This window comes from Lathyrus oleraceus, chromosome 3 (assembly GCF_024323335.1).
Source record: "Lathyrus oleraceus cultivar Zhongwan6 chromosome 3, CAAS_Psat_ZW6_1.0, whole genome shotgun sequence".
Lineage (NCBI taxonomy): Eukaryota > Viridiplantae > Streptophyta > Magnoliopsida > Fabales > Fabaceae > Lathyrus > Lathyrus oleraceus.
Genome location: NC_066581.1, coordinates 170,410,390 through 170,482,478, shown reverse-complemented (window position 1 = coordinate 170,482,478; position 72,089 = coordinate 170,410,390). Strand labels below are relative to the sequence as shown.

Here is a 72,089-nt window from a genome sequence, read left to right as displayed (position 1 = left end):
CACTGACATCATGAGTGACACAGACTTCCTCACCACCCACATTATCTAAGGGTTTGTCAATATTTGACCCCTCATGAGCATCAGTGTGCTCAGCATCATCAAATACATTCTTTCCTAAGGAGACTGTATTTTCTTGACAAGCAACATTATCAGGTACAATAGTGTTTAAGAGAATGGAAACCCCAAGAACCTTATGATTACAAGATAGTATTCCAGTCACCATAGTTGCAATGGCATTATGAACATACCTGGAGCCTTCTCTGGTTTGTTCATCAAGCGCGATTGCTGACGAGAAGCCTGAGACAGTTTCTTTAGGTCTTCTTGCATGTGAGGTATTCGCAGAGTCAGCAACAGGATCTTCCCTGTTAGGGTTGCATGATTCAGAGCTAGAGGAATCAGACATGGTCTTGAAGGAAGATGAGTCGGATTGGTGCGACATGATGAATATCTTAGAGGTGAAATGAAAAGTTTCTTTGAGAGAAAGCTTGCGAGACTGAAAGTTGAAACGATGGAAGAGGTAACGCTTGTTGCACGAGTAGTATCTATTAATTGTTGACCAATCAGAGCCACCTCTCAAATGTTTAATAATTTGAATTATTAAACAGAAAATAACTAACATCATTAGTTGCTATAATTCCTCAGAGGGACAAATTCCCACTTTGTCCCTTAAATTTTCAAATTGAGTAGCATCCAATGTCATGACATTCTGAGTGACATTGTGCTCAGTCTGCATCTGGTTCATCCATACCAGTGGGGAACAATTGCTACCAGATGCTAGGTACTTAGCTTCTGTAGTGGATAATGTTACACAATTCTGTTTCTCCCTTGCAACTACACCATTTTGATGCGGACTAATAGGTGAGGACAACTCATGACTTTCAATCTACATAGGTACCATTAAGTCCATGGGCAAAAGTTCCAGAATTTTGGATGTTTTTGGATGTCCAATCTTGGGATGTGACATCTTGGTTAGCTTGCCCACCTGACATTTTCCACAGCCTTTTCTTTCATCCATAAGCAGATATGGGATTCCTTTAACTGCTTCCTTGGATATGATCTTCTTCATTCCTCTTAAATGAAGTTGTCCAAGTCTTCCATGCCACATCTTCACTTCCTGTTCTTCCTTGGCTAAGGGGCACTTTGAGGAGTAGTTTGAGACTTTAGATTCCCACAGATAACAGTTATCTTTGGATCTGGATCCTCTCATAACTTCCTGATTGCCTCCATTCATCACCACACATACTTCCTTAGTGAACTGTACATTGAAGCCTTGATCACATAGTTGGCTTATATTGATGAGATTAGCAATTAGTCCTTTTACTAACAGCACATTACTCAGTTCTGGAACTCCAGGACAGTCCAGCTTACCAACACCTTTGATTTCTCCTTTAGCTCCATCACCAAATGTCACATACCTGGTAGTATGAGGTTGTATATCCACCAATAAGTTACTCATCCCAGTCATATGTCTTGAGCAGCCACTATCAAAATACCAGTCTTTTCTGATAGATGCCCTTAGACATGTGTGAGCTAGTCTAGTAACCCATTGTTGTTTCTTGATGGGGGCATTATGCTTAGATGCCTTCTGCTTAGGTCTGACTTGAGGGGTCTGGTTAGGATAACCATGCAACCTGTAGCAGAAGGGTTTTATATGACCAAATCTACCACAATAGTGACATCTCCATCTCTGAAATTTCTTCTTCTGATGGTTACTCCTCCTGGTTCCCTGATGTTGTGACATTGGTTGTGACTTCTGCTTGAGTTTCTGAACTTCAGCCTTTGAGCTTTTGAGTTCAGTTGAGGATTTCTTAACAAAGCCTAAACCAGACATGGTTCCTAACTTTTGTCCCACCTTTAGAATCTCTTCCAAGGTGTCAGTTCCTTTATTCAGCATTCTGATGGATTTTGTCATTTGTTCTAGCTTAGAGGTCAGCAAGGTTATCTCACCATTTAGACCATCTATGACTGTCGGATGCTTCTTTTTCTCAGCTTCCAGCTCCTTGATGAGTTTCTTATGCTTTTCTCCTTGTATACACACTTCTGCACTTTTGACACATAGCTCTTTATATGAAGCAGTAAGTTCATGAAAGGTAAGTTCATATCCACTGGAGTCATCATCAGACGCACAAACACTAGTTAATGCAGTGACATGTTTAGCAGATTCTCCTTCAGATTCACTCTCAGAGTCTCCTTCAGACAAGGTGACAGATAGCCCCTTCTTTTGCATCTTGAGGAAGGTAGGGCATTCAGCTCTAATGTGACCAAAGCCTTCACATCCATGGCATTGGATTCCCTTGCCTTGGTTGACCTTTTCTTCAGATTTTGATCTTCTACTGATGTCAGATGAAGAGATCTTGACATTTGGTCTGCCCTTTTGATCAACCTTCTTTATGAACTTGTTGAACTGTCTTCCAAGCATGGATATAGCTTCTGAAATGCTTTCATCACCTCCAATATTTCCTTCTTCTGAATCCTCTTCAGTATTTGATACAAAAGCTATGCTTTTGTTTTTCTTTTCAACATCCTCACACAAGCCCATTTCAAAGGTTTGGAGAGAACCAATAAGCTCATCAACCTTCATATTGCAGATATCTTGAGCCTCTTCTATAGCAGTGACCTTCATGGCAAATCTCTTTGGCAATGATCTGAGAATCTTTCCTACAAGTTTTTCTTCAAACATTTTCTCTCCTAAACCACTAGAAGTGTTGGCAATTTCAAGAATATTCATGTGGAAGTCATGAATAGTCTCATCCTCTTTCATCCTCAGATTTTCAAACTTGGTGGTCAGCATCTAAAGTTTAGACATCCTCACCTTGGAGGTACCTTCATGAGTTGTTTTGAGAGTATCCTAAACTTCTTTAGCCAACTCACAGTGATGCACCAGTCTGAAGATGTTCTTATTTATCCCATTGAACAGTGCATTCGAGGCCTTAGAGTTTCCAAGGGCTAATGCCTATTGCTCCTTGTCCCACTCTTCTTCAGGAATTTGCATAATGATTCCATCTTTAGTTGTCTTCGTTGGATGTTCCCATCCTTTGTTGACAGCTCTCCAGACCTTGCTATCCAGAGACCTCAAGAAGGCTATCATACGAGGTTTCCAGTCATCATAGTTAGAACCATCCAGCATGGGTGGTCTATTTGAGAATCCTACATCCTTGTCCATGGTACTAGAAAGTAACGTCCCTAGATCTCACCCAGAATTTAACAGGCAGGGTGCCTGCTCTGATGCCAATTGAAATTCTAGTTAACAGACTTTCGATGTCACACTGGATGTTATGACATCCAATTCTGTGTAGACAAGAATGATGCAGAAAGTAAATGAAAAGGACAGTAAATAACACAGACAATTGTTTACCCAGTTCGGTGACAAACACACCTACGTTTGGGGGCTACCAAGCCAGGGAGGAAATCCACTATTAGTAGTATTAATTTAGGACTTAAACCAACTGTTTAATCCTATCACTTAAGACCTACCCAATGCAATTTCAATCTTAAACTAAGACCAGAGTTCCTACTCACTCCCCCTCAATCACCACAGTGATTACAACCTTTAATAAGTTTAAAGTTAATGGCGAAGTTATACTTCAAACAACTCTTGGTTGTGCTTAACAACTTTAATCAAGAAACACAGCACTCACGCTTAAAAGCTTAAAGTGACACAACAGTTACAACTCAATGAACACCCTAGTCCAATGCAATCATCTAGGTGATAATTGCTTGGCTCACAAGTAAACCTAATACAAGACACAATAAAAACTACAGCTATGAAATACAATGATGTATTTAATGCTTCACACTTCGAAATCCCTGAATTGCTGAAAGTAGGATTGTCATCCTTTTATAATGCAGCACTTAGGCCTTGTACTTGAATTTCCTAAAATTAAGGTTAAGCAAGTTAACCTAATTTCCACATATTAGGGTGCTAACAAATAGGCTATTTGTTAGGGCTCTTGAATTTAGCTCTTCTGTTAGTTTCCTGGATTTTAGCACAGCTGTTAGATTCCTGAAAAACAGCCTGAGATAAATACTGAAACAGAAAAACTAACTAGCCTACACTTTAGCATATGTTGTCAGGAATGAATGTCATAACATTCAGTTTGACGTCCAGAACATAGGCCATATGCTAGACAGCTTTAATTCTAGCTCAAATGTTGGTTTCCTGAAACAGCAGCCTGTAATAAATACTGAACTATACCAGAAAAACCAACCTGCCTATAATTCAGTATCTACTGACAGGAATGAATGTCATAACATTCAGTTTGACATTCAGACAATAGGCTATGTGTTAGGTCTGTTGTTCTCCTGAAAACCACACTGAACTAAATATTGAACTGTAGCAGAAAAATGAACCTGCCTATGATTCAGTATCTGCTGTCAAGGATGAATGTCATAACATTCAGTTTGACATTCAGACAATAGGCTATGTGTCGGGTCTGTTATTCTCCTGAAAAACAGACTGAACTAAATATTGAGCTATAACAGAAAAAGCAACTATTCTATAGTTCAGTATCTGCTGTCAGGGATGAATGTCATAACATCCAGTTTTACATTCAGTAAATCATGTATTAGCTAATCCTGCAGCATACTACTCAAGCATGTCATGACATCAGTCAAGACATCAGAGTACAGTTAGTGTTTTAACACAAAATGCAGCCAATCAAAAACATTTACACTATTAATGAGTGACTGAATTAACAATAATTTTAACGACGATTTTAGTATTAGGGACTAAAAATGTGGATGAAATATTTTAGCAGAATCTTTCTTTGAAGGAAATATTTTAAGACACTAAAAACAAATTTTAAAATATTTAGAAGGACCATAAACATGTTTAACCATTAAAAAATATTATATCATTTGAAACTTTTAACAATATTAACAAAATATTCAAAAAAAATTATCGTTGAATTCTCTAATAAATGAACATTTATATTAAAATATATAATAATTTAGTAGTGATGTATTTTTTTTAAGTAATAAACATATATTTTTATATGATAATATAAATTAAAATATATATAAATATTATTGTGTAAATATGAGGTGAGGTGAGTACTACAGCACTTGTAGTCAGATTTATATCCATTTATTTTAGTGTATTAATACTTATGTTCGTGTGTCTATCTATTTTTGCATATTTTTATCCTAAAACATGCTTCGTATAATCCAACTTAAACACTACAATAAACATGTATTCCACCATCTAAAAATGTTAACTATTGAATTCAACAACTCCTAATTTTTTTTGCTTACGAGCCAAAAATCTATCTATTTTAAACTCCTTAATAAAAATATCGGTCAACTAAGATTCACTTGAGCAGTATAATCTTTCATTGTTTCACTTGCTTCCTAAAGAAGTGAAATTTGACTTCTATGTGCTTGCTTTTGCCGTGAAGAATATGATTCTTTGCCAAATTGATAGATGACTTATTATCCAATTGTAGAATAATTGACTTTCTAATAAGTTCATTTTGATGCACACCATTTTACTGTTGTGCTACGAAAATTCTATTTGTTATTTCTATTGTTTTTATTGTTTTTAGTATGTTTTCCAATTTTAAATTAATTTTTCTCTTATTTTATTTTCATCATTTATTTTCTGAATAAGTAGTAATTTGACACTTTCTCGCTGTGTAGATCATAACTTGAGCTACGAGGTATCACTAGACATGCTATAATATGCGCTGGAAAGATAAGAGGATAAACTACAAGTTTTGTGCTGAAGACAAAAGCAAATTCGAAGTCCAGAGGAGTCAAATAATGTGTTTTTATCCAAACCTAAGAAAATATTAATTTTATGGGCCAAAATTATGTTTTTCGGTTCGGTTGCTCTTAGGGCCCGATTTTTCTTGTACTATTTAACCTAAAATACAGTGTTACTGCTAGATATTTTGTTTACATGAAATAACAAACTAGACTGCTGCTAAGAATTCCACGGAGAGTTAAATTTCATACGGCTGATCTATTAAATTGTGTTTCCATCAAGACTTTGAGGTTTCTTACCTTTATCAATTTAATTTATTTTCCTTTTCAATTATATTATGTGAATTTCGGTTGCTTAATTCGATATCTCATAGAGTAGTTTTGATTAAATTCGATTGATTCGTATTCCTTAACCATAATCGCGTTTAAACGTAGATTTTGTGTTAATTTGCGTAACCTTTAGTTGTTTGCTTAATTTGGAAAATAGGAACATAAACCATACAATATCAGTTGTGCTTGTTTAACCCATATTGTAATCTAATATGGATCGAATCCTCTTAGGAAATTGGTAAGGTGGTAACTTGTGATAAGTCGCAAACTGAAACAGTAGATTAACTAGTTAATATTATTCGTAATCAAATTCTCTTAATCATAACCATAATCGAAAACCTAAACCCCAATTTGTTTCAATCGGTTAGTTAAAATAATTCAAAAGTCCTTGCAATACAACTTGAGTGTCTTTTCCTTTTACTACCCTTTAGTGACTCATTTTTGACCAGTGTGCGACAACATATCACTTTCTCACTGTAACTTTGAACTCTTTTAGCATTGATTCAATCCAAATGGCTTGGCATGCTGCATATGATCCTGCTATGTATTCAGCTTCACATGAAGATAATGCAACACCTATTTATTTCCTTAAACACAATGAGATTGATGCACCAAATACCTTAAAGAAGTAATATGTTGTACTCTTTCTATTAGACTTGTCTCGACACCAATATGAGTCTGAATAACATCTTATCACTATATCATCATTACATGTGCTTCTAGGAAAAAAATACCATGATTTACAATTCCATTTAGGTACCTTAGGATTCTTCTTGCTACTTTCAACTGAGATATTCTAGGATCATCCATGTATCTATTGATCAAGCCAACTGAAAACCTATGTCAGTTCTATTGTTGCATAGGTATCTCAAAGAGCCTACTATCTACTTGAACAAAGTTTCATTCACCTTATCTTCATTTCCGTTATTCTAAAGTTTAAAGTTTTGCTTCAATGGAAGAAGTTGCAAGGCTAGATTTAAGCATGTTGAATCTTTTGAGAACTTCTCTAACATATTTCCTTTGATGTAGTATCATACCTTTTTCAGTTTTTAGAAATTTCATGCTTAAGAAGTATGATAGAACTTCTAAATATAATATCTCAAATTCTTTCGTCATCAACCGCTTGATCATCTTCAGCTTGTTGATGTTGATTCATGTGACCAACAAATCGTCAACATATAGACATATGAGTGTTATGTCATTTTCCTTTGACTGCACATACACACCATATTATGAACTTGATGTAGCCCATTTCCACCATGTAGGAATCAATTTTCTTATTCAATGCCCTTGGTGTCTATTTAAGGCCATGGATGTCTTTATGCACTTTGTACACCATTTTTTCCTTCCCCGCCTTCACAAAAACTGGAGGTTATGTGACATAGAACTCTTCATCCAATGGACCATTTAAAATGCATATTTCACCTCTAGATGGAACATTAACTAGTTTTTTTTCAAGCTAAGGCAACTACTAACCTAACTATTTCAAATCTTCCAACTAGAGCATAAACCTTTGAGTAGTTAAGACCTTCTCTTAGCAGATATCCTCTTGCAACTAGCCTAGCATTATGCTTGCAAATTAAGCCATCAAAGTTGTGCTTCAGCTTATAGACCCACTTTAACTCAATTACTTTGGTGTTAGATGACAATTTGACAAGTTATCATGTAAGATTCCTTTCTATGGCTGCCAATTCTTTCATCATTGTATGTTTTACTCTTCAAGGCTTCATCATGGTTGATAGGTTCAAAATCTGCTAACAATGCAAAGTGAACAAGATTTCCATCTTCTATGACTTCATTATCAACAATCAGTTCACAATCTTGTAATCTTCCAGGAGGCATCTGTGTTCTTTGGGCCTTTGATTCACTTCAGGAACAACATCAACCATGTCACCTAGTAAGACATCATTTGAGTTCACTTCTTCTTCTTCTAAACTTAAGCGCAACAACGGCTTTAATTCAATATTCTCTATCATTATATTAATTTAATTTAATTATTATTCTAATTCAGTTATTTCCTCAACTCTTACCACACCTTCAACTCTTACTCAATTCATCCAATACTCCCTAAATAAAATTCTATTTTCTCCCAACTATAAAATATCTCTAATTTTCTTAATATTTCTAATATCTAATTAAATTAAATAATTAAACTATAATTCTCCAAAAGTCTATTAAAAATAAAATATTAAAATTCGGATGTTACAACTAACTATATAACACCCTAAACCCCAACATACGATTTTAAAACATAATACAGAAATAATTCTGAAAAAGGGTGTCACATTCTCTCAGCATAACATCTTTCTCAAAAAATGATGATCGCAACAAAAATAAACAATTAAAACCATATCCCATATTTTCATAAAATGAAACCCAACTTTATTAAAATCTTAATTCAATTAAACTCAACAACTCAAAGAAAACAGAATTAAATATGGTAACCCAATCCCGATGTTGCACTATCAGAGCGACTAACGGAAACTAAACAATGCAAAAACAATAAATGAAGAAGGTCAACTACGCCATCCTCCAATATAAGCAATATATAACGCTCTTATGGCTCTACTTGAGTATCTACACCATAGGCGTAAAGAACAACACATGAAACAAATAGGATTGAGAATACAGTCACATATATTAATGATGCATAAATCACCAATCTTAAAAAAATTAGGGCAACTAATTAATTACACAATACATTCACTACAACAATCATCCACAAATGAAATTTATGTATGCAATGCACTCATCTCCTCTACCCTAATGCATGTGGTACCAAAAACTTGGATATTCAGAGGTATGTTACTAAAACATCCAACATCGCAAGGTTAAGTCCATCACGTAGGACTATCATCCCAAAGGCCAAGTCCATCATCGTAAGACTATCATCACAAGGTCAGGTCAATCACCATAAGACCATCATCGCAAGGCCAGGTCCATCACCATAGGAATATCATCACAACCTAAACTCTAATATACATGATGCATGAATGCTACACAAACAAATGTAATAATCGTCTCAATCTTCACCTCTAATACTCATCACTGGTTCCTCTCGAACCTAAAAGACAACATTAACAATCATCCATATTGTAAGGTTACACCAATGGTTCAACCGAACTGCACATCCCAACACCAATAATTTCCTTCTCATGAGGTATTCTTTATAAACTTAACATAATAACAAAAAATATATTTTACTCATAAAACATTGGAATTGTGTCCTAATGCTTCAACTATTTAATTCACATAGCATCTTATCAAAACAACCCCAAATCATGTTTCCTACTAAACATACCCCTGATTCAAAAAATTATTTAAAATATCAAACAGAGTCAGCATCAAGCAAATGAATATGTTCTGGAAAGCTTATAATGTCTATTTTAAGAATCTAATTTTAATTTTACAAGTTAATACCCTAATCGGTTCAGTTTGATCAAATGATGGGAACTGGTACTGGCACCAGGCAAGAATGTTTTGTTTGGCATCAAAATATCATAAAACATTACAGACTTATGATAAATATCTAAGGAATATTTTATCCCCTAGCAGATATATGACCATCTATCAATGTTACCAAAATTTCCTTTCTTTACCAACTAGTAAAGGTCAATCAAATTGAGTATTAATTAGTCTCATCTAAGTTCACTAATTATTCTATTTGTCCCAACCGATAAGGAATAATTTTTTTTAAGAGGATATGAAATATTATGTTCCTTCTAGCATTAGGCACATGCTTGTAACAAATTGAGAAAAATACTTTAAGGTAATTCAATGATGGTTTCTTTCCACTTTATAATTCTTATGGAACCTTGTTTTTCAACCTCGTTATTGGACATTTGTTCAACACATATGCAGTAGTTGTAATTGCTTCTCCCCATATTAAGATAGGCGTGCTCTTTTGCTTTAGCATACTCCTAACCATATCAATGATGCTTGTATTCCTCGTCTCAACTATACCGTTGTGTTTAGGGGTATAAGGAGATATTACTTCATGATCTATCCCATGTTGTGCACAAAATTCTTCAAATATCTTTGAAGTGTACTCTCCACCATCCTCTATTCTGTGTAATTTGATTTTCTTCTACCTATGATTTGAAGGAGAATTGCCATCCAAGGCGCAGCGGAATTTAAAAATTTCTCCATTTAGTGATCCTTACGAATGGGCATGATCAGTGATAGAATCGTTACCTCTTGTGGCGATTCAAACCTTTGGTGCAGATCTCTGATAATGATCAAAACCTTTGATACAGATCCACGGGGCGATCACGAACGTTGAACGATGACAACGTCTCTACTCATTCCACACGAACGGATTCCTTCAATCGCAGTGTTAGCTGTTTGTGAATGAAGGCTTTGAGTGAGAGAAAGAGAGATACGAAATTCCAACTCTTCAGTTGTGTTGTCTGGAGCAACAATGCTTCTACCCAAGGGGTTCTATTTATAGAACCACTTGTGTGGGCTTCAAGCCAAAAAGCCCACTTAAGTGCATTTTGGCCCATATCTCAGAGTATGCCAAAATCACTTAAGTATTTGGTACTTTACCATATTTCGTATTCTTCTTAAGTACACCGTACCTTACGATGTTCCTTAATTATTCTATCTCTCATCAATCCGTCCTTTGTGTGTGACCCTATAGGTTTTCGCGATGTTGGCAATTATATTAAATCACACATTTAACATAATAAACAGTGAGCGGTATCTAGCAACACATCACTGCTACCCAAGTCACGAAAATGTCATGTGATCTGACAAAACCTCCTGTGATAATAATTATGTGTATAATTACCCCTTTGCCCTTATGTCTATATTGAACACAAGGTATAGACCATGTCACCCTTGTCTAGTTCAATATTGGGCCCATAGACATTTATCCTGTTAAGAAGGATTGGCAAATTCCATCTAGGACACTCATGTCCCTCAGCATGCTTCGTGGAGTACCCATCAACTGTCTTTATGGTTATCCAGTTACGGACAACGTTGGATCAGCAATAAAGCACTCGACTCTACATCTAGGATCCATAGTGGTTTCAGGTCGAAGAGTGGTATACACTATTATCACCATGAGAATAACTTATGACACTTTGCATAACTTTCTATATAGTATTCTCATAGCGGGTCAATCCAGTATGAATATTACTCTTAATATTCATACCTATGTTTAAGACTTGATAACTCTTTATCCATGATCCATGAGACGTGATCATCAGTCTACAAACATAATAGTCTCCATGCTTTAATGTTATCCCATTTCATAATAAAGCTTGACTACGGACACTTTAAGAATAGTGTCCTTATGTTTAATGTGATCTCATGATTAAGTCATACTTGATACATTAAATGGACTATCTATTCCAGGGACTTTATTAAACAAACATAATAAAGAAAAATGCCTTTTATTATTAATAAATAATTCGATACAAGTACCAAAAGTATTGGCCTCTAGGGCTTACACCAACATGATTTCCTACAAGCAAGTTAAATCTTTTAAAAGCTTCAAATACTTTATCTTTGTGCTGGATCAGATACACCGAGAGCTTTCTACTATGTTCATCCACAAAGGAAAGGAAATATATGTTTCCACCAATGGTGTGATCCTCAAAAGGACCATAAACATCTGAATGAACTACTTTAAGGATGCTGGTTAATCTCATAGGAAAGTAGGGATTGAGAGCATTTTTGGATTGCTTTACCACCAAGCAACCTTCACATAGTTCCTCGGGTAGTCATAGTTTTGGAATACCAAACATCATTTCTTGTGCCACAAGTTGATTGAGGGATCTAAATTTAAATGGCCAAATCTCATATTCCACAACCAGCTTTGTTTGTTTTCAACCACAATCTGCAAACATTGAACTTTTGTAGAGCTTATCAGAGTCTTGAAGGTCACACTCTTTGACAAATGAGACCTCAAGAATAGATTGTTGGTTCGATCAAAAATTTCAAAGGTCTCATTCTTCATTATTACTGAGAATCCTTTCTCAATAAGTTGTCCAACACTCGACATATTACACTTCATGCCTTGAAAATATAACACACCTTCAATTATTGTTGACTTTCCATCGTTTCTTGTAATCATCATGTGGCTTTCTCCTTCCGCCTATAATGATATGCTATCAGCAAGTCTGATCTCACTTCTTTTTGACTCATCAAACTTGATCGACCATGAACTATGACCACTTATGTGATTTAAGTAGCCCATGTCCAATAATAAAGTTCTTGAGTTTGCACCTCCATCTGACACAACATCCATGAACACCATGGTTTTAGAACCATTTGAATCATCATGTGCTATATTTACTTCATTACCATCTTTATTATTAAAGGCTCATTTCCCTTTGTTATATCAAAAATCCTTTGTCATGTGACCATGATTCTCACAATTGAAACGTTGCATTGTCTTCTTGTCATCCTTTTCTTTTACGATGAGAAGTTTTTCCTTCTTTAGAAGATCAATGTTTGTCATTACTTTTCTGATTCTAAGAATGATGCCACGAACATTTCTTGGAATCGTTCTTGTCAAATTTCCCTTTGAATTTTCCACTTCCAACATGTTTCTTCCAGGCCTGAGCCTGCAAAGCCTGAATGGTTTCTTGAAATCCTCTTCTTTCAGTAATACACATCACACGTGCTTCCAATGAACCTACTAAATCTTCCAACTTCATTTTTTAGGAAGAATTATATTCTATAATGGCCATGTTAACATGATCAAAATGAGAGGTCAAGTTTCTTATCACCTTCTCAATGATCATCTTATCCATCATAGTCTCTCAACATCTTTTCATCAAGTAAACAAGGGTTTTTTACCTTGGACACATATGCCACAACCTTCTCAGCTTATCTGATCTAAAATAATTCATACTACCTACGCAAAGATTGTATCTTCATGCTTTTGACCTTCGCACCTACTCTGTAGTACTTGACAAGAACATCCCATGCCTCTTTTGCAGGCTCATCATGGGTTATTCGATCGAAATTTTCATCACCAATTGCAAATTGGGTGCAATACGACGACTTACAATCTTTCTTTTGGGAGTGTTTGTGAAGATTGCGCCGAGCTTCAGTTGCATTCACATCAAGCTCCAATAGAGACTCTGTCCACTTATTCCAACTGTCCCAGTTCTTGCCATAAAAAATGGGAAGAGAAAGTGGAATGTCATTGCTTGCATTCATCATTGAAACCACTGCAACTCATCGCCCTAGAACTGCAATATCTTCGCAAGAAACCAAAGAGCTCTAGTTATCAATTTGTTAGGGCAAATACAGTTGAACTTTGATTGAGAGAAAAAGATGATTGAGAGAGTAGAAGATGTGTGAGTTTATTATAGAAAATGAGGCAATACAATGTATCAACCAACCTACACTTTTATACTATGAGGAGATTACTTGTTTAGGAAGTTACCAACTAACAACCTACTAACTAAATCTAACTCCTATATTACATTATGCTGGATTATCTCACAACAATGAGCACAATTTTCATCCATAATTTGGAATAATGAATCTTCTGTTATTCCATTGTATTCAAAGTTACGTTACAATTGGTACCAAGTATGCTAATATACAAATCAATTAGCAGTAGCTTAACATAAATTTAAAGGTTAACAAAATTTTAAATATCCTCAACAAAGTTATAACTAATATCAATAGAAGTTTGACAAACTTTAATAAGTTTGGGTACTCAATAACTAACTTTCTTAGTTCGTGCATTGAGCCAATTTTTGCATGGCCTTTTTCTATAACTCTAATACTCTCTCACAAATCAATGGGGTTTGCATTGAGCTTGAACTTGAGGTTTGAAAAACTGCAATGCCAAGTGGTTTTGTCAATATATCAATAAATTTAGCAGAGCTAAAACATTTTGAATGAAAAGTTTCTTTGAAACAATTCTTTCTCTCACAAAGATATCAAGTTCCATGTGCTTGATGCACACATGTAAAATAACATTATGAGATAGCATAACACCACTCAGATTGTGGCACAATAATTTAAATGGATATAAGGGAACGCGTAGTTCAGATAAGAGAGACTCTGACCATAGTTACTAAGAGGCGGTATGAGTCAATGCATGATACTCAATTGGGTGTGTGTTTGATCTAGCCATTAGATTTTGATTTTTAGAGCTTCATGCCACAAGATTTGGTCCAAACCACAAGATTTGGTCCAAAGAAAATACAAGGACCCGAAGTTGGTCTACGATCATTTGGGCCACTAGTCCAGTTAGAGTCACTTTAGCCTCTTAGAAAAAACATATGAGCTAAAGTTGAAGGAGATAAGATTAAGCCAAAGGAGATAGTTCTAGTTAGGTAACTTGGTATTCTTCTAACTGCATACCAATGAGTATAAAGAGGAAGTTACATAAATTGAAAAGTTTTATTCACACTAAAAGCAATATATCGTCATATCGGAGGACATCAACTATGAACCTATACACTTGCGAACCAAAAAATGTTTGAAAGTCATGTATGTTGAGCTTGCAGGTGCTCAACATGGGTGTTGGAATTCTATTGAAGTTAACTTATTAAATAGTATATTTATCATTACTATGTATATAAAGTGGAATATTGTTGTGTCAAAAAAAAAAGTTGAATATTGTTAGATATAACTGAATATTATCTCCATTTTTAATAAAAAAATTCTTGAGTTTTTTTGTCCCATTTTATAAGAATATTTTTAAATTTTAAATTGAATTAATGATTTCTTTATCCACATATACATTTAATTATATACATTAAATACAGTTGAACAAATATTAAATAGTTTTCTCTTATAAAATTATATAAATAATAATAAAAAAATAATATTCTAATAACTTTAACGATAAAAGTATTATTAATTAAGATTATATAGTTTGCTATTACATCAATTTCATAATAGATGTTCTTTTTATTACTTATTACTGTATCAAATTATTTGTCTTTTTAAATATCAATATAACATTATTTTTTTCATTAACTTACGTACCCTTAAAAAGAACACTTAATTTGAAAGAGATGAAATAATTAATAATGATTTGATGAAAGTTAATTATATTAATTATACATTATGATTTTTACATTAAATATATCATATATTTGTTGTATCAATTTTTTCACACTATCAATTACAAAATCAATATTTGTATATTTTAATTTTTTGTTTGTTGATATCTACCACACTTCTCAACAAAATAATTAACCTAAAAACAATAATATATAATATTAATTAAACACATGTGAAATATTTTTATTATTACCTTAAAAAACCTAAAGTTGATCCTCATGAATGTGAACACAGTGAGTTAAACAAAAAGAAAATTGATGAAAAATATTTTTTACGTAATGAATATTAACTTTGAATGAAAAAGTAAGAGTATACTATACTATACTATACCGTATAACTCGACAACATACGCATGTTATAACAGAAAAAGCGAGGTCACTATAATTCCAAAAAGGTTCGAGGAAGGAACGGCAGTTGTAAAGAGCAGAAGAATGAAAAGTTTGACTGAGTATATGCTTTGGAATATTTGATACGTTATTTCTATTTTCCTTTCTGTTATTGCCTATATATTCTCAAGACTAAACCTATTTTCCTCACTCACAACTTCACGACTCTTTCTTTTGTAACGGTCTTTTACATCATTCTCTTTGCTCAATCTTCTTGCACTCTCAGGTTCTTGATCTCTATCACACATTTAAGATTCTTTGATATTTTTTTTCTGTTTATGTTGATTCTGAGTTTTGGTTTCACTTTTGTAGGAATTAATCTTGCTGTTTTGGATTTGAAAAGTGATGGCCAAGGATCAAATTCAGGTGCTGAATGCACTTGATGTGGCCAAAACGCAATGGTACCATTTCACTGCGATCATCATAGCTGGTATGGGTTTCTTTACTGATGCGTATGATTTGTTCTGTGTATCGCTTGTCACGAAGTTGCTGGGACGGATATATTACCATGTGGAGGGTGCAGAGAAGCCGGGGACGTTGCCTCCGAATGTATCGGCGGCGGTTAATGGTGTTGCTTTCCTTGGAACACTTTCGGGACAGCTTTTCTTTGGTTGGCTTGGTGATAAGTTGGGTAGGAAAAAAGTCTATGGTGCGACTCTTTTGATAATGGTGGTCTGCTCTATTGGTTCGGGCCTTTCTTTTGGACATACTCCAAAATCTGTTATTTCAACTCTTTGCTTTTTTCGATTCTGGCTTGGGTTTGGTATTGGTGGAGACTACCCGCTTTCGGCTACCATAATGTCGGAGTATTCTAATAAGAAGACTCGCGGTGCCTTCGTTGCTGCTGTCTTTGCCATGCAGGGTTTTGGAATTCTGGCAGGTGGTTTATTTGCAATCATACTTTCAGCAGCCTTTAAGGCCAATTATGATTCTCCGTCTTACGAGGTCGATCCACTCCGTTCAACCGTTCCTCAAGCTGACTACATTTGGAGGATAATTGTGATGGTAGGAGCAATCCCGGCTGCACTGACTTTCTACTCGCGAACAAAGATGCCAGAAACCGCTCGTTACACCGCTTTAGTTGCTAAGAATACCGCGCAGGCTGCAGCGGATATGTCTAAGGTTCTGCAGGTTGATATTGAAGCTGACCCGGTGAAAGAGGACGCGCCAAAGGTTAAACCATTTGGTTTGTTCTCGAAAGAGTTCCTCCGTCGCCACGGACTACATTTATTTGGTACTGCAAGTACTTGGTTCTTGCTTGATATTGCATTTTATAGTCAAAATCTTTTCCAGAAGGATATTTTCGCCGCGGTTGGTTGGATTCCTCCGGCAAAAACCATGAATGCCATTGAGGAAGTTTACAAAATTGCAAGAGCTCAAACTCTTATTGCTCTATGCAGTACAGTTCCAGGCTACTGGTTTACAGTGGCATTGATCGACAGGATAGGAAGATATACCATCCAATTGATGGGATTCTTCTTTATGACTGTCTTCATGTTTGCTCTTGCCATTCCTTATGAACACTGGACTCATAAGGAAAACCGAATAGGATTCGTGGTGATGTATTCCTTGACGTTCTTCTTTGCGAATTTCGGTCCTAATGCTACCACATTTGTTGTACCGGCCGAGATTTTTCCTGCCAGATTCCGTTCTACTTGCCATGGAATATCATCCGCAGCGGGGAAGCTTGGTGCTATAGTTGGTGCGTTCGGGTTCTTGTACTTGGCACAAAACAAGGACAAGACTAAAACAGATGCAGGTTACCCTGCAGGTATCGGTGTGAAGAATGCGTTGATTGTATTGGGTTGTGTTAACATTTTGGGTTTCTGTTGTACTCTCATTCTACCTGAGGCAAAAGGAAAATCTTTAGAGGAGATGTCTGGTGAGAATGAAGAGGAGGAAGTTGAAAGACAAGATGTAGAGAAATCTCATGCTTAGTACTGTTCCACATGTTTAGTTTAGGTGTTTAGGTGTTTTATTTAGATTATTATTGTAATGTTGCAGACTCTTTCAATTTCGTAGTGGAGCACTAAATATTTTCCTTTTTAGTTCAATCTTTCCGTAAACCGCTTAAGTGTAAAGCGTTTTCAATTTCAATGACAGGTTTTGCCAAAAGACTGCATATTTTTTAATGCTTGCTTTATCTCATTTCCTTAATTGTTCCTGATGGTTTTAAAAAAGGATTCACGATTGCGAACCGTGACAAAGACCACAATCAATGTCGCAATACGTGTGTATTAACAGAAGTCACAAAAGTCTTTATGCGACTGCAACGCGACCACGGTCGGTTTTTAAAACCTTGAGTGTATCATTGTTTTGAGTGTTATTCTACTTGGTTGTGTGAATCAAGACAAAGAAGATTTAATATTTAAGTTGGTGAGGCCCAAAATATTGACCCTTGCACCACTAGTTGCAATTCAAGTCTGTTTTGGCCAGGGTAATGCTTTCAGCAAAAATTGAATTTAATGCTCAAAAGTGTTAAGTTGTTGAATTTTGGAAGTAAAATAAATGTAGTGGAAGACTTTTCATGTTCACTAACTTGTGTCTTCTTCACTTTCTTGTTAGTATTTTGTAGTCAAACACATAAAAATTCAGACTAAGATATCTTTTGAGAGTGATTATGAAAAGTCTTTTCATCGCACCATTTATCAAATTTAAATAGATATCATTTTCATCAATAATAATAATTGTTTTATTTATTAAAAATAATTTTTTATTATTAAAATTTTTAAAATAATTACATAGTATTATCAATAAAATAATTAACATTTTTTAGATAAAAAAAGTAATTAACATTAACCTGAATCAAACCCCTCATCTTTCAAATTCATATATAAATGGGTAATAACAACAAGGTAAAAAAAAACCAGAACATCAAAAATGGTTTGGCACATTGCATTTCATCACAAATCCATAAGAAAACCACTAACAACAACATCAGAAATCCGAAACATAAAAAATGTTTAAGGGTTTTAAAAGAAATTCCACGAGCATGAAATCAGTAGCGAGAAATTGAGATTGACATATGCCAATTGACATGTACCAAAATCTTTACTTTACCGGAACCTTTTTTCAGCCAACCAATAAACTATCTATCACTATTGAAAATGGTTCAACCAACCCAAATCAACAACAACATCAAAAATAGATGGAAAGATTTTAAAGATCCACACTTGTGTTGTTAATGAAAACTTAAAAATAGATTTTTAATCTAGAACAAACCAAAAAGTCATATCTAATATTTGAAAATGAGAATAGAAAAAAGAGAAAGCATCTAGTTATAGAGAAGAAAACGAAAAAAAATGAACAAACACATAATATTGAATACCACCATTTATTTCCATAGCAGACAAGGAAGGATGCATTGGTTTATGGAGGGGGTTGTTTTTCCGATGGTGGAGACATCGATTGAAATGGTGTGGGAGGAAGAGAAGGTAATAATGTGACATTATTATTTGCGTAAATATAATGTTATAGTTGTTATTTTGTTGTAACTGTTTTAGTACTGTAATATTGTAGTGCAGTGTGTGCGCAACCATTTTGTTGTAAATGTTTTAGTAAAGTAGTGAAAATTTGTTATTCTCTCTTCTTTTTCATTCCATCTTCATCTTGTGTATCAACAGTTGGTATCAGAGCTCCGATTTAGATTCATAGGAAAACACAGGAAAACACGGGTGAATGGTGAGGCGTTGCGTGATTGATTTCGTTTCTTGAATTCATGTTGAATTTATGAATCGGCATCGTAAGAGAATCACATTTCTTGATTCTGCAGGATTGGGAAACACTAATGTTTGGTGAGATCTGAATGTATTGCACAAGATTGAAAATGAACAGAAACGGTAATCTGAGTAATAAGCTTCTAGTGTTCAATGGTAAGAACCGGAATCATTGAATGATTCAGATGCGTGTGTTGTTTGGCGCTTAAGATGTTCTTGATCTCGTCAACGACTGTAACGTTCTGGTTGTACTTCCGGAAAATGCAACAGATGCATAGAGAAATGCTCAGTGTGATATGAGAAAGAAGGATCAGAAGGCATTGTTCTACATCCATCAGTATGTAGATGTGAATGTGTTTGAGAAAATCATTAATTCGACGACGACGAAGGCTGCGTGGGACACACTGGTACGGTGCTACGGTGGTGATGTATCAGTGAAGAAAGTAAAACTCCAGTCTCTACGTAAGCAGTATGAGAATCCCAGCATGAAGAACAATGAGAAGGTACCTGACTGCATCTTCAGAGTGACTTTGACTTTCACCTGGATTAGTTACCTACACATATCCGACCAAGGTGGTCGGATTTACCTGCAGAGGGCTAGATAGCCATGTTTATCAACTGCCTAATTAAGGAAGACTCATTGATATCTATAACTTTTCCGTCATCCTCCTTCTGGTTTTACTGCAACACTTTGTATATCCTCTTTTCTCCAGATAGGTCAGTGCTTATCGTCAACATCTCATCATGGACGTTATGGTTTTTCCTCTTGAGGTGAACAAGGGGCGCCATTTCGTCTAGGATCTACATTCTTTCAGAAAATGCCATAGTACATGATATCACAATAACTTCTGCCATCAATGAGGACTCGAGGCACATAGAAATTTGCAATTGTGGCCGTGGTCACCAAGGGAGAGATCTTATTCGGGATTCCCCCTACTTTTTCATTGTCACAGAATATGAGAATTCACCTCTTCAGGATTCCAATTGAAGTGTTTACATCCTTCTTGCTTATGATCATCGGTTAGGCAATCTTTCTCTTCATATTCCATTTAGAGGGGTCCATCACTCTTTGGACAATGCGATTGATGGAAGTGATGTACTGAAACTTACCTTTATGGTCTTATTCTTCTTCATTACTAGTATGTTTTCCTTTGTTTTTGGAAACTTCTTTTATGGTCTTCTTGGGGATTTCTCTCTACGGGGGGATAACCACTTCTTCATTGAACCTTCTCATCTTTCTTGAACTTGATAACACCAAATTACACTGTTATTTTGACTCATTTTCTACATGTTTTACTATCGTTTTATCTCTATTTCTGGTGTTATGTGGGTACTTTGTCTATATTTAAGGGTTTAACCATATTGGGACCATATGCGAAGAAAGGAAACAATTCGGATACAAAACAATGAAAAAAATGGAAAATTACACACAAGGCGACCTATATGGCGTTCGCCATGGGAAATGCCATATGAGAAATGACGTGTCACACTCACCAATAGGTGGATTGGCCCACTCTTCCACACATTGGGAAGATCACGTTCGCCACCTTGACATGGCATTCGTCATCCTTTGTGAAAACCAGGAGGTTAGAAAATGGACTCACTTGGTCTTCCACTCTTCCCATGTTTCCCTATTTTTCCTCCCACGAAATGAGAAAACTTCATATGACATTTTTAGGTTTTAGGAACATTATAAATAGGCTTCAAGCTTCATTTTTCAAGGCATCCAAGCTTAGCACAATCTTAAGCACTTAAGTTACCGATCAAAAGTTATAACTCGTCACATCGAGGGGTTATAACACCAGAGAGTATTGAGTTTGTACAAAGTTTGGAGCACTTTATTTTCCCGCATTTTAAGCTTGCCACCATTTATATTCCTTTACAAGTCTTCAATAATTTATTCTGTATCAAATTCAAGCCTCTGTTTGGAGCAGGTCTTTATTATATTTCGGATTTTATTACAACTTTATTTATTTACTCGCACTCTATTTACCTTGCCTCGCACTACTTCTTTTATTTACAAGCCTTATTTATCGCACCATATTATTTTAAACTATTTTTCCACAATGTCTACTTCTAAGTTTCAAACTTATGTTTTCATGTTTGTCATAAGCACGCCCAACTAATTTATTGATGTTGGGATGTGAGGACCGTCACTTGACGGTACTCTAACTGTTGCTTCTTTAAGATTTTGATTGTGGGGTATTTGTTTTTTAATATAATCTTTCTGAATTAAATTTAATTGGTCTCTACGAAAGTAGAGATGTGAAAACGTCGAGTAAGATCGAAAGTTGTCTGACACTAAAGATTAAAATTGATTATTTTTGGTTAGTAAATATCGCGAAAGCACTTTATTAATTACTTAGGAGGTTTAATATTTCTAGAAGATGGTTTTAAAACTATTTGCGAAAGTGCGCGCCTATAGGGTTAGAACCTGGTCACCTGAGCGGAAGCTAGGGACCCTTTTTATTTAAACTTACCAATCAAAATCACTTTTCAACTAAGTAAAGAGTCTAATTCCTTAAAATAGGATTTACTACTTTAACGCAATAAGCGTCAGTCATATGTAACAATGGACGATATAAATTAAGGAGTAAAATCTGGTTTTGAATATGCGAAAACGAGAGTTCCTGTTCAATTACATTATTTTCAAGGTAGAAAATATTGCCCCGTATAGTAATCCTATTAGAAGAAATCAAGAGTACTGTTAATTGATGTGAACCACGTTCTAGTATTACTTGTCTGAATTTATTAAAGTTTATTATTTCATCTTGTCCCATTATTAATTCGTCCGCCTTAGATAAACACCGTAACAATTAGAAATGATATATTTGACTATTGGTCTTTGTGGGATCGATATTTTTTACAACTACATGATAGATTGTACACTAGCAATTAGTTATTCTGATAGACTCATAAACTCACGAACAAGTGTTTGGTGCCGCTGTCGGGGACCAATACCGTCAAATTTCATAACTTGTTGTTACACAGTCTAGATTAAGGTAACCCTCGCCGGTCAATGTGAAGAACTCGAAGCATTGGAACTTTAGAAGATCCAATAGCTGAACCAGAAAAGTAAGTAAGAGCTCGATTATTGCTCCAACGAATCAAAAGAGCAATGGCTGAAGACCAAATTCGTAGGCCACTCAAAGAGTTTGCCCTACCCTCTAACGAAGAGCCTCATTCGAGTATAGTCAACCCAGCTATTACAGCTAATAACTTTGAATTAAAGTCTGCTTTGTTGCAAATCGTGCAACAGAACCAGTTCGTTGGTCTCCCAACAGAGAACCCAAACCAGCACCTAAAAGTCGTCATTCAACTAGCCGACACACTAAAATGCAATAATGCTGCTCTTGAGGTGATACGTCTACGTTTATTCCCTTTCACCGTTAGAGACAAAGTGAAGTCATGGCTATATTCCATTCCAGCTAATTCCATCACTACTTGGAATGACCTGAAGAAAGTATTCCTTGCTAGATACTTTCCACCTAGTAAGATCGCCGTCCTACGTAACCAAATTACCAGTTTCACTCAACAGGATGGTGAGTCCCTTTTCGACACCTGGGAAAGGTACAAAGATCTATTAAGATCTTGTCCACATCACGGATTAGAACAATGGATAATCATCCACACCTTCTACAATGGACTTCTCTACAACACAAAGATGACTATCGACGCTGTCGTCGGTGGTGCGCTAATGAATAAACCTTATCCCAAGGCATGCACACTCATTGAGGACATGGCTCAAAACCATTACCAATAGGGTACATATCATGTACAAGTAGAGAAGAAAGAGACTAAAGGAGGTATATACGAGGTTAACAACTTCGACCATATGAACATCAAAATGGACGCCCTAACCCAGAAAGTAGAAAGCTTAGTCATAAACCCTACAACTACCGTAGCTGCAGTGCAACCCGAATGCGAAATATGTGGAACACCAAGACACGTGACTGCCGAATGCAGTCTACTAGCTAAAACAAACCCAGACCAGGCCAACTATGCCTAAGGGAACCCCTATTCAAACACTTATAACCCTGGATGGAGGAACCATCCAAACATCTCTAACAAGAATAATAATCCTACTTTTTCCCAAAACTCTTCTCCTCAAAGACCAGCAGGTTTCCAAGCCCAAAGACCCTCACAACCGATACAAACTACACCTCAGAATTCAAACCTTGAGAAGATTATGGAAGATTTTATCACGAGTCAAACTCGACATAATAAAGAATTCATGAACCAAAACGTTCATACTAATGAACTGATTTCACAATTACGAAACAAGGTTGATTATGTGGTGACCCACAACAAGATGCTTGAAACCCAAATCTCTCAAGTAGCCCAACAACAAGCTTCTTAGGCTACTGCAGGAGGATTGTTCCCTGGACAACCTCAACCTAACCCTAAAGGCCATGCTAGTGTTATTTCGCTGCAAAGCGGAGCTCAATATGATGATCCTAAAATTCCAAAACCACTAAAAGAAAATGTTGTGACTACTCCAGAAAAACAAAAAGAGGAACCCACATAACCTGAAAAACAAAGAGAGAAGGATATTAATGATAAGGAGGCAGTGAATGATAACCAAGAAAATCGAACATATGTACCGTCGCCACCCTACATACCACCGATTTCATATCCGCAAAGGCTTAAACATACTAAACAAGACACCCAATACAAGAAGTTAGTGAAAGTAATTTAGAAACTTCACATCGAGATACCCTTCACTGAAGCCATTACCCAAATACCATCATATGCCAAATTCCTAAAAGATATCTTAACAAACAAGCGCAAGCTCGATGATCCCAACCCCTTAGAATGCAATGCAATTGCTGAGAACAATTTAACCAAGAAACAGAAAGATCCTGGAAGCTTTTCAATACCATGTGTTCTAGGAAGACATGTCATAGGCAAAGCACTATTGGACTTAGGAGCAAGCGTAAGTTTGACACCTTTAGCAGTTTGTGAAAGACTAGACCTAAGAGACATGCAACGAACTAGGATATCCTTTTAACTGGCTGATCGATCGATTAAGTACCCGATAGACATATTATAAGATATCCCAGTTAGAATCAGACAACTCTATATCCTTAATGAATTTGTCATAATTGATATTAAAGAGGACAAAGAAATCCTTATCCTTCTAGGTAGGCCATTCTTATCAACTGCTAGAGCCATGATAGATGTAAAAAAAGGTAAGATGACTTTCAAAGTAGGCGCCGAGAAGGTAGAGTTTATCCTATCCAAATTTCTGAAAGCATGCTCCATGGACGACTCTTGTTGTGAAATTGATATCATTGATGAATGCATAAGAGAATTAGATAAGGAGGAGCATATCGAAACAATAAAACTACCTTCGACACTCATAATAGAAGACGATGGGTTTAAGTCAGTTACACCTTACATTGACGATAACCTTAACGAATGCTTAGCACTTACCCCTGATCATATGCCAAGCATTAAAAAACCCACAATAGAGCTTAAGGAACTGCCTAAGAACTTGAGATACAAGTATCTTAATGAAGAACTCAACCATCCAGTTATAGTAAATGCCAACCTTAACAGAGACGAAACCGATCAACTATTAGAGGTCTTAAGAAGATACCTTGCATCTCTAGGCTATACCATCTCCGACTTGAAAGGAATAAGTCCCTTTGTGTACATGCATTAGATTATGCTAGAAGAAGATTCTAAACCTTCTAGAGAACACCAAAGAAGGATAAATCCTATAATAAGTGATGTAGTCAAGAGAGAAGTATTAAAACTTCTAGATGCAGGAATTATCTACCAAATATATGATAGTACATGGGTTAGTCATGTGCACGCGGTATCAAAGAAATGAGGTGTCACGGTCGTACAAAACAGAAAAGGAGAACCAATAGCAAAACGCATAGAAAGAGGATGGCGCATGTGCATAGATTATAGAAGGATGAACAAAGTAACCCGAAAGGATCACTTCCCCTTCCGTTTATTGACCAAATGCTAGAAAGTTTAGGTAGGCACTCTTACTTCTGTTACTTAGGCGGATACTCCGGATTTTTCCAAATCCCTATCCACCCAGATGACCAAGAAAAAACCACCTTCACATGTTCATATGTCACTTTCGCTTATCGACGAATGCCATTCGGACTGTGTAACGCTCCTGCAACCTTCCAACGATGCATGATGTCCATATTCAAAGACTTCCTGGATGAAATCATGGAAGTTTTCATGGATGACTTCTCGGTATGTGGGTCCATTTTTAGAATCTTCCTGGATAACTTAGAGAGAATCCTAGAAAGATACGTACAAGTTAATTTGGTGCTAAACTAGGAGAAATGCCATTTCATGGTAACAGAAGGAACAATCCTAGGACACATAGTATTAAAAAGGGGAATTGAGTTCGATAGAGCTAAGATAGATATAATAGAGAACGTCCAACCACCCAAAACAATTAGAGAAATATGAAGTTTCCTTGGACACGCCGATTTTTACCGACGCTTCATTAAAGATTTCTCCAAGATAACTAAGTCTTTAACCGACCACCTAATGGAAGACGTCGAATTCGCCTTTAATGAAAAAATGTACAGAGGCGTTTAATCTTCTTAAGAAAGAACTAATCTCTTCATCTATTATGCAACCTCCCGATTGGAACTAACCCTTTGAGATTATGTGCGATGCTAGTGATTTCGTTGTAGGCGCTATCTTAGGACAACGAAAGGATAAAAGACTACATGTGATCTATTATGCTAGCAGAACCTTAAATGCAACCCAACTAAATTACACAATAATGGATAAGAAACTCCTAAATGTTGTATTTGCAATAGACAAATTCTGATCCTCCTTAGTTGGAGTTACAATCATCGTATGTACAGATCATGTTGCCATACAATACTTATTGAGCAAAAAAGACATAAAACCTAGACTGATTCGCTGGATCCTTTTATTACAAGAATTTAATTAAGAGATCCGTGATAAGAAAGGGACTAAGAACGTGGTAGCCGACCATCTCTCCAGGTTAGAGTATCTAAAACCTGACCATATCCCTATCAATGATGACTTTGCATATGATAGGCTGATAGCATCAGTCGCCAATTTGATAAGTCAAGAAGAAGCCTTAGATGAGGTAGTGCCAAAAATTGAATCTGCCTGTGTAGTGACAAGTGTACCTTGGTACGCCGACTTCATAAATTTCCTCGCAGCTAATATACTACCTCAGGGATTGACGTACCAACAGAGGAAAAAGTTCTTCCACGACGTGAAACATTTTTATTGGGATGAACCCCTTCTCTTCAAGAGGGGAGCATGCAACATTTTTCTTCGTTGTGTTCCTGAAGAGGAGGCACCAAAAATCATAACTCATTGCCACTCTGCCCCTTATGGAGGGGATGCAATCACATCCAAAACCTGTGCTAAAATCCTCCATGCAGGCCTTTATTGGTCAACTTTATGGCGTGATGTGCATACCTTCATAATTAAATGTGACTGGTGCCAACACACTAGAAACGTATCAAGGCGCAATGAGATGCCCCTAAAGAATATTCAGGAAGTAGAAATCTTTGACGTCCGGGGTATCAATTTTATGGGTCAATTCCCTTCGTCTATGGGAAACAAGTACATACTAATTGTTGTCGACTACATATCAAAATGGATAGAGGTCATCATCTCACCTACCAATGATGCACGAGTGGTAATTATGATGTTTAAGAACTATATATTCCCTAGGTTCGTAACACCTCGCCTAGTTATAAGCGACGATGTGTCTCATTTTATTTCAAGAATTTTTTAAAAACTCTTGAACAAATATGGCGTGAGACATAAAGTAACTACACCCTATCATCCATAAACTAATGGACAAGTAGAAGTATCAAATCGAGAAATAAAAAAAATTCTAGAAAAAACTATTTCACTTTCCAAGAAAGATTGGTCATCTAGACTTCAAGACGCATTGTGGGCTTATAGGACTGCCTATAAAACCCCTATAGGAACAACACCCTTCAATTTAGTCTATGGAAAGTCGTGTCATTTACCCTTCAAACTAGAACATAAAGCCTATTGGGCCATTAAGGCCTTAAACATGGACTATTTAGAAGCTGGAAACAAACAAATATTAGATATCCAGGAATTATAAGAACTCTGACGCGATGCATATGAAAATGCTATAATCTACAAAGAGCGAACAAAAGCATGGCATGACAAGCGTATCACAAGGAAGGAATTTCGTGTAGGCGACATAGTACTTTTATTCAACTCTAGATTACGCCTATTTCCTAGTAAACTATGTTCCAGATGGACCAGACCGTTCGAGGTCACAAGAGTCATACCCTCTGGTGCAGTTGAGATTAAGAGCCAATCGACTGACCTGTTCATGGTTAATGGACAAAGACTAAAACATTACAGCAACGGTGATATACCTACCTATTATTCCTGCCATGACTTAATCGAACTATCATTTGCAACACAAATATCCTGATTACACCATTGTCGAGCTACCGACACTAAACAAAGTGCTGCGTGGGAGGCAACCCACAATTTCATTATCATTTATTTTATATATTTTTGCAGTTTTTTTCCTTTTCTTTGAATAAAGATGATTTATTTTACTCCTACTAACAAGACTAACTTTTAATTGATTACGTTACAAGCCTAACCCAGACTAAATTTGCATACTAATCATTAAGAGATGGAAGGTACTGATAACATGCAAGTTATTTTCAAAAACGAAGCTCACAGAAGACGCTATGAAGTCTTAGCTACAAGAACCATTTCACCATCCAGATACCCTGACTTCCCTAGCTTAATAGCTTTAGGTATCTGCGACAATGCAAAGTATATGTTTAACCAACTCAATTAGGACCGTTTATCTTTGCACAAACGTCCAACCTATAAGAACCTGACATTGGAATTCCTTAGCTCCTACCAATACAGACCTAATGTAGGAATAGATCGTGTCCAGGGCTTTGCTACCTTCCGACTCTTTGGGAAGAAATACTGACTCACACATAATGAGTTATCCAGACTTTTAGCCTTCCAGTGTGATCCCCAAGCCTACACCGAAGTCCTAGTAGGTGATGATATACAAAGGGAACTCGATTTTTCTGGGGTAGAATTACTGAAGATTATCCTCCTGATTATGAAAGAATGAACCCCCATGTAATCCATAACCCTGCCATCAGGTATTTCCAGATGGCTGCGGCCCAGATATTCTTTGGAAAGGCTGAAAATATCGGACCTGTCAGTAAAGAAGAGGTCTTTCTCATATTCAATATTTTTCAATCTCGCTCCGTGCACTCTGCTGCTTTCTTGATGGTAGGTTTAGCCAAAATGATCGCCCAGGTTGTCGAGAAAATTTATGTCGGCGGTATGGTCACCCGTATCGCCATAGCTTTAGGCCTTTGCAACCAAGTTGCGTATCTCGAATCTTTCTATGGTTATAACCTGATCAAAAAGAACCCAATACCTCTAAGATTCCAATCCTTCAAGAACCAGTACACCAATTCACTATCCCAAACCCGTACAGGATGAACGTACATAGTAGAGACAATTGGCGTTACCTTTTAGGAAATCAAGCAGAGTACCAATCATCTGATACTGAAGAAGCCCCCTCATCACCTCTGATTGAACCCATTAACCATGACCCACTTACTGCTGAACTTACTGCCATAAAAATTGATATCTCAACTCTCAGTAACGTTCTACATCACTTCGTGGATTCTATGCAGGAACAGATGTGACACATTTATCAAGAACTCTACTCCATCGGCAGATCTTTAGGCATTGAGGACAATTCTTTGTTCTTGTGTGAGGGAGGAACTTATTCTCACCGCCGTCGTTAAATTTACTTTACTTTTATTCTGCAGCTATTTCACTCATGCGCTTTTGGGCTTTTGCTTATTTTTCTAATCTTCATTGCATGTCTTGATTATTACTTCCCCTGTTTCTAGATAAATTTATTATTTTAGCCATTGCATATGTTGTCGAGTCTTTATGTGTGGTTTTTGCTGGTTATTAATTCTTCCACCTCATGAGCCATACAAAAAAAATCATTTTAAGAAAATAAGTGTTATTTGAAATTTCATGGCTATTAGACTAGTTACGAATAGGTTATAAAGACTTGGGAAAACCCCCAAAAGATCATTATCGTCTTAACACCGTAAGTCTCATAATTATCGAGATCAATTTGGATACTTGTTATGCCACGACCTTGAAATCTCGCCCCTAAATAAGTCTTGAGTAGTTTATCATAGCAGTCAGCACCATCTGGATTACCATCGAGTAAGCGGACCGATGCAAATAGGTGAATGATCCCATGGTAAAAAGAAAGAAAAGAGAAGCAAAAATCTGGAAAGATAAGAAAAAGAAAGAAAAGAATCTTCCTTCTAAGTTAGGTGACCCTCGCCCGGTCATTTAGCATAACGGTTGTGAAACCTCTAAGAACATTGCATATTCATCAGAATTTTTGACATAATATGGATCATGGTCACTAACAGGTTCGGTTTTCGTGTGTGAACGGATAACAAGCTTAATGTGATTGTGGCTGAATGAAAAAGGATGAAACATGACATAATGCGAATTGGTTTGTATAGATAGGAGATTTATGATCACAAACGCGAAATGTGTTGATACAATACCCTTGGTTTACGAGTTAGTACCTATCAATATGACTTTGAATGATTAAAGTATTTAGCCTTGAGCAGTTACAAAGGCACCAATGTTTTCTTCTTCATAAGTGTTTGCTTTAGGGCAAGCAAATGTTCAAGTATGTGGGAGTTTGACAACACCAAATTACACCGTTATTTTGACTCGTTTTATATATGTTTTACTATCATTTTATCTCTATTTCTAGTGTTATGTGGGTACTTTGTCTATATTTCAGGTATTTAACCATATTGGGACCATATGCGAAGAAAGGAAACAATTCGGATGCAAAAAATGAAAAAATAGAAAATTTCACACAAGGCGACCTACATGGCGTTCGCCATGGGGAAAGCCATATGAGAAATGATGTGTCCCACTCACCAATGGGTGGATTGACCAACTTTTCCACACGTTGGGAAAATGGCGTTCACCCCTTTGACATGGCGTTCACCATCCTTTGTGAAAGCCAGGCGGTTAGAAAATGGACTCACTTGGTCTTCCACTCTTCCCATGTTTCCCTATTTTTCCTCCCACGAAATGAGAAAGCTTCACATGATATTTTAGGTTTTAGGAACATTATAAATAGGCTTCAAGCTTCATTTTTAAAGGCATCCATGTTTAGCACAATCTTAAGCACTTAAATTATCGGTCAAAAGTTATAACTCGTCACATCGAGGGGTTATAACACCAGATAGTATTGAGTTTGTACGAAGTTTGAAGCACTTTATTTCCCTGCATTTTAATCTTGCCGCCATTTATATTCCTTTACAAGTCTTCAACAATTTATTTTGTACCAAATTCAAGCCTCCGCTTGGAGGAGATTTTTATTATATTTCGCATTTTATTACAACTTTATTTATTTACTCGCACTCTATTTACCTTGCCTCACACTACTTATTTTACTTACAAGCCTTATTTATTGCACTGTATTGTTTTAAACTACTTTTTTGCAATGTCTACTTCTAAGTTTTAAACTTATGTTTTCATGTTTGTCATAAGCATGTCCAACTAATTTATTGAGGCTGGGAGGTGAGGATCGTCACTTGACGGTACTCTAACTTTTGCTTCTTTAGGATTTCAATTGTGGGTTGTTTTGTTTTTATACAATCTTTCTGAATTTAATTTAATCATTCCCTACGAAAGTAGAGCCGTGAAAACGTCGGGTAAGATCGAACGTCGTCTGACACTAAAGATTAAAATTGGTTATTTTTGGTTATTAAATACTGCGAAAGCACTTTATTATTTACTTAGGAGGTTTAATATTTCTAGAAGATGATTTTAAAACTATTTGCGAATGCGCGCGCCTATAGGGTTAGGACCTGGTCACCTGAGCGGAAGCTAGGGACCCTTTTTATTTAAACTTACCAATCAAAATCACTTTTCAACTAAGTAAATAGTCTAATTCCTTAAAATAGGATTTACTACTTTAATGTAATATGCTTCGGCCATATGCGACAATGGACGGTATAAATTAAGGAGTAAAATCCGGTTCTGAATACGGGAAAACGATAGTTCCTGTTCAATTAAATTCTTTTCAAGGTAGCAAATATTGCCCCGTACAGTAACCTATTAGAAGCAATCAAGAATATTGCTAATTGATGCGAACCACGTTCTAGTATTATTTGTCCGAATTTGTTAAAACTTATTATTTCATCTTGTCCCATTCTTAATTCTTTCACCTTAGATAAACATCGTAACAATTAGAAACAATAGATTTGACTATTGGTCTCTGTGGGATCAATATCTTTTAAAACTACACGATATATTGTACACTTGAAGTTAGTTATTCCGATAGACTCATAAACTCGCGAATAGACCTTTCATATTATCTCAAGTTTATTCAGTCAGTTTCCTCTTTTTGATCATTCATTCTATTGTATATTTCACCTAGGTGTAGCTATTCTTGTTATGATGGTGATAGTTATGGAAACAAAACGTACTTGGATTTGTTTGTACGATACGATTTCCTGACCGAGTAGGGACTCTTGATCCCGACTTCATTTTCTTGGTGTTTGCACACTTATTCCAAAATTTTCCCTCGAAGTATTCAGGAGAGTATAAGCGTTGAATCTAGACCCAGGGTCACACACTCCTTATTCTTTATGATGATCCCTGTCTCATTCTGGTGTGCGATTGAGTTTGAAATTCACTGCACCTCGACCTCCTCTCTTAGCCATGAGTTTTTCCTTATAAATGACGTAATTTAATGCCTTACTCAATAAATCTTTTAAAGTATGGGGTTCCTCGAGCCCCATCTTCTTTTAAAACACAAATTCCTATCTTAGCTCCATTTCAAATATCTAGCATTTCAATCCGTCATCCATGCCCCAAATAGCTACTGCCACTTTCCTGAAGTGGTTAATGAACTCGTGTAAGGTCTCTTTCTTCTCTTGGTTTATCTTACTGAGTATGACCATTGTCGTGGGATTCCTCTTTCGGGGATTGAAGGCTTCACATATATTTCTCAAAGAATTTATACTCCCGTCTAGGAGGATATTGAACCAATTCATTATAGATCTAGTCAAAGTTAGTGAAAAAAGCATGCACTTTACTGTCACATGGGCGTGATAATAGTCTAACATGTTGTCTACGTGCTCAATGTGTTTGTTTGTGTCCCCATTCCCATCATTGCTTTGAAGTTTTAGATTTTTCTCAATTGAATTTAGAATCCTACTATTGAGGATGTGAGCAGACATATGGTTTCTTTTTTGCTCTGGGGCCGAAGCGTCTTCGTCATACCTCTATTTCCTTCAAGGACTAAGGACCTCTAGAGGAGTATGGCTACCGCTTCCCCTTCAGGATCAGGAAGATGAGTCTTGTGACCATGGTGACGATTGTGAGGTGGTGACTTCGGGATTTCTCCTCTTGGAGTAGCTGCCATGATAGAGGCTGACTCGAGAACAGGGGCTTGATTTTTATGGGAGGCCGCCTCTCACACAATACTATTATTTTGTTGGACGTGTTGTAGGCTCTCTTAAATTATAAACAACCTTTCTTCCAAGAATTGTAAATTTTATTTATGCAATACATTGTAAGCACTGTTCAGCAGACCAGTCGCTCTTTGCACCCTGAGGTTAGCTTGTAATAGTTGAAGATTGGGGATCGTTTATTGTTCAGATATCGTAGTTAGTGGCAGAGATCGACAAGAAGGTTCTACGTGATAAAATTTCTATGTGGATCTGAAGAACATGAGAGTTTGAAAGACTCATTGACCGACTTTTTATGGATTAATATCTTGTTGTTAAGGATTAGAAGGATGTGCTACCAAGACAAAAGCGTTCTATATTTGAGGAAGAGGAAGTGAATCTATAACAAATTTAGCAACTACGACGACAGTTTGTCATTGAACAACACGTCCAGAGTCTTTTGATGACACCATGCTTAATGAATATGAAGGAAGGTCTATTGGAAAGAAAGTTGAAATTTGATGAAAAAGACCGAGAAACAGAGATCTGAACTTCGAAGAGAGAAGATATAAATCTCTAGATCATAAGAGATATGAACATGGAGATATGCGAGAACCAAATTTTGTTTCCCACAAATGGAGTCACTATTTCGTGGTGGAGCCAGAATTGTTCGGTGAATGATAAATGTGTGCTTATTACAGTGGACTTGAGCTTTCAGTGCGATAGAGAGGGAGTTGACGTTCAAGTTAGCACTCCAATACTTAAGTCAATGAGAGAATAAGAAGTGATGTGTGAGAAAGAATGGATTTGAATATGTTAAGAGTCCCACATCGGACATTTTATGGCCTGAAGATGTGTTGATAGGCCAGGACAATCTTCATCCTACAAGCCGGTTTTATAGGGGTGAGTTAGGCCCAATCACACATTCTTAAGTTGGTATTAGAGCCTCGTTTAAGATCTATTGGGCACCCACCATTTAGTTTCACGCCCCATACGCAAACCCTGAGCGTGAGAGGGAGTGTTAAGAGTCTCACATCGGACAATCTATAGCCTGAACATGTGTTTATAGGAGAGGACAATCTTCACCCTACAAACCGGTTTTGTAGGGTTAAGTTAGACCCAACCACACATTCTTAAGAGAATACTTGAAAATGACGTGTTTTTCCTCTTAAATAATGAGATCTATTAAAATAGAAAGTGTTGAGTGAGGTGTTGATCCTTGTCAACCGTCTCATTAATTTGGATGACTGACAAAATTCCTAAAAGTAAAACTACGTGCTTAGGGAGAATAGATACCTGCATATTCTTTCGCGCTTGCTATCTTTGTTTTACTATTGTAGGTTTCGTCTTTGGGATTTATGAACTGCCAAAAACAAAAACAATTTTTACGTTTCGTCTTTGGGATTTACGAGCTGCCCAAAACAAAAACAATTTTTAGTTTTAGTTCGACACGTCAATAGTAACATTCATTGATGTTATTTACTATATGAAATATTGAAATAATAACGCCAATTGGTAAAATCATTGAATTGTTGATGGGTGTTGTAGCTTTTAATTTCAACCATTCTTTCATTGTCACAAACATTATGGTTTGCACTACATAACCGACTCATTATTTTGCTTAATTATTTGCTGAAAAGGCTCTACTCACACTAAAGTTGAGATTTTATACCCATCCATCTATTCTAAAGGTTTCTATGTTTATTTTTTCATAATCTACTAGTGCTATATTATTATTATTAGGAGCATATATGGACCATTCATTGCTGAGTCTATTATATCTAAATTTGTATCATTACATTAGTGAAGATTTACACCACTCAGACGGAGAAATAGTGAATAAAATATATAGAAAAAGCACTCACACATTAACATAAATATGAATTTATTTTTTGCTCACTCTTGCATTGATGTTGTTATTATAAAACAGTACAAGTCATATAGTGGCGCCGTTACACCAATTGCACAAAGAGTGATGTGTGTATGGTACCATGTTTAGAGACATTATAGATTCCGCAATGAATGGTCCCTAATAACATACTTAAAAAACAATAACTAAATATGCGTAACAGTGCTGTTGTTAGCATGCGATTGCTCCACATCTTTGCTTCCAACTTCCTCCTCTTCATTCTCACCTGACATCTCTTCCAATGATTTTCCATTTGCCTCTGGCACCAAGAAAGTAAACAAAAATCCCAAAATATTAACCACACCCAACACTATCAATGAATTCTTCACTCCAATACCTGCAGGGTATCCTGCATCTGCTTTACTCTTGTCCTTATTTTGTGCCAAGTACAAGAACCCGAATGCACCAACTATAGCACCGAGCTTTCCGGATGCGGATGATATTCCGTGGCAAGTAGAACGGAATCTAGCCGGAAAAATCTCAGCCGGTACAACAAATGTGGTAGCATTAGGTCCGAAATTTGCAAAGAAGAAGGTCAAAGAATACAATGCCACAAATCCTATTCGGTTATCTTTCTGAGTCCAATGATCATAAGGAATGGCAAGCGCAAACATGAAGACAGTCATAAAGAAAAATCCCATCAATTGAATCGCAAATCTTCCTATCTTGTCAATGAGAGCCACGGTAAACCAGTAGCCTGGAACCGTACTGCAAAGAGCAATAAGTGTTTGAGCTCTCGCAATTTTGTAAACCTCTTCAAGTGCATTCATGGTTTGTGCTGGAGGTATCCAACCAATTGCACTGAAGATATCCTTCTGGAATAGATTTTGGCTATAAAATGCTATATCAAGCAAGAACCAAGTGGATGCTGTACCAAGAAGATGTAGTCCATGACGACTTAAAAATTCTTTTGAGAACAAGCCATATGGTTTAACCTTTGAATGATCCTCTTTCTCTGGTTCCGCTTGAATATCAACCTGTAGAACCTTAGACATGTCTGCTGCTGCTTGTGCCGTGTTCTTAGCTACTAAAGCGGTGTAACGGGCAGTTTCTGGCATCTTCATCCTCCAATAGTAAGTCAATGCAGCTGGGAGTGCTCCTACCATCACTATTATCCTCCAAATGAAGTCTGCTTGTGGAACTGTTGAACCAATTGGATCAACCGCGTAAGACGGAGAATCAAACTTGGCCTTGAATATGGAAGCCATTATGATTGCAAATATACCACCTGCCAAAATTCCAAACCCCTGCATGGCAAAGACTGCAGCAATGAAGGCACCACGAGTCTTCTTATTAGAATATTCTGACATTATGGTAGCCGAAAGAGGATAGTCTCCACCGATACCGAATCCAAGCCAAAAGCGGAAAAAGCAAAGAGTTGTCATGACAGATTCGGGAGTGTGTCCAAAAGAAAGGCCTGAACCAATTGAACATAAAACCATAATCATGAGTGTCATACCATAGACTTTTTTCCTACCCAACTTATCACCAAGCCAACCAAAGAAAAGCTGTCCTGAAAGTGTTCCAATGAAAGCAACCCCATTTACAGCCGCTGATACATTCGGAGGCAATGTTCCCGGCTTCGCTGCACCATCAACATGGTAGTATATACGACCGAGCAACTTGGTAACAAGGGATATGCAGAAGAGATCATATGCATCTGTGAAAAAGCCCATACCAGCTATGATGATTGCTGTGAAATGGTACCATTGTGTTTTTGCCACATCAAGTGCATTTAACACCTGAATTTGGTCCTTTGCCATGACTTTTCTAGTTAAATTCACGGAACTTGTTATATTTCTCTCTTATTGCTTTCCCTGCAAATGTGGAACCAAGAATCAAATTTGATTATTCTAGCGACAACTATTACAAATTTTTAGACTATTTTTAAAAATCATTGTGTGATAGTGACATGATACATGCACAGAATGCGACATGAGATATAGATGATAATGCTATTGTTACTACAAAGAAAAAAATAATGATAGAAAGAGACAAATAAAAAGAGCAAACCATGAAGTGAAAGAAGATATTACTATGTTGCTGTAAGAAGAAACTATAAAGAATGAAATGTGTGTGAAAGAGAAGAAGAGAATGAGAAGATTTTATAGGGTATAGAAAATAGAAGATACAACGGATGAGAAAAACAAATTCTGGTTTGAAACAAAATAAACAAACTCGAGTTTATAACAAAAATATTCAATGGCATATACCCTTCTTATGCCTTTTCAGAAATAATTTCTTCCACCAAACCCTATTGTGCTGGTGCCACCTATTCTTAACGGTTCATTGTGCCTTTTTCATACAAATATGCAATGTTATAATTACTAGTATATATTTGGATTAATTTTTTTTTTTTACTTTTCATATATGGTACCTGTTCTATTTTCTAAAATTAGTCATTATCGATTTTTTCTGTTAACACTATGTAGAAATTCGATTCAACATTGACCCCATTACATTTTTATGAATGCATACTCTAGAGATTTTTATATATATATTTCTTTACTTGCTCATTATATATGGATTTCATTTAATGTATTTTCTATAAATTTCAATTTTTACTTATTAGCAAATTTAAAAGATTTAATGATTTAGTTTTAGAAATTTATTCTAATTTTCTACAAATGTAATTACCGTTGTATATGTAAAATAATTTTTCTTTTTTAAATTGAAATAGAATCTACAACTACTTAACAAAATCTAATTTTCTTGTTTTAGAAATTTGTTCTAATATTTAATAGGCATAAATTTATTTTTAATCCTTTAATTTGGGTGTTTAAATAATTGATTATCTATTACAAAATTAACTATTTGATTTTAACGATCTTTGAAAGATTAGAATAAAATGTTATCCCTAAATCAATATTTTGGTATTTGTGAGGGACAAACACCTTAACATAGTGTGTGAGTAATTTATAAGGGGTTTAACTCTAGTTAATGTTTACAATGGTATAAAAAAATATATTATAATTATATTATTATAAATATAATAACATAATTATAAGAAAATATCATCAATATAATAAAGAAATATATATTTTTAAATTTTATAAAATAAAATTTAAATAAAATTATAAAAATAAAAATATTCTTAATTAAAGGTGAAATAAAAAAATTGTACGTAAAAATAATTTATGATGAAAATTGTTGTTTTTCTAAAATAGAATATATATTACAGTACTAGCAAAATTGTTAACGGTTCATTGTGCCTTTCCACACTAACATGCTACGTAATAATTACTAGTAATTATTTGGATTCAATATATTTTTGTACTTTTTCTATATGATACTATTCCATTTTTTAAAATTATTTATTATCAATTTTTTTCTATTAATAATATATAAAAGTTCAATTCAACATTGACCCCTTTACATTTTTATGAATGCATACTCTAGGTAGAGATTTCTTTATATATATTTCTTTATTTGCTCATTATATATGAATTTCATATAATGTTTTTTTTATAAATTTCAATTTTTAATTATTTACAAATTTAAAAGATTTAATTTTTAGTTTCAAAAATCTATTCTAATATTCCACAAACCTAATTACTGTTATATATGTAAAATTATTTTTCTTTTCTAAAATTGAAATGGACACAACAAATTAACAAAATCTAATTTTCTTGTTTTAGAAATTTGTTCTAATATTTAATAAATGTATTTTTTTTAACATATATATATATATATATATATATATATATATATATATATATATATATATATATATATATATATATATATATATATATCAAAATCCTCTTCATAAAACAAAGCATCACAAATTATTTGCTAGGGGTCAGCCACGTCGATGTTTGTTTTGAGCTAAGCCCTTAAAAATATATATATATATATATATATATATATATATATATATATATATATATATATATATATATATATATATATATATATTTTGATATTTGGGAGGGACAAAACGCATAGTGCAATGTGTCAATGATTTGTTTGGATTAAATCCTTAACAAATACATATATATTTTGGTATTTGTGTGGGGATTAACCCCTAAAAAATATCAGATCATTTGTAAGGGGATTAACCCCTGATTAATGTTTACAATATTGTATAATTATATTATTATAAATATAATAATTTAATTATAATAATATATCATCAATATAATAAATAAATATTTATTTTTAAATTTTGTAAAATAAAATTTAAATAAAATAAAAAAATAAAAAAATTCGGTGAAATAAACATAAACCGTATATCCACCAAAGTAAAAATAATTCATAGTTAAAATTGTTGTTTTTCTAAAATAGAATATATATTATCTGTTTATAGAGTGAATAATATTGAGTAAATAAAATAAGGCTTCTTACTTATGTGAATTAGACACATGATTCCTTAATATCAACATCGTGTCGTTATTGTTTAATGTATAGTCAATAGCATTTATGTATTAATTATAGGCTATAATATTGTGTTTACATATTCAGTGTGTAACCATCAATACTAGCTTAATTGTAGGATCATGTCTTCCCTTCTCATCTATATATAGGTGTATGTTACTGATCAATAGAATCATCATAAGTTTATACATATTATAATTCTTCACTTGGTATCAGAGCGTTGTTTCCAAAAGGCTCGTGATCCAATTAAAAACCATGGCATCCGTTGCAAATAGAAACAACAAAAATGATCTTCCATCAACTATCTTTGTCAAGTTGGATAAAGATAATTTCCCATTGTGACAGTCCTTAGTCTTGTCCATCATCAGAGGCTGCAGACTTGAAGGATACATGCTAGGGACAAAGGAGTGTCCTGAGTAATATGTCACAAATTCAGATTCATGCAAGAAGCCGAATCCTTCGTTTGAAGATTGGCAAGCTTATGACCAACAACTTCTAGGTTGGTTAAAGAACTCCATGACTGCAGATATTGCAACACAACTTTTGCACTGTGAAAATTCAAAGCAACTTTGGGAGGAGGCCCAAAGTCTAGCTGGAGCACATACAAGGTCTAGAATCACCTACCTGAAGTCAGAATTCCATAGTACCAGGAAAGGTGAAATGAAAATACATGATTATTTGTCCAAGATGAAAAATCTTGCTGATAAACTCAAATTGGCAGGAAATCCAAATCTCAACTCATATCTAATCATTCAAACACTGAATGTATTGGATTCTGAGTACAATCCTGTAGTGGTAAAGCTCTTTGATCAAATCAATCTCAGTTGGATTGATTTACAATCTCAATTGCTGAGTTTTGAGAGTAGAATTGAGCAGCTTAATTCCTTTAACAACTTAACTTTCAATGCATCAGCAAATGCTGCAAACAAGACTAATTACAAAGTAAACTGGAGAAACAATAGACTTGGCTTCCATCGCTCAAATGGAAATTAGAGAGGCTTAAAATCGAGAGGTTAGAGAGGAGGCAGAGGTAGAGGCAGTTTCTCTAAACCTACCTGTCAAGTATGCTCAAAGACTGGTCACACAGCAGTGTAGTGCTTCTATAGGTTTGACAAAACCTACTCCGGATCAAATCACTCAGCAGAAAAGGAAGAGAAATCTGCATTCCTAGCATCACAAGGAACCAATCAAGAATATGAGTGGTACTTTGATAGTGGAGCAATCAATCATGTGACACGTCAAATTGAAAAATTCCAAGAAATAAATGAACATCATGGTAAGAACTCTCTGATTATTGGAAATGGTGAGCAACTAGAAATTATAGCCACAAACTCTTCCAAACTCAAGTCACTTAATCTACATGATATACTATATGTGCTTAGCATTACCAAAAATCTATTAAGTGTATCTAAATTGGCTTCTGACAATAACATTCTTGTTGAGTTTAATAATAATTGTTGTTTTGTGAAGGACAAGTTGACATGGAAGGAAGTACTAAAAGGAATACTTAAAGATGGATTATACCAGCTCTCACTGTCAGGGAGAGCTGTCATAGAAGAATTGGTCACCCAAACAACAACACATTATACAAAGTCTTGAAAAATTGTAATCTCAAAGTATCACCTAGTGATCACTTTAGTTTTTATGAGGCCTGTCAATATGGAAAAATGCACCTTTTACCCTTTAAGTCTTCTTTATCTCATGCTAAGGAACCACTTGAGTTGGTTCACACTAATGTATGTGGCCCTGCACCAATAATGTCATCTTCTGGTTTCAAATATTATGTGCATTTTGTTGATGATTTTAGTAGGTTCACTTGGATTTATCCTTTAAAACAAAAGTCTGAAACTGTGCAAGCTTTCATTCAATTTAAAGCCTTGGGTGAAAATCAATACAATAAGAGAATTCAAGTAACTCAGTGTGATGGTGGTGGTGAATACAAACAAGTGCAGAGACTTGCAATAGAATCTGGCATATGTTTTAGAATGTCTTGTCCTTATACCTCTCAGCAAAATGGAAGAGCTGAGAGAAAACACAGACACATAGCCGAGTTTGGTTTAACTCTGCTTGCACAAGCTCAAATGCCATTCCAATATTGGTGGGAAGGATTCTCCACTGCAATATACCTGATAAATAGACTTCCATCTCAAGTTACCCAAAATGAGACCCCCTACTCACTCATGCTTCTTAAGGAATCTGACTATTAGCTCTTAAAACCCTTTGGTTGTACTTGTTATCCATGCCTCAAACCCTATAATCAACACAGGATGCAATTTCATACAACCATATATGTGTTATTAGGCTATAGTAACTCTCACAAAGGGTATAGATGTCTCAATTCCCATGGCAGGATCTTCATATCAGGACATGTTATTTTCAATGAAGATCACTTCCTAGCCCATGATGGGTTTCTCAATATAAGAGGTCCTCTAAAAACAACTAACAATCCATCATTCTCTTTTCCCTTGTGCCCTGCAGGTAATCCTATCACTAATGCAATCCCTGAAGGAGACATCTCAGATGAAGTGAACTCAGCTGACTCATAAATTGAGCAACAATCACAAGATGACAACAATGCCACAGAAGTTGACAATAATATCACAGAATAATCAGAAGATATTGTACTAGATGATGCAACTCATCCAGAGATACAACCTGACACAACCCGGCAAATTACATGTGAAGCAAGCAATGCATGCATCATACAAACCAGAAGCAAGCCAGACATTCACTAGCCAAAGCTTCCTTACATTGGTTTAGCTGAGACCTACAAAGATACAATGGAACCTACAAATGCCAAGGATGCTCTCTCAAGGCCCTTATGGAAGGAAGTAATGCAAAAGGAGTTTTAAGCACTCATGTCTAACAAAACTTGGACCCTAGTCCCTTATCAAGATGAAGAAAACATAGTTGACTAAAAATGGGTTGTCAAGACCAAATACAAGTCAGATGGTACCATAGAAAGGAGAAAAGCTAGGCTAGTCGCCAAAGGATTTCAATAAACAGCTGGCATTTATTATTAAGAAACCTTCAGCCCTGTAGTCAAAGCTAGCACTGTCAATATCATTCTTTCAATTGCAGTCTATCTCAACTAGGAAGTCAGGCAACTAGACATTAACAATGCTTTCCTAAATGGATATCTCAAGGAAACATCGTTCATGCATCAACCTGAAGGATTTATTGATCCACCCAGGCCTAATCACATATGCAGGCTATCTAAAGCAATCTATGGACTGAAGCAAGTACCAAGAGCTTGGTTTGATAGTGATAACGCGAAAATACATCGTATATTTGCCTTGATTTACACTCAAAAATCGTAACACTTTCATTTATATTCCGATTATTCCGCAAGTGTTCGAGTTATTTTTGCATGTATTTCAATCCCCATGCTTAAATGAGCAAAGTATAGAAAAGGAAGGAAAAGAAGAAGAAACAAAAAAGAAAGCAGCAGAAAAATAGAAAAACAGAGACTACAAACTTTGTGCATGTGACGACCGTCACTAAGCCTGTGACGACCGTCACAGGCCATCACGAACGTCATGCGGCCAAAATCAGCGCTTTGAAACTGTCAACAGAAGTGATCCAACAGGCCCTAAATTCTCGTTCCTCAGCCACTTTCCCGTGGATTTCTCACTCAACCAAGTCATCCTTGTTTCTCTCAACTACCATGACCTAATGGGGGATATAAAAGGATGGAAGTTGGAAACCTACAGGATGCTTAATTTTTCTCTCTGAAGCCAACTTTGAAGACCTTTTTCTCTCTGCATTTTTTCATAGCAATTCTATTTTGTCTTTTATTTTTCTTCAGCAACATTATTTTCTTTTACCGTTCAGAGCTTTGTGTCATACCCCAATTTTGACCCTCATTCAATAAATCAATACAATCATATTAACATCTACATCATCTACACATTATAGCATACATTGCATCTCGTATAATACCTAAAATGTCAGCCCGAATGAACTTTCAACTCTACAGGCAGACCGATGGAATTAATTTTTGAATGTGCGTCAAATCAGCGGAGAAAAAAACTTCCAAATCAAGCTTGCAGACATCCGTTTTATTAATCTACGTTTCGCGTAGTTTAGCCTGATGTGCTTGATTTATTTTTCGGCTAATTTTCCGGTCATAATTTGATTCGTCTGAGCGTTTAAACCGGTAATTTTTTATTTCAAAAGTTAACAAAAACCTGTATGTTTCCAAGAGATTTATTTCGTGTTGATCATTTTGGTACAATCAGTTTAATTTTTCGAGCATTTTCGTACCCAAAATTTATTCATCTTGAGTGATTTTATTTTTATTTCTTTGTCAAAAAGTTTATAATAATTAATTAGAATTTTTTATGTTTTTGTTCCGATTTAATTTTATTTATTTGTATTAGTATTATTTTTATTTAATCTAATTTGTTTACAACTATTTTTATATTAACAACACTCCAAGGGGCATTGTTGGTATTAAATAAGTTGACAACCCTAATGTGCCTACTATATAATCATATACTTGGCATTGAAAGGGGGAACACAGAAAATTCAACTAAACACGGCGCCCACCAATAGTTGGTTTTTTTCTTTCTAAAAATTCAAACACATATATTCAATCCAGGCAGCAATAGTATCATTGATTTTGAAAAATTAGAAAAAGGGATAAGAACCAGCTCTTGTTTCTAAAAAGCTGAGAGTTTTTGTTTATTCAATTTTTAACCTCCTCTTCTTTCTCTTGAGCTCCATACATCAACCTTTTTTCCTTTCTTCCAACACCATCCTGTTATGAAAAGTACTCACTTCATTTCTATCATATGAACACCATGCTATAAGCACAACCTAACATCCTATCCCTTATCTCCCATACTACAATAACACACACACCAACTTCATCATATTATATATTACCACTTTTATTGTACTATTTTTTTTTCTTTTCTCTTTTATAGTTTTTTTCATATATATTATACATTAGTCTTACTTAAATTTGTTATATATATTATACTGTTTTTCTTTTTTATATTAGTCTTACTTAAATTTATTATATTATTATTTTTATATAATTTTTACATATATATTATATATTAATCTTACTTAGATTTGTTATATATATAATAAGTGTTTTGAGTGAGGTATATAAAATAAAGTTTTAATATTGTAACGTGTGACATTAATTCGCATACATCGATTTAGGAGGAAAAAAGTAAAATATTTTATCACAAAAAATTAAATTTTTAGGTTCCCTAATAATGTTGGTTCATAATTGAGTTGGCTTACTGTCAACATAGATTGTCACATGCAACCAAAATTTCCAATCTCTTTACATTATTTTTCTATAATATAATATTGTTCTTTTCCTTTATATATTAGTCTTACTTAGATTTGTTTAATATATTATTTTTTTTCTTCTCTTTTATAGTTTATATGTATATATAGTTTTTATGTTTTATTTATAATAGTGTTGCTTAATTTTGAATAATTTCTCTTTCGATTTATTTATTTATTTATTATGTATATATATTGTTGTTGCGGTTTTATTTTTTAATTTTATTTTTTTAATTTTTAGCTTCATATACATCATGTAATATTGAAATAATATTGTGAATATTCTATTGTTGTTGTTTGATTTTTTATTGCGTTGTGATCTCGAAATTAAAATTCAATTTAACTTTCAAAAATTGTTTGGACGCATAGATTCAGTTAGCTCAACTTCTTATAGAATGGTTCTTACATGAATACACTCTAAGTTAGCTTAGAGCTAAATTCAGTTTGCTCTCGGTTTCAGTTGGCATTCAGTCCCGTGGCTTACTCTTGGGCCTTCTTAAAATGAGCTCTTAAGCAATATCAACTTAATTTTTAATAATTTCAAACATTTGTACATTAATCATTTTAAATTTAATTTCAAACCATTTTCTTAACTAAAATATGAAGAAAAAGATTATCCTGAATGGAATATCCAATCGTAATCCTGAATATTAGGCCCAAGTTGTAAGAGCTTGCAAACCTTATGTATTCGTCCTCTCTTCAAAATGCTCCAATATTCAAACCTTTTTTCTCAATAAAATCTGAAGAAAAAGATTATCCTAGATCGAATATCCATTCGTAATCCCGAATATTAGACCCAAGTTGTAAGAGCTTGCAAGCCATAAGTTTTCGTCTTCTCTTCAAAATACTTGTAAATATTTAAACTTCTTTTCTCAATAAAATTGAAAGAAAAAATATTACCTAGGTGAAAGGTCCAGACGTAATCCCGAGTCTTAGACCCAAGTTGTAAGAGCTTGCAAGTCATAAATACTCGTCTTTCAAACCCAAAAATACATCCAACCAATCAAACTCCTTTTTTCGTCGTCGTGTGATTAGAAAAACCTTTTCATAAACGAAAGATACCTTGTCTTAAGGTGATGTAAAGCAATGCTTCGACCATAATTGTTGAGTTGAGATAAGTGACGTTTTTCCGAATGTTGATTTGTAAATCTATTCGATGTGTGGTATACATCTGCTCCTCATCTGTTTTGGGTGAAACAATGTTTTCATCGATTAATACAATATAGCTTTCGCTAAAATAGACCAACAAACAAATATTTTTCTACCCAGAACTACGTAAGCCTTGAGTTCCCTATTGAGATACGTAGGAGCAGGATTGCGAAATCTTGTCAGACCCATTAATAAAAAACTTAGGTTTAGTTCCCTTCGTTGCAAAAAAATCCAAAAACATCTTCTCTTTTCTTTTGATCCTATTATTCTTTCCCTCATAATATCTTGAGAAGCCTAACATTTCAAGCTAACACTAACATGCATAATTAACATAATGGTTCCCGTTGAGTACAACGGACGTGAGGGGTGCTAATTGTAACACCCTTCTAAATACCCCAAATTATTATAATTAAAATAACAATATATTCATCAGAGTAATTATGCCCCGAAGGGTGTCACACAATCATTTCATAAAAATCATTAAAATATCCTGTCATGCTCATTTATTTAATCAAAATAAGGTTCTTTGCATAATTCGCAGCGGAATAAAATTCAACTCAATGTAAAACATGTAACACAATACATGTAAATCATCAACAACCAATATCAAATCAATTAAGACATCCCCTCCCGATGTTACATCTATCAGAGCATGACCCATAAGAACTACTCTAGACTCCAAGCATTAGCTTCTACTCAACTCATTTCTCGTTACCTGAAAAATAGGTGTAAGGGTGAGTTCCTCAATCAATATAACAAGCATTATAGAACAACATGTAATGCTAAGTAATTAACACATTAATTCACCCTAACCAGACTACACACTCAGCAACGGCAGTATCCGTTCAAACATCATATTCAACAATAACATATAGCATATATATAATCTCAACCATACTCAACATCAACAACACAACACACAACACATATAATACTGGAATACATCCATTCATATTATATGCCATACATTTATTATGCAATGAGACTCTATGCATGCGGTACCGACTATTTGTGAACATATAGTTCAACCTCACCGTCCAAATCCAGGCACGGCTACCAAGCTCACTAGTCCCACTCATTTGAGACATAGTGACTCACTCACTAATTCCTCACCATGGGAATTAGCTACCACCCCAAATGGGCCATGAAATGCACGCTACTCACCTAGCATGCAAACAATCAACAACATTCCAATAATTACTAAACTCACTAATTCCTCACCATGGGAATTAGCTACCACCCCAAATGGGCCACAATGTGCAAGCTAATCACCTAGCAATTGCAACATCACCACGAATTCAGAATAGACACATGCTCACACTCTAGCCACAAAACAGTCTATTCACAAATGCATACACAACTGATACAATCACAGCATCATGCATACCAACACACATCATTAACACGTTTTATCACAAAAGCATATCATATCATGCCACATAATCAAACACAGTATTAGCTCACTCTACTAATACCTATACTACTCAAAACAACGGGAAATGATCCCTATCACCTCATGCCTCAGCTAAGTCGCATCACTCAGCCTAAACAACCAAAAACTGCACAACAGTAGCACAGAAAATCACAATTCTGCCCATACGCGTATTGCCTACTCTCATACGCGTATTGCCCAAACCTGGCCAAACCCATACGCGTAATGCCCACTCTCATACGCGTATTGCGCATTTCCTCGCCCAACTCATACGCGTATCACCTATCCCATACGCGTATGCTACGCGTAACAATCTCCCTTTACGCGTACCAACAGAGACCAATTTACGTTCAAAATATCATCTTTTTCTCCCATACGCGTAAGGCCTCCTCCATACGCGTATCAGCCAGCTCATACGCGTATTGCCTAGTGCCATACGCGTATGACCAGAAACCAGAACTCTCAGATCTGCTATGGCTTTCTCTGTTACGAAACCTATCCGATCCAACCTTCCACAGTCCAAATTACACAAAATAATCGTCCATATCATCTACACGAATCATATTCTATTCATCTTCACCAATCCTAACATTATCTCTTCTAATTCCTACGAATTCTTTTCAATTATCATCCAATTTTATTCATCCAATTTTTCACAAATTCATCATGCATCAATCAAATCAGAGATACAACCAATGGTTATCACTACCCAGTACATATTATCATATAATACCCTTTAACCGATGATAAACCCCCCTTACTTGAGTTAATCCGGCAGCTTCCGAGCTCCAAGCTTCTCCTTCCTTCAACCTTCGTTCTCTGGCTTTTTGCCCTTTCTGCCTCTTTGCCTTTTTCCACTTTCAACCGCTTCTCTGTGTTTTCCTTTTCACGTGCAAAACCCTTTTTACCAAAAATGGGACTTTTTATTATTCCAACTTATTTTATTCCAATAAAATAATAATCCAAACTTCCAATTATTCAATTAAATTAATAAATAAAATATTAATTTAAATTAAATAATTATCTTATTTTAATTGGGGTGTTACAACTCTCCCCCACTAAAAGAGTTTTCGTCCTCGAAAACATACCTCAAGCGAACAGCTCCGGATAAGACTCCTTCATCTGACTCTCAAGTTCCCAAGTCACATTGCCACCTGCTGGACCTCCCCAAGCTACCTTCACCAAGGCGATCTCTTTACCCCGCAATTGCTTCAATTCTCGATCCTCGATCCTCATAGGTGACGTTTCAACAGTCAGGTTATCTCGCACCGGTACATCATCTATTTGGACTACATGTGACAGATCATGAATGTACCTCCTCAACTGAGACACATGAAAAACCTCGTGCAAATTCGCAAGTGACGGCGGTAAAGCGATACGATAGGCTACCTCTCCTATCCTCTCCAAAATCTGATAAGGACCAATAAATCGAGGTGTCAACTTCTTCGACTTCAAAGCTCGACCAACACCCGTTATCGGAGTAACACGAAGAAACACATGATCTCCCTCTTGGAACTCAAGTGACTTCCTCCTCTTATCATGATAACTCTTCTGACGACTCTGAGCAATTCTCATCTTCTCTTGAATCATCTTAATCTTTTCCGTAGTTTGTTGAACAATCTCCGGTCCAACCACAGCACTCTCACCGGACTCATACCAACATAAAGGTGTCCGACATCTCCTACCATACAAAGCTTCAAACGGTGCCATACCAATGCTCGAATGAAAACTATTGTTGTAGGTAAACTCAATCAAAGGCAAATAACCATCCCAAGCACCTCCCTTTTCCAAAACACACGCTCTCAAAAGATCCTCTAATGACTGAATCGTCCTCTCAGTCTGACCATCAGTCTGCGGATGATATGCAGAACTCAACCTCAGCTTAGTTCCCAAAGCCCTCTGCAAACCTTCCCAGAACTTCGATGTAAATCTGGGGTCTCTGTCCGAAACAATACTCGACGGAATACCATGCAAACTTACAATCTTCTCAATATACAACTCAGCTAGCCTCTCTAACGGATAATCCATTCTGATCGGAATGAAATGAGCCGATTTCGTCAATCTATCAACAATCACCCAAATGGCTTCAAAATTCTTACTTGTCCTCGGCAAACCAGAAACAAAATCCATACTGATACTATCCCACTTCCACTCTGGAATAGCCAACGGTTGCATTAGCCCAGACGGCTTCTGATGCTCAATCTTTGACTTCTGACAAGTCAAACAGGAATAAACAAAACTCGCAATTTCTCTCTTCATTCCCGGCCACCAAAATAACTTCTTCAAATCATGGTACATCTTCGTAGCTCCAGGATGAATACTCAAACCACTACGATGTCCTTCTTCAAGAATACTCTTCTTAAGCTCAGTAACATCCGGAATACACACTCGATTACCAAATCTCAAAACACCATTCTCATCAACTCTGAATTCACCACCTTGACCTTGATTCACTAAAGTCAACTTATCAACCAAAAGCACATCGGATTTCTGACTCTCTCGGATCTCGTCCAAAATACCACTTGTTAACTTCAGCATGCCCAATTTAACACTATTGTGAGTACTCTCACACACCAAACTCAAGTCTCTAAACTGCTCAATCAAATCCAATTCCCTAACCATTAACATAGACATATGCAATGATTTCCGACTCAACGCATCAGCCACTACATTTGCTTTACCCGGATGGTAATTCAAACCAAAATCATAATCCTTCAAGAATTCTAACCATCTCCTCTGTCTCATATTCAGCTCTTTCTGATCAAACAAATACTTTAAACTCTTATGGTCACTGAAAACTTCAAATCTTGATCCATACAAATAATGCCTCCACAACTTCAGAACAAATACCACGGCTGCCAACTCTAAATCGTGCGTCGGATAGTTCTTCTCATGAACTCTCAGTTGTCTCGAAGCATAAGCTATAACCTGCTTATTCTGCATCAACACACCACCCAAACCCAACAATGAAGCATCACAATAAACCTCAAACGATTCCGACGAACTCGGTAATATCAGAATAGGAGCAGTAGACAACCTTCTCTTTAACTCTTGGAAACCTTCTTCACACTTTGAGTCCCAAACAAATGCTTGCCCCTTTCTAGTCAACATTGTCAACGGTAACGCCAACTTGGAAAATCCCTCAATGAATTTTCTATAATAACCTGCAAGTCCAAGAAAACTCCTTATCTCAGAAACTGACTTCGGAGCTTCCCACTTAGACACCGCTTCTATCTTAGAAGGATCAACAGCAACACCACCTCTTGAAATCACATGACCAAGAAAACTAACCTCTTCTAACCAAAATTCACATTTAGAGAGTTTAGCAAATAACTTCCTTTCTCGTAGAACTCCCAGAACCACCCTCAAATGCTCAGCATGCTTTTCTTCAGATTTCGAATACACCAAAATGTCATCAATAAACACTACTACAAACTGATCTAGATACGGATGGAAAATCCTATTCATATACTCCATAAATACTCCAGGCGCATTAGTCACACCAAAAGGCATTACAGAATACTCATAATGTCCATACCTTGTTCTGAAAGCAGTCTTCTGAATATCTTCAGTTTTCACACGTATCTGATGATACCCAGATCTCAAATCTATTTTGCTGAACACACTAGCACCAACCAATTGATCCATTAACTCATCAATCCTCGGCAAAGGATACCGATTCTTGATCGTCACTTTATTCAGTTTCCTGTAGTCCACACACAACCTCATAGTACCTTCTTTCTTCTTAACCAATAACACTGGTGCACCCCACGGTGACACACTCGGACGAATAAATTTCTTATCCAACAGATCTTCCAACTGACTCTTCAATTCGGCTAACTCAACAGCAGACATACGATATGGAGCCATCGATATCGGTCTAGTACCAGGTACCAAATCAATCGAGAACTCAACTTCACGCTCTGGCGGCAATTCATTCACTTCTCCTGGAAACACATCAGGAAAATCACACACCACAGCTAGATCGCCAATCACCAGTTTATCTTTAGCCTCCAAAGTCGCTAACAGCATAAACAACTCTGCCCCATCTGCTACCTCCTCATTCACTTGCCTTGCTGATAGAAACAAACTCTTTCCTTCCTCACTCTCAGGGAATATCACTGTCTTATCAAAACAGTTGATAGAAACTCGGTTAAACACCAACCAGTTCATACCCAGAATAACATCAATCTGCACTAGCGGAAGACACACAAGGTCTATCCCAAAGTCCTTACCAAAAATACTCAAAGGGCAACTTAGACAAACCGAAGTAGTAGTTACTGAACCCTTCGCAGGAGTATCAATCACCATACTTCCATGCATCTCAGATATTTCTAACTTAAGCTTCACAGCACAATCCAAAGATATAAAGGAATGAGTCGCACATGTGTCAATAATAGCTACAAGAGGAAAGCCATTAATATAACACGTACCTCGGATCAAACGATCATCTGCAGAAGTCTCAGAACCTGATAAAGCAAAAACCTTGCCTCCTGACTGATTCTCTTTCTTCGGCTTAGGACACTGTGGACTGATATGACCCAACTCTCCACAGTTGAAACAAGTTACAGTCTTCAACCGGCAATCTGCAGCTAAATGACCACCTTTTCCACACTTGAAACATTTCTTCTCATTACTGGTACACTCATGGATACGATGTCCAGCCTGACCACATCTGTAACACTTAGCAGGAGCACTAGAGTCTCCCCCACTAGGCCTCTTCATCCCACTCGGTCTCTGAAAACCTTTGCCAGCTGCATACGGTTTTCCACGGTCATTCTGACTCTTACCTTTCCTATCAACCCTTTGCTGATAGCTCTCTGCTCTAGCCTTGGAATCCTGTTCGAAAATCCTGCAACAGTCAACCAAATCAGAAAACACTCTAATCCTTTGATACCCAATCGCCTGCTTGATCTCGGGACGCAACCCGTTCTCAAACTTCACACATTTGGAAAATTCCCCAGCAGCCTCAGCATAGGGAGTATAATACTTCGACAGCTCTGTGAACTTAGCAGCATACTCAATAACAGACTTGTTACCCTGCTTCAATTCCAAGAATTCTATCTCTTTCTTCCCTCTAACATCCTCTGGAAAATACTTCCTCAGGAATCTCTCTCTGAACACAGCCCAAGTGATCTCAGCATTCCCAGTAGATTCCAACTCAGTGCGGGTAGCAACCCACCAATCATCAGCTTCTTCTGACAGCATATGCGTACCGAACCTGACCTTCTGGTTATCGGCACACTCAGTTACTCGGAAGATCCTCTCAATCTCCTTCAACCACTTCTGAGCACCATCTGGATCGTATGCTCCCTTGAACATTGGAGGATTGTTCTTCTGGAACTCACTCAGTTGACGAGCAGCTCCCATTCCCACAACATTCGGATTTCCTCCAAGTACTCCAGCTAGTATACCCAGAGCCTCAGCAATCGCAGCATCATCTCTACCTCTTCCAGCCATCTCTATTCTGAAAACCCAAACAAGCTAAACAAATAAGTACTGATAGGGTTACACAACGCCTATCCCGTACAGGGGAAAAAGAATAACTACGACTCGACATGACCGACTATGCTCTGATACCACTAATGTAACACCCTTCTAAATACCCCAAATTATTATAATTAAAATAACAATATATTCATCAGAGTAATTATGCCCCGAAGGGTGTCACACAATCATTTCATAAAAATCATTAAAATATCCTGTCATGCTCATTTATTTAATCAAAATAAGGTTCTTTGCATAATTCGCAGCGGAATAAAATTCAACTCAATGTAAAACATGTAACACAATACATGTAAATCATCAACAACCAATATCAAATCAATTAAGACATCCCCTCCCGATGTTACATCTATCAGAGCATGACCCATAAGAACTACTCTAGACTCCAAGCATTAGCTTCTACTCAACTCATTTCTCGTTACCTGAAAAATAGGTGTAAGGGTGAGTTCCTCAATCAATATAACAAGCATTATAGAACAACATGTAATGCTAAGTAATTAACACATTAATTCACCCTAACCAGACTACACACTCAGCAACGGCAGTATCCGTTCAAACATCATATTCAACAATAACATATAGCATATATATAATCTCAACCATACTCAACATCAACAACACAACACACAACACACATATAATACTGGAATACATCCATTCATATTATATGCCATACATTTATTATGCAATGAGACTCTATGCATGCGGTACCGACTATTTGTGAACATATAGTTCAACCTCACCGTCCAAATCCAGGCACGGCTACCAAGCTCACTAGTCCCACTCATTTGAGACATAGTGACTCACTCACTAATTCCTCACCATGGGAATTAGCTACCACCCCAAATGGGCCATGAAATGCACGCTACTCACCTAGCATGCAAACAATCAACAACATTCCAATAATTACTAAACTCACTAATTCCTCACCATGGGAATTAGCTACCACCCCAAATGGGCCACAATGTGCAAGCTAATCACCTAGCAATTGCAACATCACCACGAATTCAGAATAGACACATGCTCACACTCTAGCCACAAAACAGTCTATTCACAAATGCATACACAACTGATACAATCACAGCATCATGCATACCAACACACATCATTAACACGTTTTATCACAAAAGCATATCATATCATGCCACATAATCAAACACAGTATTAGCTCACTCTACTAATACCTATACTACTCAAAACAACGGGAAATGATCCCTATCACCTCATGCCTCAGCTAAGTCGCATCACTCAGCCTAAACAACCAAAAACTGCACAACAGTAGCACAGAAAATCACAATTCTGCCCATACGCGTATTGCCTACTCTCATACGCGTATTGCCCAAACCTGGCCAAACCCATACGCGTAATGCCCACTCTCATACGCGTATTGCGCATTTCCTCGCCCAACTCATACGCGTATCACCTATCCCATACGCGTATGCTACGCGTAACAATCTCCCTTTACGCGTACCAACAGAGACCAATTTACGTTCAAAATATCATCTTTTTCTCCCATACGCGTAAGGCCTCCTCCATACGCGTATCAGCCAGCTCATACGCGTATTGCCTAGTGCCATACGCGTATGACCAGAAACCAGAACTCTCAGATCTGCTATGGCTTTCTCTGTTACGAAACCTATCCGATCCAACCTTCCACAGTCCAAATTACACAAAATAATCGTCCATATCATCTACACGAATCATATTCTATTCATCTTCACCAATCCTAACATTATCTCTTCTAATTCCTACGAATTCTTTTCAATTATCATCCAATTTTATTCATCCAATTTTTCACAAATTCATCATGCATCAATCAAATCAGAGATACAACCAATGGTTATCACTACCCAGTACATATTATCATATAATACCCTTTAACCGATGATAAACCCCCCTTACTTGAGTTAATCCGGCAGCTTCCGAGCTCCAAGCTTCTCCTTCCTTCAACCTTCGTTCTCTGGCTTTTTGCCCTTTCTGCCTCTTTGCCTTTTTCCACTTTCAACCGCTTCTCTGTGTTTTCCTTTTCACGTGCAAAACCCTTTTTACCAAAAATGGGACTTTTTATTATTCCAACTTATTTTATTCCAATAAAATAATAATCCAAACTTCCAATTATTCAATTAAATTAATAAATAAAATATTAATTTAAATTAAATAATTATCTTATTTTAATTGGGGTGTTACACTAATACCTTTCCCTTGCGTAATAGACTCCCGAACCCTGATTTGGTTGCGACGACCATAATCATTGTCGTTATTTCTTGGGTTTTATAGATATTTCCCCTTTCCTTTTTAGGGATAAATAAAGTTCGGTGGCGATTCTGTTCAGTCCATCATTGCGAGCGTGCAATTGCGCCTCGCTTAGTCGTGTTCTCATTTTTTGAGGTGCGACAGATGGCGACTCTGCTGGGGACAAACTCCCTAAGTGAGTCAAGCCTAGTTAGGTCGTTTGTGTGCCTTTGTTTGTTTACTTGTGTGGATTTTCTTTTTTGATTTTTCTATCTTTATTGTCATATTGATATAAATCTGTTGTATTGGTTTCATTATGCTTTGGTACTTGGATACTCTGATTGCAAACCTTTTGGGGAAGACTTTTTACCTGAGACTTGAGTAAAAACATAAAATAGGACGAGGTTGAGTAGTGCAGGTCCGCGAGATGAATTTCTCGTTGGGTCAGTGCGAGAACCTTACTTAGAGTAGATCCTTGGGAGGATGTTGTCGCTCAGAAAGTAAGTTTCCGTAAGCTTCAATATTTTCTTTAGGATCCATGACTCTCAGGACCATTTGTAGAACCTTAATCCTTTGACCAACTAGGAAAGATGGTTGCGTAGTGTGGGTCCGCGAGATGAATTTCTTTTTTGATCGATGCGAGAACCTCACTTAGAGTAGATTCTTTGGATGGAGTTGATTCCCGATACGTAGATTCAAGGAACCTTTTTTTATTACCCTAGACCATACCTAGTGAGAACCCTGTTCTTGGAAACAATCAGATTCATCAGTACCTCAGACTTTTGAACCCGTGTATTGAAACAAAACAAATATACATGGCTTGCATTGCATTCATTCACATTCCATTGCATCTGTATCTCATCAGAATGCATGTCATTTTCCATACAAAATACAAAAAAAACTCATTCATCCTTTGTCCATGATCAGTAAAGTGATTCCCGGCACGCGTTTAGAACAAAGAACCATGTCTCAAGAGATGATTGACGAGCTAAGGAAAAGTCAAGAGGCATTGAAGGAGGAACTCAATCTTTTGAAGAGCCAAATGGGATGGGTCGTGGAAACCATACAAGCCTTATTGAGAAAAGAGGATCATCCCGTACCTATTGATGAAAAGGGAGGAGCTACTGCTCCACATCCATCCGGTGTTACCCCAAGTCAAGGGAAATTCTATATGGCAACTCCTCACCTACCGACATATGGCCTTCCCTCAGGATGCCATCATCAACGTCCTCTGGCTATTCCTCTATAAAATCACCAAAGTCAGGTTCAGAACAAAAATCAGAATAAGAATAATGGGAACAAAGATCACAATAAACTGATTCTGGATCCATATAACAAGCTCTACCCATAGTACTCCAGAATGCTTTAGTGACTCCTCCTGCTCTCACACCCACGTCACCATACCTGCCATGGTACAATCCAAATGCAACATGTGAATCCATAAAAGGGCAGTGGGACATGACCTGGATTCTTGCTTAGCACTAAAAGCCTTGGTACAAGAACTAATTAACAAAAAGAGCTTAGTCTTTGAAGAAGATCACCCGAAGTTCATGTGTGGATACCATACTGGAACATGTACATACATCTTGATTTTTAGGTCAGGTAATGAGAAAGGAAAAGGACCCCTGAAACCCCTCAAGGTTTTGTACCACAAGGAAGAGGTCAGGGATGTGGCTAATGAGATATAATCGTTTCCTGGTAACAACATTGATATATCGCCTTGGATTTCCAATGTCACAACCCATGCCAACGGAAGCAAAGGAGAAGTGAGTAGTAGATCCAAGAGGGTTGCATCCAATGATGACATTGAAGGAAAAGAATTTGAAGATTGTTGTGCCAATGTCAAAAAGCTTGCTGATACCAACCTTCAAGTGGCTGAAAATGAGCAGTTAGCAATGCCCAAAGTGCCATACCAGCAAACTTACCTGTTGGTCTTCATTACCAATAGTCATGGTTTTCTCCTCATTCAAATCAACGAGCCCAAGGTCCGAGATATCAAAATCAACATCAAAATCAACCTAGTCCTCAAAATAACTTGGAAAGAAGAAATACTCCTCGTCATCCAATCCTCATGACATATAGCCAACTTCTACAACCTCTGATTCAAAACTCGTTGGTGGTTCCCCAGTCTCCCAAGCCGGTTCCACAACCTTACCCACCCGGGTATGACCCAAATGTGCAATGTGGATATCATTCCGGATCAGAAGGGCATTCAACTGAAGACTGCAACGCTTTTAAAGCCAAAGTACAAAAGTTGATTGACAACAGGTACATAGCCTTTCAAAGAGGAAGCTTGGTGGTGAACGTCAACCTATCGCCCAGATAAGTGCGAAGACCTCAAGGGTTGTCTCCCGAAGTTAATGGATCAAGTTTGAAGAAGTCAATTCCCTACATCTGGCAATCATTTAGTTTTTTCAGCATTTCGTTTGTAATGTCCTTGCATGTTGATTGTTAATTGCTTTTACGCATTGTTGTTTTCTTTGAATTGGTAAGATTAATGAAATGTTTATGCATCTTTTGAGTCAATCCATTTGTATTCACTCGTTTTTCATTTATGTTAAAAACAAAAATACTTCTCTCATTCACTTTTATTTATCAAACCGTTGTGTAAAAAGGGATTGGAAGGAGGATGATGAAAAAGAAACACCTGAAATTATGGTGGTATGCTTTTGAAGAAAACATTGCCGATGATGTAAGGTATTGTTTCAAATCCCTAAACACCAAAGAGATAAGGAGTTAGTCCCTAGTCAACCACTTTGAGCCTAGAAGTTTGTGTTTCTTTCGGATCTAAAACCTTTAGTCTTAATCGGGGGCAGGGTAGTTATGTTCAGATAGTTTGACCATGCATTCGATCTTTCAAAAGAATTCGTCCATTTGTACACCCTCAAATTAGGTTCAAACCACATGTTATCCTTCACGCACATGTTGAAGTCTCAAAGGAGCTGAGAAAAGCTAAAACTAGTTTTGGTTGATCCTCATCCACCAATAATGTGGCGGTCTCCACCTTTCAAAAAGAAAATCCCACTAAGTCAAACTCCTCAAAAAATGGCTTAGGAAAAAGTCAGGGCATCCCGATGGATCGAAAGCTTCAAAGAAGCGGTCTAGGAAAAATTAGGAATAAAGAAAATCAATCAAAAGAGGTCACCAAAATCCTAAAAAAACAAAATAAGGTGACTGTCATTTCAAGAAAATTCGTCTTGAATCCTCATCACACCTTCGAACCCTCTTGGAAGTTGAATGCGTGTATCGAATTAACTGAACGTAGGAATTGGATATCATCAAGAAGAAGGGGTGGGTTAAAGTAAAATTTAAGCCTTATATCCTTTTGTTTAAAGAAACCCGTGAACTAGGCCGCATTACAACCCTTAAAAGACCTAATTGAGGCAAGGTTTATTCTGAAAGCATACTACAACAAGGTTATGTTAACCTGGCTCCAAACGATTTTTGTTAATCATTTGATTGTACCAACTTTCATACTGTGAATGACTAGATCACCTTTGTGTTCTTATCAGTGACCCTTCACTATATTTCACCTGTTTATATCAATAAATTTTAATTTCAAATTTTTGCATAAACACTGCATTAAAATTATCATTTTTGAATGAACAATCTTATTTGTGAGTCAACACTTAGCATTAGAGATATTCCAACAATATACAGTTGAGGAACTTGATAAAGTGAAAGAAGTCCAGTCAGGGGAAATCACTTTGAGTATCAGTCAATCCGAGCCAATAACCCCAAGGTTCAGTTAGCCAAGAGTAATTTGCTACAAGACTCATACTGGGGAAAGCCACATCAGAAGCTCATTAAGTCCAACTATCCAAAGATAGTCAATCATAAATCTACTATTCCAGGTTTTGGTTAATCAGGGTCAGATCACTGCGATATTCAAACATTGGCGTAAGCCATCTCGAGATCATCTCATGTCAAGCTGTTTCAAACTCACTTTCAAGGTGAACATTTTCAAAGACCCAAAAGACTGGGGCAAGATGAGCCACAGAGGGGCAAACCCCCTTCATGCTTTCAAACTTGTCAAACAAATTCTTCCACACATCAATAACTATTGAGTTTAAGACAAGTGCCTAAAAGTTATGCTAGCACAATTCATTAATCCTCCAAAAGGATCCCATTGGCTAAGTTGCGGCTGTCAAACTTGATAGAGTTCTCCTTTGACAACATCTATCACAAAATATTTGGTTGAGTTATCGATGTTAAGGAATCATGACCTCTATAAAAGCCTTTACAAACTCCCAGTCCACTCAAGTGTCAGCATTTTCATATCATGGTCATTCATATATCATGCATAAAAAAAATCAAATCATGCATAGCCGAAATGTACTTCGTGCTCATTTTGCATTCACCCAAGTCTTGTTGTCGATCCTATATCCTTTGAACTCTAATTCCAGTTTGTCTTTGGTGCCCTTAAACCATCATCTAGTTTTCGCAGCCATTTTCAAGTCCAACTCAGTTGGCACCTATAAAAAAATGTGTCCATGAGGTTTAATTCCTTTTGGGAGTATCCGATGAATTTCCGGATCACTCCTTTGTTTATTGATGTATTTCCATAACTTGTCTGATGTATTTCCATATGTTTCTCCAAATATCTGATGTATTCTCAAATATGTATGTCTTGTATTCTGATGTATTTCCAGAATTTCCTCGATGTATTACCGGATGTATCTGTATTCTGATGTATTTCCAGAATATCACTTGTAATTGTGATGCATTTCCAGAATTCGTTTCTTTTACTCTCTGATAAATTCCTGGACATGTCATTTTTGTTCTGACGCACTTCCAGAATCTCTATGTCATTCCCTGGAATTATTTCAAGCATTATTGGTGTCTCCTAAAATTCAGTTCTCACTAGGCATTATTCCAAGCTCAGTTGTTACTAGAACTTATTTTAAACCCAATTGACGTTGGCATCACTGTCACTCTGTTTATAAATATAATCGTGATTGGTATCTGAAGTTTGGTTGTCACCAACATTATTTCAAGTCCAATTGTTGCTGGCAAACTCCGTTGTAGCCGGTAATTGTTTTACTAATGCCCTCGGTCGAGTCTAATTGTTGTTGGCAAAATCCGTTAAAAGTTGGTTATAATTCATTACTTACGGTCAAAGTCCAATTGTCGTTGACACCTACCCGTTAAAAGCTGGTTATAATCCATTGCTTATAGTCAAAGTCCAATTGTTGTTGGAAAAATCTATTAAAAGCTGTTTTTAGTCCATTGCTTATAATCAAAGTCCAATTGTTGTTGGCACCTACCCGTTAAAAGCTGGTTGTAATCCATTGCTTATAGTCAAAGTCCAATTGTTGTTGGCAAAATCCATTAAAAGCTGTTTGTAATCCATTGCTTACGGTTAAAGTCCAATTGTTGTTGGCATGTACATAGAGTTTGATTACCCTGTCTTTCTTGATGGTTCCGTGAAAGTCATGTATGACTCATCATCTTGAGGAATTCCCAGAAGCTTGGAGGTTTTTCGTGTTAGAAGACTCCAATGATGTTGGTTTTGTTTGATTTGTTTGTAAATAATCATCGTAACATTTTCCATGGATGATCTACTTATAAGAAGACTCCCTCTTATCTTTGTTTTGCATAAGTTCCCTGTTAGAAATCTCCAGAACTATCAGATGTATTCTAAAGTGTCAGGTCATGTATGAACCTGTCGATGAAACTCGCTTGGTATGTTTTCCAATATTTTTAGGTCATGTATGAACCTGTTGTTGAAGTTTTCTTTGGGTTTTCTGGTGTTTTCAGGTCACGTATGAACCTGTTGTTAGAATCTCTTTGAAATCTCCAAAATGGCCAGGTCATGTATGGACCTATTGATAGAACTCTTTAATTTTTTCCACTGTTGTCAGGTCATGTATGAACCCGTTGACTAAACTTTCCTTGATATTCAAGCTGTCATCAGGACATGTCTGAACCTGTTGGTTAAACCTTCTTTGTATGTTCCTTATTGATGTCAGGTCATGTATGAACCTGTTAATTGAGCACTCTTTGAATATTTAAGTGTTGTCAGATGATGTTTGAACCTGTTGTTGAAAAGTATTTTAATATTCCAGTGTTGCTAGGTCATGTATGAACCTGTTGTTAAAATCTCTTTGCATATTCCCCAGTTGTCTTTCCTCCAACATAATTGTTATCCCTAGTGAATTTCTAACATCATTTTTTGTTTTATGTGGGCCACCTTTATCCATCATTCCCCACATATCTTTGTTTCATTCTACATCCATCATAAAGCATCCTACTAGAGTTTATCTTATGTCTGATCACATCTCCAGCAAATCAAAAACAAAAAGAGTCATTCATAAATTCATAACATATCATATCATATCATATCATTTGCATTTCAGGATCAAAATCCGGGTCTTTTTAGTATTTAACTATCTCTCACTATGATCATATGAATAGTGTCCCGATTCATATTCTCTAGTTAAAGATACTTAAATAGGGGCAACTGTCATACCCCAATTTTGACCCTCATTCAATAAATCAATAAAATCATATTGACATCTACATCATCTACACATTATAGCATACATTGCATCTCGCATAATACCTAAAATGTCAGCCCGAATGAACTTTCGGCTCTACAGGAAGACCGGTCAAATTAATTTTCGAATGTGCGTCAAATCAGCGGACGAAAAAACTTCCAAATCAAGCTTGCAGACATCAGTTTTATTAATCTACGTTTCGCGTAGTTTAACCTGATGTGCTCGATTTATTTTTCGGTTAATTTTCCGGTCACAATTTGATTCGTCTGAGCGTTTAAACCAGTAATTTTTTATTTCAAAATTTGACAAAAACTTGTATGTTTCCAAGAGATTTATTTCGTGCTGATCATTTTGGTACAATCTGTTTAATTTTTCGAGCATTTTTGTGCCCAAATTTTATTCATCTTGAGTGATTTTATTTTTATTTCTTTGTCAAAAAGTTTATAATAATTAATTAGAATTTTTTATGTTTTGGTTCCGATTTAATTTTATTTATTTGTATTAGTATTATTTTTATTTAATCTAATTTGTTTACAACTATTTTTATATTAACAACACTCCAAGGAGCATTGTTGGTATTAAATAAGTTGACAACCCTAATGTGTCTACTATATAATCATATACTTGGCATTGAAAGGCGGAACACAGAAAATTCAACTACACACGGCGCCCACCAATAGTTGAGTTCTTTCTTTCTAAAAATTCAAACACATATATTCAATCCAGGCAGCAACAGTATCATTGATTTTGAAAAATTAGAAAAAGGGATAAGAACCAGCTCTTGTTTCTAAAAAGCTGAGAGTTTTTGTTTATTCAATTTTTAACCTCTTCTTCTTTCTCTTGAGCTCCATACATCAACCTTTTTTTCTTTCTTCCAACACCATCCTGTTATGAGAAGTACTCACTCCATTTCTATCATATGAACACCATGCTATAAACACAACCTAATATCCTACCCCTTATCTCCCATACTACAATAACACACACACACACCAACTTCATCATATTATATATTATCACTTTTATTGTACTGTTTTTTTTTTCTTTTCTCTTTTATAATTTTTTACATATATATTATACATTAGTCTTACTTAAATTTGTTATATATATTATACTGTTTTTCTTTTTTATATTAGTCTTACTTAAATTTATTATATTATTATTTTTATATAGTTTTTACATATATATTATATATTAATCTTACTTAGATTTGTTATATATATAATAAGTGTTTTGAGTGAGGTACATAAAATAAAGTTTTAATATTGTAACTTGTGACATTAATTCGCATACATCGATTTAGGAGGAAAAAAGTAAAATATTTTATCACAAAAAATTAAATTTTTAGGTTCCCTAATAATGTTGGTTCATAATTGAGTTGGCTTACTGTCAGCATAGATTGTCACATGCAACCAAAATTTCCAATCTCTTTACATTATTTTTCTATAATATAATATTGTTCTTTTCCTTTATATATTAGTCTTACTTAGATTTGTTTAATATATTATTTTTTTTCTTTTCTTTTATAGTTTATATGTATATATAGTTTTTATGTTTTATTTATAATAGTGTTGCTTAATTTTGAATAATTTCTCTTTCGATTTATTTATTTATTTATTATGTATATATATATTGTTGTTGCGGTTTTATTTTTTAATTTTATTTTTTTAATTTTTAGCTTCATATCAATCATGTAATATTGAAATAATATTGTGAATATTCTATTGTTGTTGTTTGATTTTTTATTGCGTTGTGATCTCGAAATTAAAATTCAATTTAACTTTCAAAAATTGTTTGGACGCATAGATTCAGTTAGCTCAACTTCTTATAGAATGGTTCTTACATGAATACACTCTAAGTTAGCTTGCTCTCGGTTTCAGTTGGCATTCAGTCTTGTGGCTTACTCTTGGGCCTTCTTAAAATGAGCTCTTAAGCAATATCAACTTAATTTTTAATAATTTCAAACATTTGTACATTAATCATTTTTAATTTAATTTCAAACCATTTTCTTAACTAAAGTCTGAAGAAAAAGATTATCCTGGATGGAATATCCAATCGTAATCCCGAATATTAGACCCAAGTTATAAGAGCTTGCAAGCCTTATGTATTCGTCTTTTCTTCAAAACGCTCCAATATTCAAACCTTCTTTCTCAATAAAATCTGAAGAAAAAGATTACCCTGGATCGAATATCCATTCGTAATCCCGAATATTAGGCCAAAGTTGTAAGAGCTTGCAAGCCATAAGTATTCGTCTTCTCTTCAAAATACTTATAAATATTTAAACTTCTTTTCTCAATAAAATTGAAAGAAAAAAGATTACCTGGGTGAAAGGTCCAGACGTAATTCCGAGTATTAGACCCAAGTTGTAAGAGCTTGCAAGTCATAAATACTCGTCTTTCAAACCCAAAAATACATCCAACCAATCAAACTCCTTTTTTCTCCGTCGTGCGATTGATTAGAAAAACTTTTTCATAAACGAAAGATACCTTGTCTTAAGGTGATGTAAAGCAATGCTTCGGCCATAATTGTTGAGTTGAGATAAGTGACGTTTTTCCGAATGTTGATTTGTAAATCTATTCGATGTGTGGTATACGTCCGCTCCTCATCTGTTTTGGGTAAAACAATGTTTTCGTCGATTAATACAATATAGCTTTCGCTAAAATCGACCAACAAACAAATATTTTTCTACCTAGAACTACATAAGCCTTGAGTTCTCTATTGAGATACGTAGGAGCAGGATTACGAAATCTTGTCAGGCCCATTAATAAAAAACTTAGGTTTAGTCCCCTTCGTTGCAAAAAAATCCAAAAGCATTTTCTCTTTTCTTTTGATCCTATTATTCTTTCCCTCATAATATCTTGAGAAGCCTAACATTTCAAGCTAATACTAACGCGCACAATTAACCTAATGGTTCCAGTTGAGTACAACGGACGTGAGGGGTGCTAATACCTTCCCCTTGCGTAATCGACTCCCGAACCCTGATTTGGTTGCGACAACCATAATGATTGTCGTTCTTTCTTGAGTTTTATCGATATTTCCCCTTTCCTTTTTAGGGATAAATAAAGTTTGGTGGAGACTCTGTTCAATCCATCATTGCGAGCGTGCAATTGCGCCTCGCTTAGTCGTGTTCTCATTTTTCGAGGTGCGACACTTTGATTTTCCCTTTTTTCTTTCCGCTTTTCATTTAGCCAAAGTAGTAGTTTCCTACACTTGGGAACTACTGCAATTTACTTAATTTAGTTTAAGTTATTATTTCGAAGAGGCAGAATCCTACCGACTTGTGGAGGATTGCTTAAGTACTTCAAGATTTGGCATATTATATTAATCCAATTTCCAGGTTTTTATTAAATTGTTATTGCTTTATTATTTTTGTAATCATGTTTGCTTTATTGTTGATCTGTTTATGTTCGTCTGTGTTTGTATTGTTTAACATGTCCGGCTAAACTACCGATATCAGTATGTAACAATTTAATTAGACGGGATTTAATAATAATCGGTGTAAAACTTCTTTCCTCAAACAACCTTTTTGGTTGTGGTTTTTAATTTAAATTTAATTAACTTTGTCACAAGAGTGAGAAGCTATTTTATACGATTTTTCCACGAGAGTGGGAAATTAACTAAGGTGAGAACCGACAATCGCGAGAGCGTGAGGGTCGAACTGGATAGTAAAAACTAGGCATTGATTTTAAAAAACAGCGAGAGCACTTTAAAAGCAATTAGAACTTATTTATTTTCAAAAAGTATTTTTAACTTCAAATGGGACAGCGAGAGCATACATTCTGACTTAAAGGTATAGTCCAAATCAACAATCACGAGAGTGTGAGATAAAGCCTTTTAAATAAGCATTTTCTACTGAAAGATATTTGGTACTTAAATTATACACCGATGACTTATCAAATCCCGACGATTAATGCGTTTCATACTGATATCCTTCTATTAATATTTTCTTAAGACTTAACTTCCCTTAGATTTAATTTTCTTCAACCAAACTTCGAAGAATCATTCCCTTAGCTAAACATAGTAACGTCGGTAGCATTAGTTTGACCATCAGTCCTTGTGGGTTCGATATCTTTTAAAACTAAAACGATTGGACTGTGCACTTACAGTCAAGTACCCGATAGACTATATTCTATATACAGTCATGAGCCGTATCAAGTTTTTGGCGTCGTTGTCGGGGACCTGATTTAGTCAAATAGTGAGATTCTTTCGTTGCACAGTATAGACTAAGGTAAAAACTAATCTCCTTTCCCTTATTTCCCCCGATTGTATTCCAAGTACTCACTCACAAGGCGATAACTTAGCACCACCAATCGCTGAATTAGAGTGTTTCTTATATTTAAGACGCTGAATGCTAGAGTACCAACGAAGATACAATATTCCCGATATCTTCTTTCCTACTGTCGAACCAGTTGAAAAACCAACCATGGCTGCAGTAGATCCATAGAATCGTCCTCTTAAGTTCTACACTACCCTGTCCCAACAAGAACCTCACAGCAGCATTACCGCCCCTGCTATCAATCGAAACGATTTTGAGCTAAAACCCTCATTATTATCAGTCGTCCAACAACATCAATTTGCTGGAAATCCTACGGACGACCCTAATGAACATTTGACCAAGTTTGTGCAGTACGTAGACACTGTGAAGGAGAATGGTGTATCTCAAGATGCGATAAGACTACGCCTCTTTCCTTTCTCTCTAAGAGACAGAGCTTGGGCTTGGTTGCAATCCTTGCCATCCAACTCAGTTACAACATGGGAAGAACTGAAGAACGTTTTCTTATCCCGATATTTTCCGCCAAGCAAAACTGCTATGCTGAGAGCTCAAATCAACGGATTTCGACAAAATGATGTAGAATCTCTCTAAGACGCGTGGGAGAGATACAAAGACATGATGAGGATATATCCACATCACTGTCTCGAACACTGGGTGATCATTCACACATTTTACAATGGGCTTATGTACAACACAATACTGACAGTAGACGCTGCCGCGGGCGGTGCACTTATGGACAAGCCATACAACGAATCCTATCAACTCATTGAAGACATGGCCCAAAACCATTGCCAATGGGGAGGTGAAAGAACTCCAGTAGAAAAGTCCCAAACAAAAAGTGGAATGTACGGAATCAGTAGCGTTGACCACATCCATGCAAAGGTAGATGCCCTTGTTCAAAAGTTAGACAACTTGACCATACCACCCACATCCATCGTGGCTGCCGTGACTCTAAACTGTGATTTATGTGGAACTACTGGACACATTGCACCAGAATGTCAGATATTAGCAGGAGTCCCAACCGATCAAGTAAATTACGCACAAGGAAATCCTTATTCGAATACCTACAACCCAGGTTGGAAAAATCATCCTAACTTTTCGTATAAGAATAACAACGCCCTGTATGCACCTGACCAAGAACCCGCTGTTCCGCGTGGATATCAAAAGCCAACTAATAATGCTCCTAACATGCCTAGGAAGTCCAACCTTGAACTAATGATGGAAAGCTTCATAGCTACCCAAGCTCAAACAAACAAAGACTTCTTGAACCAAAACATACATACTAGCGAGCAACTTAAACAATTAGCGAGCAAAGTAGACGCGTTAGCCACCCACAACAAAATGCTTGAAACACAGATTTCACAAGTGGCTCAACAACAAGCATCTACTGCCGCTCCCGCTGGCACATTTCCTGGACAGCCGCAACCTAATCCAAAGGGACATGCAAATGCCGTAATGCTGAGGAGTGGAAAAGAACTAGACGGACCCGTAGATCCAAGACTCCGAAATCCTGCCATGTACCAAAAACCAGACAAAACCACAACTGAGGAGGTAAGTGAACCGAAGGAGAAGGAAGATAATACCCGAGAGGCCGAAGAGAAAGAAAAACCTTATGTGCCATCACCGTCTTATAAACCACCCATTATGTATCCTTAAAGACTCGCAAATTCTAAAACTGCAGGGCAATTTAGGAAATTTGTTGAACTACTGAAGCAACTAAACATTACAATTCCCTTTACAGAAGCCATCACATAAATGCCCTCATATGCAAAATTTCTTAAAGAGGTCTTATCCAATAAGAAAAAGATCGAGGATAATGAAACAGTTACACTTACTGCTGAGTGTAGCGCAATAATCCAAAATAACATGCCTCCCAAACTAAAAGACCCAAGTAGTTTCTCCATACCCTGTGTCATTGGAAAATTCATCATAGACAAAGCTCTATGCGACCTAGGAGCCATCATTAGTGTAATGCCCTTAACCATCTGTAAAAGGCTCAACATGGGAGAACTAAGACCAACCAAGACGTCTGTTCAACTAGCTGACCGCTCAATCAAATATCCTGTTGGTATACTAGAGAATGTCCCAGTACGTGTAGGACAATTCTACATTCCTACAGACTTCATAATCACGGACATCAAAGAAGATTCCAGTACACCTATTATATTAGGAAGGTCATTCTTAGCCACCGCCGGAGCCATAGTAGACGTGAAAAGAGGTAAGCCAACATTCGAAGTTAGAGAAGAAAATGTTGAATTCATCTTGACAAAATTCTTACAAGCGCCGGCTATAGACGATACCTGTTATCTACTTGATGTCATAGATGAGTGCGTAAGAGAGACGGAGATGCAAGAAACCACATATTCTGATATAATGAAAATCCAAATCCCTCCAATCTTTGAAGATGATAATTGGCGTGAACCATACCAAAATGACAGTCTAAGCGAATGCTTAGCACTTACACCCAACCACATGCCATGCCCGAAGAAACCAGACTTGGAATTAAAAACACTACCAAAGAGCCTAAGATACGAATTCCTAGACACTGAACTCAAAAGACCAGCAATAGTCAACGTTGACTTGGGACAGATGGAAACTAAAAAGTTACTAGATGTCTTAAGAAAATATCCAACTGTGTTAGGCTACATCATCGCCGACCTAAAAGGAATAAGTCCTTCTATCTGTATGCATCGCATTATGCTAGAGGAAGATTGTAAAACCTTTAGAGAACACCAAAGAAGGATCAACCTAATCTTAAGTACTGTAGTCAAGGATGAAGTAAAGAAGTTACTAGATGCTAGAATCATATACCCGATCTTCGATAGTCAATGGGTTAGCCCCGTTCATGTAGTACCCAAGAAAGGGGGTGTTACAGTTGTTAAGAATGAGAAGGGCGAATCTATAGCATAAAGAGTTGTGACCGGAAGTAGAATGTGCATCGATTATAGAAAACTATACAAAGCCACTCAGAAGGATCATTTTCCTCGGCCTTTCATTGACCAAATGCTTGAACAATTGGCTAAGCATTCCCACTTCTGCTATCTAGACGGTTATTCAGGATTCTTTCAAATTCCAATCCATCATGATGACCAAGAGAAGACAACCTTCACATGCCCTTATGGTACATTCGCTTACCGATGAATGCCATTTGGATTATGCAACGCTCCCGCAACATTCCAAAGATGCATGATGCCAATCTTCGCTAACTTTATAGACGACATTATGGAAGTATTTATGGACGACTTTTTTGTTTGTGGGAAGAGCTTCGAAGGATGTCTATCAATCTTTGAAATGGTACTTAAAAGATGCATAAAGGTGAATCTCGTATAAAACTGGGAGAAATGCCATTTCATGGTCCAACAAGGAATTATGTTAGGACACGTAGTATCTGATAAAGGAATTGAAGTAGATAAATCTAAGATCGAAATCATAGAGAATCTTCAACCTCCGAAAACCGTACGAGAAATACGAAGCTTTTTAGGACACGCCAGTTTCTACCGACGTTTTATCAAAGATTTCTCGAAAATTACCAAACCACTTACGAATTTATTAATGAAAGACACTAACTTTATCTTTGATGAGAAATATTTAACAGCGTTTGAGAAATTAAAAGCATCTTTAATCACCGCACCTATCATGCAACCACCTGTCTGGATATTACCTTTCGAAATCATGTGTGATGCGAGTGATTATGCCGTAGGCGTAGTACTAGGACAAAGAAAGGATAAAAACTTCATGCTATCTACTACGCAAGTAGAACATTAGATCCATCCCAAATGAACTACGCCACCACTGAAAAGGAACTTCTAGCCATTGTGTTCGCTTTAGAAAAATTTCGTTCCTACTTAATAGGAGCGAAAATCATTATCTATACTGACCATGCCGCTATTAAATATCTGCTAAGTAAGAAGGATGCCAAACCAAGACTCTTAAAATGGATCCTACTCTTACAAGAATTTGACTTAGAGATAAAATATTAGAAGGGTCCTAAAAACGTAGTAGCAGACCACTTATCACAAATCAAAGGGAATAAACCTGAACAAATTCCAATCAATGATGATTTCCCTTATGAACGACTTATAGCCCAAATGGAAAGCGACATGTCTGAACTAACCATGAATGATACCGAAATAGAATAATCTGTGGAAGAAAAATTCATGTGAATGCAACTCTGCCATGGTATGCTGACTTTGTCAACTACCTAGCTGTTGGAGTACTTCCATCGGACCTATCTTACCAACAAAAGAAGAAATTCTTTCATGATCTAAAACAATACTACTAGGATGAACCTCTGCTTTTCAAAAGAGGTACCAATGGTATTTTTCGTTGATGTGTTCTTGAGTATGAAATAGACGGCATAATCTCTCATTTCCATTCCTCCCCCTATGGTGGGCACGCAAGTACATCAAAAACTTGTGCTAAGATCTTACAATCGGGCCTCTTTTGGCCTACTCTATGGAAAATGTCCATAATGAGGTTAAAAATTGCGACCGGTGCCAACGCACTGGTAACATTTCAAGACGCGATGAAATGCCACAAACAGGCATCTTAGAAGTGAAAGTCTTTGATGTGTGAGGGATTGACTTCATGGGACCATTCCCATCTTCTTTTGGTAATAAGTACATACTCGTAGCGGTCGATTACGTTTCAAAATGGATCGAGGTTGTAGCTTCTCCTACAAATGACACACGAGTAGTGATTAAGTTGTTCAAGAGCATAATCTTTCCTAGATTCGGTGTGCCAAAACTAGTCGTTAGTGACAGTGGCTCCCATTTCATATCGAATTTCTTTGGAAAACTTCTTCTGAAGTATGGAGTCCGACACCGTGTAGCAACACCTTATCACCCACAAATCAGTGGGCAAGTCAAGGTTTCGAATAGAGAAATCAAACAAATTCTAGAAAAGACTGTCGGAATATCTAGAAAAGACTGGTCATCTAACCTAAACAAAGCTCTATGGGCCTATAGGACAGCTTATAAAACCCCAATAGGGACCACACCCTTTAAATTAGTCTACGGTAAATCATGTCATCTCCCTGTAGAATTAGAACACAAAGCTTACTGGGCAATTAAGACCCTAAATATAAATTATACTTCCGCAAGCGAGAAGCGAATTTTGGACATTCACGAATTGGAAAAACTTCGACTAGACGCCTATGAGAATGCCAGGATATACAAAGAACGAACCAAAAAATGGCACGATAAACGTATATCTAGGAAAGAGTTTAATGTCGGTGACATAGTACTACTATTTAATTCGAGACTTAAGCTTTTTCCGGGAAAACTTAAATCTAGGTGGTCAGGCCCTTTCGAAATCACAAAAGTCTTTAAAAGCGGTGCGATAGAAATCAAAGGTCAAAATAGTGAACCATTTATGGTAAACGGGCAGCGATTAAAACATTATCATAATATTGACAACAGAGACTATTCAAATAGTCTAAGACTTATAGAGCTGTCTGCTCAACCCCAAAACTAGTACATCGCAATGTTACTGTCGAACTTACGACATTAAACAAAGTGCTTAGTGGGAGACAACCTGCCTTTTCTTTAATTTGTTATCTTTGTTTTTAAGTATTTCCCTTCTTTGACTTTCATCTGTATTTTTGCTCCCTTTCCTTCATTCTATGCAGTAATACTTGTTGCTTCTAGTTACTAACTTAGAAACATTGGATACTGATTAACAAACGAATTTATAACTAGTTAGTCACTAACTTTCATCATGCAACCAGTAGATACAGTTTTCAGAGGCAGAGTTCAGAGAAGGCACTATGACTATTTAGCTCATAAGGATATGGCTTTATCCATATATTATGATGGACCTACCATGGATAGGTTAGGTATCCGAGATAGCATCTTGTTTATGTTTAACCAGCTAGGATGGGAGAATGCTGTTATTAAGAGAAGGTTTGTCACATACCGTGAACTCACCCTAGAATTCCTTAGCTCCTTAGTTTACAACCCCGAGCATGGTTACAGACTCAACAAAGGGTTGATTTCCTTTAGGTTGTTTAGTATGGACTTCACTTATAGCCGTAGAGACCTTGCTGACCTCATAGGATTTCCTAGTGGCCCATTTGTTTTCACTACCCACTAGGAGGAATTAATCGATGTCATCGACCTAGATTATTTTTGGGGTAGTTTAACTGGAGACTACCACCCTAACCCAAACGAGATGCACTCCCAAATGATACACAACCCTGCTATCCGCTACTTCCATAAAATACTAGCCCACACCCTGTTTGGAAAAGAAGCGAACAACACCATAGTGTCACGAGATGAACTTTTTATCTTACTCTATATCGACCAAGGTCGACATGTCAATGTTGTGACATTCATGATGGAAAGATTCATTCACCTAGCAAAGAACAATCGCACCCCAATCATAATAGGCGGCCTAGCAACCATGATAGCTGATGCCATTGAACTTAGACGCCCACTTTACGAGCATACACCATTTGGACACATCCGACCCATGGACATTGAATTTTGATTTAACCGTAGAATCATAGGAAATCTTGGTCTTGACACTTTTGATTACCTAATTAATAACAAAGTTGTCCAGCTGTTTACCTTACCAAACCATGAGAGAACAAGTGGTCATAACCGAAATAAGTGGCTTTATGATTTAGATGAACACCACATTACTCCACCATCACCTCCTGAGACACCGCCTATATATGAGTATTTAGATGACCATATCCCTGTT

At 36.3% G+C, this 72,089-nt stretch overlaps 2 protein-coding genes and 2 non-coding genes across 4 annotated transcripts; 1 reads left to right on the top strand and 3 right to left on the bottom strand.

The window, feature by feature from the left end:
• The first annotated feature begins 15,569 nt into the window (after nucleotides 1-15,569).
• On the top strand, nucleotides 15,570-17,579 carry LOC127126060 (inorganic phosphate transporter 1-4). The gene is made up of 2 exons (XM_051054909.1): nucleotides 15,570-15,690; nucleotides 15,777-17,579. Exon 2 carries the CDS (start codon nucleotides 15,810-15,812, stop codon nucleotides 17,400-17,402), a length of 1,593 nt encoding a protein of 530 aa, XP_050910866.1. The 5' UTR covers nucleotides 15,570-15,690; nucleotides 15,777-15,809; the 3' UTR covers nucleotides 17,403-17,579.
• A 5,103-nt stretch (nucleotides 17,580-22,682) lies between these two features.
• On the bottom strand, nucleotides 22,683-22,789 carry LOC127134066 (small nucleolar RNA R71). The gene has a single exon (XR_007807842.1). It is a non-coding gene; the product is annotated as a small nucleolar RNA R71 (small nucleolar RNA).
• An 11,811-nt stretch (nucleotides 22,790-34,600) lies between these two features.
• Nucleotides 34,601-36,757, bottom strand: LOC127126059 (inorganic phosphate transporter 1-4). Its single transcript, XM_051054908.1, has 2 exons — nucleotides 36,623-36,757; nucleotides 34,601-36,426 (listed from the first exon to the last, which is right to left on the bottom strand). Exon 2 carries the CDS (start codon nucleotides 36,370-36,372, stop codon nucleotides 34,756-34,758), a length of 1,617 nt encoding a protein of 538 aa, XP_050910865.1. The 5' UTR covers nucleotides 36,373-36,426; nucleotides 36,623-36,757; the 3' UTR covers nucleotides 34,601-34,755.
• Nucleotides 36,758-65,921: 29,164 nt separating this feature from the next.
• On the bottom strand, nucleotides 65,922-66,028 carry LOC127133888 (small nucleolar RNA R71). The gene has a single exon (XR_007807692.1). It is a non-coding gene; the product is annotated as a small nucleolar RNA R71 (small nucleolar RNA).
• Nucleotides 66,029-72,089: the final 6,061 nt, after the last annotated feature.

Coding starts and splice junctions, on each gene's coding strand:
- LOC127126060 (XM_051054909.1), top strand. CDS start 15,810: ATGGCCAAGGATCAAATTCAGGTGCTGAATGCACTTGATGTGGCCAAA.
- LOC127126059 (XM_051054908.1), bottom strand. CDS start 36,372: ATGGCAAAGGACCAAATTCAGGTGTTAAATGCACTTGATGTGGCAAAA.